Source organism: Vicia villosa, linkage group LG1 (genome assembly GCF_029867415.1).
Source record: "Vicia villosa cultivar HV-30 ecotype Madison, WI linkage group LG1, Vvil1.0, whole genome shotgun sequence".
In the NCBI taxonomy this organism is placed as follows: Eukaryota; Viridiplantae; Streptophyta; class Magnoliopsida; order Fabales; family Fabaceae; genus Vicia; species Vicia villosa.
In genome coordinates, this window is record NC_081180.1 from 140,767,878 (window position 1) to 140,839,966 (window position 72,089).

The following is a 72,089-nucleotide window of genomic DNA, read 5'->3' on the forward strand; positions in this document are numbered from 1 at the left end:
TTTGAAGATTTAATCATGTACATCTTGTAAGAATTATATTAGTTGTTTAAGCCAAAAATTTTCAAAGGGGAGATTGTTGTTCCTTTTGATTGGCTTCATTAGGTAAAACAACATGGGAAGTACAAGATGTATTTTTGTGAAGATGCATCATGTGGGACAAGATGTTCCAGCATGAGATTGAACATATGACCTCAGTCAGTTTGCTAGATTTTGTGAGTAAATCTGAGCGAGTAAATCTCAGAGTGATTGTGTTTATTTCTATGATGGTTGTTAATCCAAGTCAGTTTGAAGAAGATTTAATATAATATGGTTTAAATAAAAAGATTTGTATTTGGTTTAAATAAGAAGATTTGATTTGATTGGATTTGTATTGAAGAAAAGATTTATTTAAATATATCTTGAAGGTAAATTTGTTTCAGATTTAGTTTATTCAAGATTTTGCTGATATTGGATATGAAAAGATATTGATTGAAGATTCATTCCATGAAAATATTTAATTTGGATTTACACTTATCTCTATAAAAAATGATTTAAAGTGTGATTCAGTTTTGGAAAGAGATTTATTCTAAATCTTTTACTTGAGAAGTTGGAATATGGTAGAAGATTTATTTTATATTATATGTGAAATATGGTATAAGATGTTGAACACATTGTCTTAGACATCATATCCAATATCTGTCTTGCGAAGAACAAAATTTCAAATTATATACTTACTACCAAGCATCATCGGTCATCTGCAGTGCCTCTCACATCACGTGAGTAGGTCTCCTAGATAACCTCAAAACAACATCGTAGAGGGATTTTCGCCATCATGGGAAATCCCTCACCTCCATGTCGTGTTATAAATCTATTAAGGCCTCCTGAGTCTCACTGCCCTTGCAAGGGGAACCATTATCAATTCTATAATAATTTAAAGTAGTGTGGAACTAGTTTTTCAGGTAGGCGGCAAAGTAGATGAGAGTGTGTTCTAGTTTCATCCTTATTTTTTAGAAAAATGATCCAAGTATACGAGTTAAAACCATCAACTAGTGTAAGGAAATATTTGTAGCCTAAAAGAGATACAGTTGAGAAAGGACCCTTAAGATCATCATGTAATAATTCAAATGGTGCAGAAGAAATATAATTACTTAAAGGAAAATGTAACTTTTTTTTTTCACAAAATGGAAAGAATCCCAAGGTGGATAATTTTTTTTATTAGATACAAAAGGATATATATTTTTTGAAATGGCATGAGAGCCAATATGAGAAGTGTTACCTATCTTATAGTGCCATATAGTAGAATTGGCATTGGAAAAAAAACTACATACAAAGTGGCCAGACCTAATATTTTCATAATAAACCACATATAATCATTTGTGCATTTTATCTATACCAATCATTACCATGGTAGAAGTCTGCAAAATATGGCAAGCATCAGAAGTAAATTGAACACAATAATTGTTGGACAATGCAAGTTTAGTAATGAAAATGAGATTGACATGAAAAGAAGGAATGTATAAAATATTATGTAGGGTAAGGGTTGGGGAGAGTATGATAGAACCAAATATATGAGTAAAAATAGTCATTCCATTAGGTAAGGAAATTGAAACAGGTTGGCTAGTATGATAGAAAATAAAGGAGGTAAGAGTAAAGGTAATATGATTAGTGACACCAGTTTATAAGATCCATAGTATAGAGTTCTTAACATCATGACAAGATGACTTGGATGTTAAGGAAAAAGGAGAGCTAGAAACAACATTAACTTTGGAGCTGAGATTGGTATATGATTGTTGTAACAAGTGAATGATACTTTGATATTGCTCTTGAGTGAATCAAAAGACTTGGAACTTGAAGAACCTTTACCAGATGTGTCAGGATTGGCTTTAGAATCATAGTGATCAGTTGCTTGAGAAGGATTTCCTTTTGTCTTGAAACCTGAAGGGTAGTCATGCTTCACAAAACAAATGTCAGTTGTGTGGTTTGTTCTACCATAATGAGTGCAGTCTCTATTGGTGCCTTTAGGTGGACTTGTCCATTTCCATTCGTTGGGAGGGTTGTACTTAGCTTGAGAAGCATTAGCCAATAAGGTTGTAGGGGATGGAGAAGGTTCGTAAGTATCTAGTGGAGAAGGGTCGAGAAGAGGAATGAAAAGTTTTGTTTCTTGTTGAATAACCAATGAGAATACAATGTCAATACCTGGCAAGGGATTCATGAGTATTATCTGAGATTTGGTGGTGCTAAACTTCTCCTTAACACCCTTAAGGAAGTGTATAAAATAATCTTGGTCACGATACACTTGTAAAAAAGAAATAGCATTGCAACTGCATTGGATGGAGCATTTACAATGAGGAATTGAGCGATAATTCTCTAAATAATCCCAAAGAACCTTCATCTTGGTGAAGTAATTAGAGACATCCAAATTTCCTTGAAGAAGCTTGTAAAACTCTTCTTGAATTTTTGAAATTCAAACAGTGTGACTTTGAGAAAAATGTGTCTTGAGATTTAACCAAACTCTAGTTGCAGATTCAATCCAACGAACTAATATGGAAATGGATTCACTGAGTGAATGTTGAATTCATGCAAGAACTATGGTGTTGCATTATATCCAAGGTGCATATAGAGGATTTGAAACGTTGAGCTTTAGAAGGATTCCATCTACAAACTTCTCCTTGTTCTTGGAGATTGAGGCAATGTGCATTGAATGGATCCAAAATGATAATTTTTGTTGTTTAATGGAGGGCCAAATAAGAGTAATTGAGGGGTAGACTTTTATTAGGATCAAGGTAATAAGGATTGAAGTAATTGGTTGAGAAATCACCTTAATTAACAAGCGCCATGGAAAAGGTGATCAAGAAAGAAGAAGAAAGGAATCAAGTGAAGAGAAAACATGGAAATTGCTCGTGATACCATGAAAATGGAATAGGTTAAAAGTTAAGAAACCCATTTCTATTGATGAATGAATGAGAATTACATGAAAGATTATACAAAGATAATCCTCTATATAGAAAGATAAGAGGAAGTTAGTACACAAACTAATTAACTTCCACAACTAATCCTAACTAACTATTAAATATTAAATATGAAAAGTAATGTAAAAAGTTGTTACTTGCACATAGAAAACTGAAAAATGTAAAAGTTATATAGGAATCAACTTGACATTTTAATAGAGTTAAAGATCTTCTTAACATATATTTATGGTGTCAGAGACCGATTTAAAAGTGTTTTACGGACGCAATTTAATTTAAAATTTTAACTTTTAAAAAAATTAAATGCACAATAGAATATTTTTACATTTTTTTTAACATGTGTGTACAAATTAGCATTTTCTTTGTAGCAATTACTCTCCAACTTTTTGGCTTGGATTCTTTAAGCTGCCAAAACATATATAGTCTAAGTAGGTGCTATTTCAGTGAAAGATATGGCCTAATTTTTTTAATAGTTTAATATTTCCATTTTTTTACTAAAACCAAATAGATAGGTCAATGATATTTTTTCCGACACTAAATGCGTAAGATTTTAACTTTACTTCGTCATATTTTAGATGATTAACCTATTTGCCTAAACTCATCCCCTTTAGTTGGTTACAAAAGTTTGGTATCATAGTCTTTTTGAAAAAGACTATTATTTTACGATTAATTCGTGTCTACCTTTATGAGAATATGCTCGATGTGTGCCAGTATCAAATAAATATATAACCCCACGATTGAAGTAACAAATCATAAGCCTGCATATGCAACGCTCGGTGTACAAAGATGATCAGAGGAGTAGTTGTGACATGAAACTCTTAACATCCGCAAGAAAGAAGATATTGGACCCATATAAACCAAGTAATTAGTAAAGTAAGACTCAATGATTCATAATTTAATATTCAAGATTTGTTGTCGGTTAAGACTTAATACTCAATTCGTTGTCTTTGTTTGGGATGAGTATGAAAAAATCTTTGCAGAAGGATATATCTCACTCTGAATAGAGAAAAATGAAATCGTACAAATGAATGGAGGGATATAGAGCCTTATCCAATTAAAATAAAAAACAACTAAAATAATTAAGAAAATCTAAGATCAAAGACACACTCACACATCACATGATCCAGCGAATCCGTGCAGGGACACGATGTTGGATTTAGAGAGCAAAAACAACAATAAATTCAACTTTAACGAAATCATAAAATAAATTATGGAAAGTAATCGAGTTGAGTCGTGAATTAGATTCATTGTCCTTGAGAGTTTTATTCATGTATTATCCTAAACACTCTCTAGGATTAAACAATACATTCTGGTTGCAGTAACCAGAAACTCAAGAACTAGCGAGAATCTCAAATATATATTGCCCAAAAACAAAGAAGGGAGAAGAAGAAAATACTTTTATGGTATATTATTTCATGAGAAATAAGTCAACTATTTGTAGGACAAAATTAGTAAATAACAAGGTATGAGAAATAAGTCAACTATTTATAGGACAAAATTAGTAAATAACAAGGTAGAGGAAGGAAATAAATGATGAGCGGCAAAGTTTAATAACATGGGCGACAACACAACAAACCATACTGATTTAGTTAAATTGGACGATGTATGGTTTAATAACTTGGGCGGCAGCACAAGAAATCGTACTGATTTCACACTGAACTTCCATTTGGAGAAGTTGTTCTTAAAAAGGCTGCAGTAGTGTTTTGGTCTGATTTTGCACTAACTTCCACTGGTGGAGGATGGACTTTGAAATATACTAATTTTCAAACAATCCCCCACATTTTAAAGGTCCAAAGAAAGGGTTTAAGAAGGGAGGAAATTTCCTGGACAACTTCCGAGAATGTAATTTTTGAGTCTGATGCCTTGTGGGCTATGAACCAGAGCCTAGACTAATAAGACTTAACACACAATTTAATTGGTGGAGCAAGCTCTATGAACCAGTACACTTTTGTGTGTGCTAGAGGTCTTACCAGTCATTACACTCCCACAATTTCTCAGTCCAATCATCCATCCTCCAAGCTTAGGGTATAGTAACCAAAATTCAAGTCCACATTAAGTTTTTTATGATTCAAGTTTATTATTAATGTTTTTAAGAATAAAATAAGAGTCGAAATGGACTAAGGAAAAAAAGTACATAAGCATAAACATATGCCCAAGTGGACAAAGGGAAAATAGGCATAAACATAAACATGATGATGAATGAGGCATAATAAAAGGCTTAAACAGTCTTTTGGTCCCTGTAAGTTGGCGTGTTTTTGTTTTTCGTCCCTGTATCTTATTTTTCTTGGAAATGATCCTTGAATGTTAAAATCCTTTTGGTTTTAGTCCCTAAAGTTAAAATCCGCAGGAAAATCTGCAGGTTTCCTGCGGATTTTCCTTCGAATTTTCCTTCGAATTTTGATCTTAGGGACTAAAACCAAAAGAATTTTAACATTTAAGGATCATTTCCAAAAAAAAATAAGATACAGGGATGAAAAGCAAAAACATGCCAACTTACAGGGGCCAAAAGACTATTTAAGCCCATAATAAAATAAAGCACAAAATATTAAAAGAAGCATAAAATAAAGTTAGAAGTTAGTAATTAGTAGATGGAGATCGATTCTCAAAGTTAATGATCAATAATGGCTGAATAATGAACTTAGGTCAAAGTTAGGGAAAACTCATCAGTCGATTGATAAAATCAAAACCTCTACACAACAAGTTTTCAAAGGTCCTGAACTAATTGTCAAATAATCAACCATCATTGGGCTTATAAACATAGTTTTAGGCCATGAATGATCATTTTCCGATATGGGTCAAATTTAGCACAATGTTAAGCAATCTCCAAGTAACTTATGTAGAAGTTACCCTACAATGAGGTTGGTCAATAACAATTTATGTGTTTAAGAACAAGTTAGAGAAATGATATAGAAGATCATTCTCCAAAAACTTGCAACACATGTAAAAAAACAATAAAAAACAAGAATGGGATTGAGATGAAGAGGGAGGGAAAGGATTGCAATTAAAACCATAGGTCCACATGAATTCTTTTGTCTTTATGGTATTTCATCTTGATGATCCATCAGAAGAATGATAAATCATAACCTCTACACAATGGATACCTCAAAACTTACACCCACAAATAAAAAAGAAAAGAGATAGAGGGAGAAAATCAAATCAAACATTAAAAAAAGAAATATTAAACAATTTTCAAAAGATTTTTAAAATAGAAAATAAGAAGCAAAAATATCTAAACATCAAACAAATTCAAACCAAAGATCAGCATAGGTCAAGGACCATCATAGGACTATTTCTAAATTTTTTTTTCAGAATTTTATAATGCTCAAAATCATTTTAAAACCAATTAAAACTCAAAGAAAATGATAGAAAATATTAAAAATATCAAATTATAAGATAAAAATTTGGAAAAATAGTCATAAAATCAGAAATAATTCAAAGCATTTTTTGTATTTTTTCATAATGTTTGAAAATAAAATGAATGAGTTATGAATTTTTGAAGTAGAATCAAAATAAAACAAAAATAAGAAAAACAAAATAAATCACAAAAAACATGGCGCGTTGGATCTTGTTCACTAATACACGCTGGCAAATCCAATGGATTAGAGGTGATGGAACATCATGGAACCAAGTCAAAGCGCATACACCAAGCCAAATAAAGTCAGTCCAATCAAAACATTTAAAGTGGCTCATTTTTATGGGTTGAGGATGACACGTACGTAATCTACAACCTCTAGCCAATAAATTCAAGAGGAATTATGTAGAAATCATATATCAATCAAAATGTAATTAAATCAAGTGCTAGTGGTATCATTGTATTCATTTCTCCTTGACGATCTCAACCACATCATCGCGAAACATTTATTCAAACTACATCTTACTCGATTTGAGAAAAATCAGAGAAATTGAAAAAGTTAAAATCAACATGAAATACTTAAAACCCAACCAAAATCAAAACTAGAAGAAGCTACAACTTCAGGGAGAAGAAGTGAACAAGATAGGAACAAGTTTGAGTGAAAATGATCACGAATTACTACTTGTTAAAACTCAAATTTGAAGCTCTGAATGTGAAGTTAGGTAGCTCGATTCTGGGCACAATTTGGCTTGTAAATGGTATGGTTAGCTTCAATAGAGTTCTGGGATGAAGATGGAATAAAAAATTTAGAACTGGGAAGCTTGAAAAGGTGAATTTGATTTCTGATTTGGGTGAGCTTTGAAAGAAATGTAGCAGAGTGATTTTGGCTCTCTAAAGCTTAGAAAATGATGAGGAGATCTCCCTTATTTATAGCTGAATATGATGGAAGCATTAGGTGAATGGAATGATCAAGTATTGATGGAATTCGTGTGCACCCGCATCATGAAGAAAATGTGACTTGTAACTTAGCAAAACTCCACCAAATCATGCGTTTTGCCACTCTAATTGGCTCAGACTAACTTGGTAATCATGTTTAGAGGGAAAACGTGTAACGATTTGGTGATTAGAGGTCGCATAATCCAAAATCAAATCTGATGGTAAGAGGAGACATCAGGCTCAAGGTACCATCTTCAACATCATGGGGAAAACAATGTAAGGGCCTTTATAATGCAATCTTGGACTCTTTAAAAAGTTTAGTGATCAAGATCTACAATGTGCTTGGAAAGGTTGCATTTGGTTGATTGAGCATAAGGATACAAGTCTTCAAAGTTGGAGAAAAAAATTGTTTCAACACTTAGAAAATTTCTAAGTTCTTGACCTCCATGAGTACACAACTTTGAACCAAGGATTCTTGGAATTGGCCCGTGTGTTTTCTATTTTTTTTAGCCAAATGACCTTCTCATCAATATGAATACAATGCAAAAATAATCAACTTCATAGGATTCATGGATTAAAATATGATCTTGGCAACCATCGAAAAACATCCACGCTACCATAAATGAGATTCTTTGAAATAAAGAGTCGTAACCTCTAGAGAAATAGAGTGTTCATGGCAAATAAACCTCTAGGAGAAACATAACCAAAGTTTACTGTATCATAAACTGATAATTATATCTACAAAGCTTCAAAATCTACTGGGAGAACACCAAACTTTTAACCCTTCTGACTACCCGCAAAGGTTATTATTTCAATTCCTTTTGGTATACTCATGAGTCAAAATAAATCATTTTTATAATTTTCAAAAAAAAATAGTTTGTTTCAATTTTAATTTATTTTTTGTTTCAAAAATTACTATCAAGAATAAATGAAATTTATAAAGCAAAAAGAAATAAGATTGCAAGTAAATGGATAAAGGCTCAAACTTTATTGATATGATGGTAGTCTGTGAATGGCAAGACTCCATAGATGATTACAAAGTTTGGAAAATGGTAACTTCATGGAAAAGATACATTGAAATATAATGTTAGAACAAGATTTGTTCTGATCAATATTCTTAGTTTTGATGATAACAAGGATATGAATTTTGTGTGAGATAATGTGGTACTCTAATACATTGCAATTTCCATTTCAGGAAATATATAAAGAGTATGCACAAATCAGCGCTCAGAAGCTTTGTCTCAGAAGGTTCAGCATGCAACATCAGAACATGGCCTGGCAAGACATCAGAAGATGGTCAAGGCAGAATCAGAACATGGGTCTATGGAAGCATCAGAAGAACTTGAGATCAGAAGCAGAAGCACTGAAGTTCTTATGGTATCACGCTCAGAAGCATTTCAAGGTCAGAAGACAAGAAGATGCTATGCACCAAGCTGTTTGACTCTGATGATATTCAAATATTTTATTCACAAACATCAGATCAGAAGAAAGTACAGGTGGCAGGCTACGCTGACTGACAAAAGGAACGTTGGAAGCTATTAAAGGCAACGTCAGTAGACACAACGGGAACAAGGCTCGAGGTAGTTGACAAAAGCGTGAAACATTAAATGCAATGTTGTACGGAATACGCAAAGCATTAAATGCACCCAACGGTCATCTTCTCAAGCGCCTATAAATATGAAGTTCTGATGAGAAGCAAGGAACAACAACTCTGAACCAAATTCTGTGAATATTAACTTGCTGAAACGCTGTTCAATTAAAAGCTCAGAAACTTCATCTTCATCAAAGCTCACTACATTGCTGTTGTAATATATTAGTGAGATTAAGCTTAAACTTTAAGAGAAATATCACTGTTGTGATTATAGCTTTTCAGAAGCATTTGTAATACTCTTAGAATTGATTACATTAATTTGTAAGTAACTAGAGTGATCAAGTGTTGATCAGAATACTATAGGAAGTCTTAGCTTGTGTCTAAGCAGTTGTATTTAGAGTGATCACGTGGTGGTCAGGATACTCTAAGAAAGTCTTAGCTTGTGTCTAAGCATTTGTTCCTAGAGTGATCAGGTTGTGATCAGGATACTCTAGAAGACTTAGTCGTGGGCTAAGTGGAAAACCATTGTAATCTGTTATGATTAGTGGATTAAATCCTCAGGTGAGGTAAATCACTCCGCGGGGGTGGACTGGAGTAGTTTAGTTAACAACGAACCAGGATAAAAATAACTGTGCAATTTATTTTTATCGTTCAAGTTTTTAAGACTACACTTATTCAAACCCCCCCCCCTTTCTAAGTGTTTTTCTATCCTTCAATTGGCATCAGAGCGCCGGTTCTAAGGTGCAAGCACTTAACCGTGTTTAGAAAAGATTCAGGAAGAGAAAAACGCTTCAGTAAAAGATGGCTGGTGAAACTCAAACATCTACATCTGGCTCAGCTGAGCAATACTACAATGGTAATGGTAACAATGGTTACACCTGACCACCAATATTCGATGGTGAAAACTTTGAGTATTGGAAAGATAAATTAGAAAGTTACTTTCTTGGTCTGGATGCTGATCTATGGGATCTTCTGTTGGATGGTTACAAACATCCTGTTAAAGCTACTGGTGTAAGGCTCACGAGAAGCGAAATGAATGATGATCAAAAGAAAGATTTCAAGAATCATCACAAATGCAGGACTGTTTTGCTGAATGCTATCTCTCATGCTGAGTATGAGAAGATATCTAACAGGGAAACGGCCCATGACATATATGAGTCCTTGAAGATGACTCGTGAAGGAAATGCTCAAGTCAAGGAGACCAAAGCTCTTGCACTAATCCAGAAGTATGAAGCCTTCAAGATGGAGGATGATGAAGACATTGAAAAGATGTTTTCAAGATTTCAAACTCTGACTGCTGGATTGAGAGTTCTCGACAAAGGCTACACCAAGGCTGATCATGTAAAGAAGATCATCAGAAGTTTGCCCAGAAGATGGGGCCCAATGGTGACTGCATTCAAGATTGCGAAGAATCTGAATGAAGTTTCTTTGGAAGAGCTGATCAGTGCCCTGAGGAGTCATGAGATTGAACTTGACGCTAATGAACCTCAGAAGAAAGGTAAGTCTATTGCTTTAAAATCTAATGTTAAAAAATGCACTAACGCTTTTCAGGCTAGAGAAGAAGATCCTGAAGAATCAGAATCTGAAGAAGAAGATGAACTGTCCATGATCTCCAGAAGGGTAAACCAACTCTGGAAGAGCAAGCAAAGGAAGTTCAGAGGCTTCAGAAGTTCAAAGAAATTTGAACGAGGAGAATCTTCTGGTGACAAAAAATCTGACAAGAAGAAGGCTGTCTGCTATGAGTGCAATGAGCCTGGACATTACAAGAATGAGTGTCCGAAACTTCAGAAGGAGAATCCCAAGAAGAAGTTTCATAAGAAGAAAGGTCTTATGGCAACATGGGATGATTCTGAATCAGGATCAGGATCAGACTCTGAAGGAGAGCAGGCAAACTTTGCGCTGATGGCGACAGAAGATGATGGATCAGAATCTACATCAGAATCAGATTCTGAAGAGGTATTTTCTGAACTATCTAGAGAAGAGTTAGTTTCCAGTCTAACAGAGCTTCTTGAATTAAAAGCTCATCTTAGTATCAAATACAAAAAGCTGAAAAAGCAATTTGAATTTGAAACTAAGAAGCTTGAGTTGGAAAATTCTGAATTAAAAGAAAAAGTTTTAAAATTATCCAATAATGTTGGATCTCCTTCTGATTCAGAAAAATCCACTCCCAGTCTGAATCATATTCTGAAAGAATATGATTTAAGTTTCAGGAAGTTCTTATCTAGAAGTATTGGCAGAAGTCAGCTAGCTTCTATGATATATGCTGTGTCTGGGAACAAGAGAGTTGGCATTGGTTATGAGGGTGAAACCCCATACAAGCTTGAATCTGTGGATGATATGAAAATATCATACAAGCCTCTGTATAACCAATTTAAATTTGGCCACTCCCATGATATTAAGCACACATCACATGCACAAAGTTTTCACACAACACACACCAAGAAGCATGTGACACAACCTAAGAAATATCATGGAACTCAGAATAAGAAGTATCATAGTGTTCCTCCTGCTAAATATTTTGCTAAACCCAAGTTCAATCAGAACTTGAGGAGAACTAACAAGAAAGGACCCAAGAGGATGTGGGTACCTAAGGAAAAGATTATTCCTATTGCAGATATCCTTGGCTGCAAAGAAGGAAAAGCACAACATGTCATGGTACCTGGACTCTGGATGCTCGCGACACATGACAGGAAGAAGGTCTATGTTCCAAGACCTGGTGCTTAAATCTGCTGGAGAAGTGAAATTCGGAGGAGATCAGAAGGGCAAAATTATTGGCTCAGGATCTATAAAGTCTGGTAACTCTCCTTCTATTTCTAATGTTCTTCTAGTAGATGGTTTAGCTCATAACTTATTGTCCATAAGTCAATTGAGTGACAATGGTTATGACATAATCTTTAATCAAAAGTCTTGCAAGGTTGTAAGTCAGAAGGATGGCTCAATCCTATTTACAGGCAAGAGAAAGAACAACATTTATAAGACAGATCTTCAGGATCTTAAGAATCAGAAGGTGACTTGTCTTATGTCTGTTTCTGAAGAGCAATGGGTCTGGCATAGAAGATTAGGACATGCTAGTTTGAGAAAGATTTCTCAGATTAACAAACTAAATCTGGTCAGAGGACTCCCCAATCTGAAATTCAAATCAGATGCTCTTTGTGAAGCATGTCAGAAGGGCAAGTTCTCCAGACCTGCATTCAAGTCTAAGAATGTTGTTTCTTCCTCAAGGCCGTTAGAACTCTTACACATTGATCTGTTTGGCCCAATCAAAACAGCATCTGTCAGAGGGAAGAAATATGGATTAGTCATCGTTGATGATTATAGCCGCTGGACGTGGGTAAAGTTCTTGAAACACAAGGATGAGTCTCATTCAGTGTTCTTTGAATTCTGCACTCAGATTCAATCTGAGAAAGAGTGTAAAATCATAAAGGTCAGAAGTGATCATGGTGGCGAATTTGAGAACAGATTCTTTGAGGAGTTCTTCAAAGAAAATGGTATTGCCCATGATTTCTCTTGCCCCAGAACTCCACAGCAAAATGGAGTTGTAGAGCGAAAGAATAGGACTTTACAAGAAATGGCCAGAACCATGATCAATGAAACCAATATGGCTAAGCATTTCTGAGCAGAAGCAATTAACACTGCATGCTATATTCAGAATAGAATCTCTATCAGACCTATTCTAAATAAGACTCCTTATGAATTGTGGAAGAACAGAAAGCCCAACATTTCATATTTCCATACTTTTGGATGTGTATGTTTTATTCTGAATACTAAAGATCATCTTGGTAAGTTTGATTCCAAAGCACAAAAATGTTTCCTTCTTGGATATTCTGAACGCTCTAAAGGCTACAGAGTATACAATACTGAAACATTGATTGTAGAAGAATCAATCAATATCAGGTTTGATGATAAGCTTGGTCTTGAAAAACCAAAGCAGTTTGAGAATTTTGCAGATTTTGATATTGATATATCAGAAGTTGAAGAATCAAGAAGCAAAGCTGCAGAAGCTGGCAGTCTCAGAAGCAATGGATCGGAAGATCAAGTTGCTGCATCTTTAGAGAATCTTAGGATTTCTGAAGAACCAACTATCAGAAGATCACCTAGACTTGCCTCAGCTCATTCAGAAGATGTGATCCTTGGAAAGAAAGATGATCCCATCAGAACAAGGGCATTCCTTAAGAACAATGCAGAATGTCAATTAGGTCTTGTTTCTTTGATCGAGCCAACTTCTGTTGATCAAGCTCTAGAAGATCCAGACTGGATAATTGCCATGCAAGAAGAACTAAATCAGTTTACAAGGAATGATGTATGGGACTTGGTTCCTAGACCAAAAGGATTTAACATCATCGGTACTAAGTGGGTTTTCAGAAACAAGCTAAGTGAGAAAGGTGAAGTGGTAAGAAACAAAGCCAGACTGGTTGCTCAGGGTTATAGTCATCAAGAAGGGATTGATTATATAGAAACCTTTGCACCAGTGGCCAGGTTAGAATCTATTCGTCTATTAATTTCTTTTGCCACTCAACACAACATCACTCTTTATCAGATGGATGTCAAGAGTGCCTTCTTAAATGGTTATATAGATGAAGAAGTTTATGTTCACCAACCTCCTGGTTTTGAAGACTCCATGTCTCCACATCATGTTTTCAAATTAAAGAAATCATTATACGGATTGAAACAAGCTCCCAGAGCTTGGTATGAACGTTTGAGTTCTTTCCTTCTGGAAAATGATTTCACTAGAGGAAAAGTGGACACTACTCTCTTTTGTAAAACATTTAAAAGGGATATTTTAATTTGTCAAATATATGTTGATGATATTATCTTTGGAACATCTAATGCTACACTTGGAAAGGAGTTTGCTGAGTCTATGCAGGCTGAATTTGAAATGAGCATGATGGGAGAACTCAAGTATTTCCTTGGGATTCAAATCAACCAAACTTCCGATGGAACCTATGTTCATCAAACGAAGTATGTGAAAGAAATTCTGAAGAAGTTTAATATTTCTGAAAGCAAAGAAGCCAAAACTCCTATGCATCCAACATGTGTACTGGGTAAGGATGAGGTAAGTAAGAAGGTAGATCAGAAGTTGTACAGAGGTATGATTGGATCTCTTCTATATCTAACTGCTTCTAGACCTGACATTCTCTTTAGTGTTTGTTTGTGTGCTTGATTCCAATCAGATCCAAGAGAATCTCATTTAACAGCGGTTAAAAGAATTCTAAGGTATCTGAAAGGTACTACTAATGTTGGTTTAGTTTACAGAAGATCTAAAGACTACAACTTAGTAGGATTCTGTGATGCTGACTATGCTGGAGATAGAATAGAAAGAAAGAACACTTCTGGAAGTTGTCAATTTCTTGGAAGTCATCTGATCTCATGGTATAGCAAGAAGCAAGCTACTATTGCCCTCTCAACAACAGAAGCAGAATATGTTGCTGCTGCTGGTTGTAGCACACAAATGCTCTGGATGAGAAGTCAGCTGGAAGATTATCAGATATATGAGAGTAACATTCCTATTTTGTGTGATAATACTTCTGCTATATGTTTATCTAAGAATCCTATTTTACATTCAAAAGCTAAACATATTGAGATTAAACATCATTTCATAAGGGACTATGTTCAGAAGGGTGTTATATCTTTAAACTTTGTGGATACAGACCATCAATGGGCTGATATCTTTACAAAACCCCTTGCTGAAGATAGGTTTAAGTTCATTCTGAAGAATATCAGTATGGATTTATGCCCAGAATGAGAAGATGAGAAGATCTTATGTATGAGTATCTTCTGAAATGAAATTGGATTTTTTTTTAAGAAGTTCTGATTGAAATCAATTAGAAATTGTGATTCAGTTATTACTAACGTTTCATTGTCTAAGTTGATTCAGAATCTTTTTAAAAGCAAAACAGCTGTAACTGACTATCCAGATGGTAAACACGTGTTCACTATTTCTGGACAAGCGTGCGTGCAGTTGAGGGGACGTCTACTTAGGTATCTGTGCAAATCTCGTCTTTTGTCATTATTATCTCTCCTCACGTCACGTAACATTAAATGCTATCCATCATTTACTCTTTTTCGGTTTTCTTTTTATACTCTTCAAACGTTTCTTTTCCCTCTTATATTTCTCTCACTTTGCATTCAGTTTCTTTTTCGTTCTCTCTCTTTGCATTCATATCATAAACCCTAGCAGTTTTCAATATCTGCAACTTCATCATGAATCCATCGTCAAGCTCTGGAAATCAAGAAACTGATCGAAAACAAAAGAGAAAGGCAACTGATGAACCAGAAATCAAACCAAAAAGAGTTAAAATCTACTATGACCCTCTCAAGGTGAATCCCTTTGAAGCCATGATGTCTGGTAACTGTTCTAGACGTCTGTATCAACCCCTTGATAGTATCCCTGAATCACCACCCTCTTCACATTCTTCCACCACCTCTTCCTCCTCATTCATTCTTTCGGAACCACCTTCTTCACCATCTGATATCTCCTCTCCTTCAACCCATCCCTCAGATATTTCTTCATCTCTCTCACACCCTTTTCCCACCAGAACACCTAACCCCTACAATGTTGTTTTTCCCGACTCCAGGTTCACTGTCAACCCTCCAACCCCTACCACTCAATCATTTCTGGAGCTTTTACATTCTGATGTAAATAGCTGGTTGGAGATTCTGGGTGCTGCTCACCTTAACCATCTGGATGAGTATGCTACATGCAACCTTTGGGATACCTTTCGTCAGGATTTTCTGGTTAGGGCTACAGACATTCAGAGAAGGATCATGTCTGAAGCACCTGGTGTTCGTGGTCTTCGGTTGGAAGTTGGTGAAAGCAGCTATCACCATCTCATCAGGAACAGAAGAGTTCTTGAAGAGAGGATACCTGCAGATGAGTTGGAAGAAGAAAATCCCTGCAGAGACATCGTGGTGTGGAGACCATGGTATCCTGTGCTGACTGGAGATTTTCAGTGGCTGTTTAACTGGTTCAGAATGAACCCTTCTGAAAAAGCACCTCACATAGTCTTTCCAGTAGTGGTTTATCCTGCTGAAGTTGCTGGTCTTACTCCTCCAACAAACCTAGCAGCTATTCTTCAAGCGTTGGAAGTTGGAACTTCTGCGCTGCCTGAACCAGAATATGCTGAGGCTACTTCTGAGTCAGACTCAAATGTGGAGATGGAAGATGCACAAGCTGAAGACCTTCTAGAAGATCGCCCTGCTGAGATTGCTGTCCCTTTTGGCAGAAATTCTGGTGCCTCTTCTTCTGGTGAAACCTCAGCTCTGATGGAGACCTTGGAAGCTCTTCATCAGAATCAAGCTATGCTGGCTTCTCGTTTGGATGCGCAAGAAGCAGCCAATGTTGAGTTTCGCTCTTTCATGACAAGGCAAGCTACAAGCACTGACGGGATTCATGATGTTCTGGCGCGGATTTTGCGTAGGCTAGGGTCTTAGTCCTTTGGTCTTTGTAGTTTTCTTTCCTTGTTGCATCTGTTTTCTCCATACATCTTTTGTAATCCTTCTTGTTGAAACCAATGAAAAGTTATTTATGTTTCTTTCCTTTTGTCTCTTGCTTTACATCTGAATCTTTTATGCTTTTTGATGTTATGACAAAAAGGGGGAGAAAATATATGATAAATGATCTGATTAATATTATCAGTTACCGAGTAAAAAGGCTCCACATTTACTAACAGAACTTGCAAAGTTCTATGTTTTTAAGTTGTGTTGTTGCAGGAATCAAAGATTCAAGATCAATATAAGAAGCAACAAAATGAATCAAGCTCTTGGATTATTGAAGCAAGCTGAGTGCTAGGAAGCTTCAGAATCAGAAGCAAGAAGGAAGAATGATCAGAAATAGCTCTTGGATTCTTGAAGCAAGCTGAGTGCTAGGAAGCTTCAGAATCAGAAGCAAGAAGGAAGAATGATCAGAAATTCTGATAATAGAATATGATCCAAATCATTGTCTATTTGCTCTGATGCATTGTCTATTGGATCTGATATATTCTATATGGCTTATATGGCTCTGATACATATTTTGTGTTCTGATACACATTTTATGTTCTAACTCATTCATGCTGACTTTTGTCGTTTAGTTTTGTTCTGTAACATTTCAGTATGTAGAGATGCTCTGATGATGCTCTGGTACATTCAACAATGTTCTGATACAATCTAGCATGAAGTGATGTAAGAACAAATTCAAAGCTCTGAAGCTATCCGAGGGAAGCAGAAATCAGAAGCTGTGAATGTTCTAAAGATCCAGAAAACTCAAGTTCTGAAGCTGTCCTAAATGGAAGCATGAATCAGAAGCTGTGAATGTTCTGAAGATCAAAGAAATTCAAGTTCTGAAGCTGTCCTAAATGGAAGCAGGAATCAGAAGCTGTGAATGTTCTGAAGATCAAAGAAATTCAAGTTCTGAAGCTGTCCTAAATGGAAGCAGGAATCAGAAGCTGTGAGTGTTCTAGGGATCTAAAGAAATTCAAGTTCTGAAGCTGTCCAATGGAAGCAGAAGTCAGAAGCCATGAATTATCAGAAGACAGAAGCTTATGTGATCGTCTCTACCGAAATAATCAGGGAAGTCTTTTATTATTAAAGTTCTTCGAGTATTTATTTCAGGGGGAGATTATTCATCTCAGGGGGAGATTGTTAATCTCAGGGGGAGACATATTCACATGCTTATGCTATAGTTGTGTAATTTGTCTTTAGCCGTCTGCTCTTTCTGATCGCAAATTCATATCATTTATATATGTTTTTGTCATCATCAAAAAGGGGGAGATTGTTAGAACAAGATTTGTTCTGATCAATATTCTTAGTTTTGATGATAACAAGGATATGAATTTTGTGTGAGATAATGTGGTACTCTAATACATTTCAATTTCCATTTCAGGAAATATATAAAGAGTATGCACAAATCAGCGCTCAGAAGCTTCGTCTCAGAAGGTTCAGCATGCAACATCAGAACATGGTCTGGCAAGACATCAGAAGATGGTCAAGGCAGAATCAGAACATGGGTCTATGGAAGCATCAGAAGAACTTGAGATCAGAAGCAGAAGCACAGAAGTTCTCATGTTATCACACTCAGAAGCACTTCAAGGACAGAAGACAAGAAGATGCTATGCACCAAGCTGTTTGACTCTAATGATATTCAAATATTTTATTCACAAACATCAGATCAGAAGAAAGTACATGTGGCAGGCTATGCTGACTGACAAAAGGAACGTTGGAAGCTATTAAAGGCAACGTCAGTAGACACAGCGGGAACAAGGCTCGAGTTAGTTGACAAAAGCGTGAAACATTAAATGCAATGCTGTACGGAATACGCAAAGCATTAAATGCACCCAACGGTCATCTTCTCAAGCGCCTATAAATATGAAGTTCTGATGAGAAGCAAGGAACAACAACTCTGAACCAAATTCTGTGAATATTAACTTGCTGAAACGCTGTTCAATTAAAAGCTCAGAAACTTCATCTTTATCAAAGCTCACTACATTGCTGTTGTAATATATTAGTGAGATTAAGCTTAAACTTTAAGAGAAATATCACTGTTGTGATTATAGCTTTTCAGAAGCATTTGTAATACTCTTAGAATTGATTACATTAATTTGTAAGTAACTAGAGTGATCAAGTGTTGATCATAATACTCTAGGAAGTCTTAGCTTGTGTCTAAGCAGTTGTATTTAGAGTGATCACGTGGTGGTCAGGATACTCTAAGAAAGTCTTAGCTTGTGTCTAAGCATTTGTTCCTAGAGTGATCAGGTTGTGATCAGGATACTCTAGAAGACTTAGTCGTGGGCTAAGTGTAAAACCATTGTAATCTGTTACGATTAGTGGATTAAATCCTCAGGTGAGGTAAATCACTCCGCGGGGGTGGACTGGAGTAGTTTAGTTAACAACGAACCAGGATAAAAATAACTGTGCAATTTATTTTTATCGTTCAAGTTTTTAAGACTACACTTATTCAAACCCCCCCTTTCTAAGTGTTTTTCTATCCTTCATATAATGACCCCATCCTCTTTAACAACTTTGAATCTCTGAGCTAAGTCTTAAGTCAAAATGTGTTGAACATTTTCTGACGGAGAGATAGTTTTTGATGATCAAGTCTTGTCTGATGTAGTTACTTGCCATGAATCCCTAACTCTTTCCTGGACCTCCTTTTCAGGTTTTTGGTCCACCAGGATGATTTATTCTTTTTATGTCTCTAACTTTTGCCTGGACCGCCTTTTCAGGTTTTCAGCCCACCCAGACACTCATTTTTGCATAAGCCACCCTTTCGGGTTTTCCACTTAGCGAGCTGTTCTTTCATTTTTATTTTGGCGAAGTATTTCATGACTACATCAGCATTCACAGGATTTGGAAGCTTCTCACCATCAATAATTGTAAGAATTAATGCACCGCTAAAGAAGGATTTCTTAACAACATATGGTCCTTCAAAATTTGGAGTCCATTTGCCCCTAGAATCAGAGTTTAAAGACAAGAAACTTTTAAGCACGAGGTCGCCTTCTCTGAATACACGAGGTCAAACCTTTTTATCAAACACTTTCTTCATTATTTTCTAGTACAACTGACCTTGGCACAAAATCGTCATTCTCTTTTCTTCTATCAAATTCAATTGATCAAACCTAATATGACATCATTAAACCTCAAACAACTTGGCTTCCATTAATATTCTCAATGATGAAATTTCGACCTCAATGGGGAGCACTACTTCCATACCATTAACAAGAGCGAAAGGGGTTGTCCTTGTCGATGTGTGAACGGATGTATGATACCCATGTAAAGAAAATGGGAGCATCTCATGCCAGACCTTATACGTAACAACCATCTTCCGAACAATCTTCTTGATATTCTCATTTTCCGCCTCAACTTCCCCATTCATCTTTGGTCTGCAAGGAGAAGAGTTGTGATGTTCAATCTTGAAACTTTCACAAAGCTCCTTCATCATGATATTGTTCAGGTTTGACCCACTATCAGTGATAATCTTGCTTGGTAAACCATATCTGCAGATACTATTGTTCTTAATAAACCTGACCACAACCTGATTGGTTACATTAGAATAAGACGCAACTTCTACCCACTTGGTAAAGTAATCAATAGCCACAAGAATGAAATGGTGTCCATTTGAAGACTTGGATTCAATCATTCCAATCATGTCAATGCCCCGCATAGAGAAATGCCATGGAGAGGAGATAATATTGAGAAGCATTGGAGGAACATGAATTTTATTTGCATACACTTGACACTTATGACACTTCTTTACAAGCTTATAGCAATCATATTCCATTGTCATTCAATAGTAACATGCTTTGATCATCTTCTTAGCCATCGAATGCCTTCTAGCATGGGTACCAAATGAACCTTCATAAATCTCATGCATTAACATGTCTGCTTCGTGTCTATCCACACTTCTGAGCAAGACCATGTCATAATTTTTTTTGTATATAACCCCTGCATTAATGAAGAAACTTCCAGCTAGCCTCCTCAAAGTCTTCTTATCTTTATTGGATTCCCCAAGTAGGTACTCTTGAGTTTGAAGAAAATGCTTAATATCATAATACCAGGGTTTTTCATCTGATATGACTTCAGCTGTGAACACATGAGAAGGTCTATCAAGATGCTTGATTGTAATATGAGGCACTTCATTGTGAAAATTACCATATATATAGAAGACAATGTGGTGGAATTCGACTTTAATGAAGAACCTCAATAATCTTCTAGCATAATCTTTGTAAGGGATCAAGCCAGGGTGACGAGACTCCCATTCTCCCTTGATTTGATTGATTGCCAATGCTGAATCTCCACGAACATCAAGGTTCTTGAATCTAAGGTCAATGGCTTCCTCAAGGCCGAGAATACAAGCTTCATATTCGACAATGTTATTTATAGATTCAAAACATATCCTTGCAGTGAAAGGAATATGTGAGCCTTGCAGAGTAATAATAACATCACCAACCCCATGACCATGAGAATTAGAAGCTCCATCAAAAACTAAACCCCATCGGGATCCCGATTTTTGCCTTTCTTCTGGAAAAGGCTCATCACAATCTCTAGCTTTCAAATACATCACATCCTCATCAGGGAAGTTAAACCTAATGGATTGATAATAGTCAATTGGTTGGTGAGCAAGATATTCTGCTAGCACACTACCCTTTATAGCCTTTTGAGTACTATATTCAATATCATATTCGATAACAACATCTGTCAACGAGAAATTCTTCCAGTTAGCGCATGCTTTTCAAATATGTACTTAATTGGATCCATTTTGGAAATCAACCAAGTAGTGTGATTCAGCATGTATTGTCTCAATCGTTTAGCAGCCCAAGCTAAGGCGCAACAAGTTTTACCGAGCGGTGAATATCGTGACTCATAATCAGTGAATTTATTACTCGAGTAGTAGATGGCATACTCTTTCTTCCATTCTCATCTTGCTGACCTAAAATACAACCCATAAAGTGGTCTAGCACAGATAGATACATAATCAAAGGTCTTGCCTCAATAGGAAGGAGAAGAATGGGAGGCTCGAGAAGATATTCCTTAATACTATCAAAAGCTTTCTGACAATCGGTAGTCCATCACACATCCTTGATCCTTCTTTAACAACTTGAAAATCGGATCACAGGTAGCAGTCATATTGGAAATGAATCTGGAGATATAAATCAAACTTCTGAGGAAACCTCTTACTTGTTTTTCTGTCCTCGGTGTTGGCATTTCTTGAATAGCTTTAACTTTATCAGGATCCAATTCAATCCCTTTCTGACTAACCACGATACCCAACAACTTTCCAGAATGAACACCGAAAGTGCATTTGTTTGGGTTCAAGCAGGGTCGATACTTCCTCAATTGCTGAAACAGCTTTAACAGATCCTCCATATGATCTTCCTCAAATTGAGACTTGGCAATCATACCATCTACATACACTTCAATTTCCTTGTGCATCATGTCATATAATAGCGTTGTCATAATTATATTTTGAAAAGCTCGATTTATTTTCGTTTATGGCGTGTTTTGTACATTGTGTGCATGATTTGGTTAATGTGGCAATGTGGTGATGTTGTAATGATATAATTGTGATTTGACATTATATGTGGTGCGAATTATATATGATATAATTGTGGGTGGTGTTGAAACTGAATATATTGTTCGATTTTGCTTTTGGTGAGTTATTGGTGATGATATTGTTCATTTTGATCCAGTGGTGATGTTGTGACAACAGGATTATAATGTGGTAATGTGACTATGATATGATTGTGTTGCAATTGTAATGATTGTTGGAATGATGTGTGATTTATTTGAATGATGCTGGTGACATGTACATACTTTATCGGTGATGAAAATGGTAAGTTATGGTGAGACGATGCGGTGCATCAGATCAATGATGTTATATGTGTGCATTCATTCATACGCATTTTGGTGATGGATCCCGGTGATGTTGTGGATCAAATGGTGGGCATAATTCCCATTGTGTGGAATTTGTGTCGGTTGGGCCTGTATCTTGGTGATGAATATACCAGTCATATGGGTTTAGCCCATGTATGGTACCACATGTATGTAGTTGCATTACATTAGGATGTATGTATGGTTATAACATGAATGGAAGATGTCCAATGTTATAACTTGGTGTGATTGATTTAATTGATGTGTTTGGTGCATTATTGTTGTAAACCTGAATATATTCAATTGAGTGGATAATATGCATGATATCTTATTATTTGTGAATTTATAACATTGATTAATTGCGAATGAGACTCACCCTTACATGTTGATATTTTTCAGATTGAGGGGTAGCGGCTCATAGCTCGGTGAGGATAGCTTGTAGAGCTCATCTGTTAGTTCGTGTCGTGTCAGTCATGCTCTGATAGTGTAACACTGGGAACGATTTAGTTTAGAATTCAATCTACATACTCTATTTAATGGTTCTGATTTTGATCAATTACTTGTATTCGGTGATGCGTACTTTCTGCCGTGTTAAACATGATGTTGTTTATTTGGTGAATCGTTTCTAATAATGCATGACAGTTGACACATGTTTGGTTTAAAATGAATTGTGGCACCCTTCATTGCATATTTTAATAATTGCCGTGGGGGTTTAGAAGGGTGTTACAGTAATACTTTCAATCAACTTGTATCCTTCTTCAAAGGATTTGAATAGAAAAGCTCCACCAAATATGCATCGAACATGTTCCTTGAGTATGGAACCACTACATTATAAAAATGTTTCTAGTTGATTACAAATTGGTATCACATGGTGGGGATATTTGCTTAACAGCTCTTTATATCTTTGCCAAGCATCGAACAAAGACTCATCATCTCCTTGTCTAAATGATGTAATTTCATTTCTCATCTTATAGTTATTGACAAGAGGAAGGTACTTAAATAAAAAAAATCAGCTAAGGCCTACCATTTAGCTACGGAATTAGGCTCTAAATAATTTAACAAGCTGTTGGCACTATCCTTTAAAGAGTTTGGAAACAGTCTGAGTCTGAAAGCATCATCAGTAATTCCATGTATCTTGAAGTTCCTGGCTATTTCCAAGAATTTCCTCAAGTGGAAATGTGGATCTTCATTGGCAGCCCTTGAATATTGGCCTCTTGTTTGAAACATTTGAAACATCATAAGCTTGAATTCAAATTGTGACATTATGATCTCTGCTTTTATAATCCTCGTATTCGAGGAATTGGGATCAAAACACGGAAAAATCCATTATGTTACTTGTCCTATCATTGGCAATGCCAATAATGTCATTGTCTGCCGTGACTCATTCCTCTTCAAATGGTTCCTCTTCAAAGTTACCAAAAATAAAAGCAGGTGGAGGACTCCCTGGTAAGTGACCAGTAGCTTGAAATCTCCTTAGTAATATGAGTGTTATTTATGGCTTTGGATCTCCTGTGTACACTAGACTCATCAATCTGTGCATGCAACGGCTAAGCACCGGTCACGTCACCAGATTACAAAAAATGTTAGAAGCTCAAATATTCTTTTCACAAAAGAAACAATGTTTTTTATACAAAATTAAAATGTTATTTGACACACTCCCTGACAACTGCGGCAAAAACTTGTTGCTTAAAAATGTGTGGTGTCACATGCAAGTATACATGATCTTTAAAGTAGCAAGTGATAGATTAGTAAGAATTTTAAACCCGCAGGGAGTGGAAATAACTTAGATTTATTTGCACAATTAACTTTTGTGAATTGGAAGATAAAAAATAACAATAATTGATGGTTGTCACAATTTCAGTTTTAAAGTAAACAGTTGTAGAAATAACTTTGGTCTAAGTAAGTGAAATCAATAATGGAGAATATGTTGAGCAATGATCCATTAATATAACTTGTCTATCGTGTGTACATGATGTGATATGTCATTCCATATGAGTTCAAAATGTGATCTCAAGGTGTATTCCTACAATATTATAAATGTATACAAGAAAGCAGGGGGACAAATTCCTAAGCCATGCATGTTTAGTTTCATTCCAAATGTCCTCTATGATTGTATCTCTTTATTCCTAAAGTCGCTAATCTAGTCAATATTCATATCCTACTATTTTCAATCATATTTATCATGAGTTTCGCTTAATAGATTCTTCACATCAACAAGATTTTATCTTTTCCTAAGATGATTAGCCAAAGAATTAGATTCATGACAATATAATACATGATAAAAATAAGGCACTAATATAACATCAAATAACACAAAAAGATTATTTCATATTAATTTCACAGTACTCAACATAAAATATTTTAGCTCATAATGAGCTTAGTACATACATCAATAATGGTTCCTAAACTAAATATTCTTAAGCACTTATTGAAAAAGAAATAAAAACCATCAATTTATTTGATTAAGCACGACCTTATATAGGATATACTTGACATGACTCAAGTTATTTAAATTAGTTCATATAAAGAATTTCACTTTGAGTATAATTTTATTAGAAAGATATTGAGGAATATTTTTTAAGATTATCTACAATATAAGAAAGTTCAATGTTCTGGAAAATACCATTATGCCCATCTCTTCATTTGGCCCATCCACGTGGATGCTCTCTTCATCCACCTTGCTACTTTCTTTTCCATCTTTCCATCATTCTTTCTCTATATCTTACCAACTTGCCTATTCATTTTTCTTTTTCCATCATCTGCTTATTGTTAGGAGTAAATTAATGGTAAATTCATGTGTTAATATAAGTGATTTCTTCTCTAAACTAATGCAAATTGTGATAGATCCATAGGTTTTTAGTAAGAATTGACCTGAAAAGGTTCAGTTCATGTGTAAAGCAAATCGAATCACTTGTGGGTATTATTGATGCAGGTTTAGAGCTGAACTGGAGCTTTAGGAAAACATGAAGAGGAAAGGAAGCTGGAAGTCTCAAAGGCAAAGCAAAAAGATGAAGTTTGACAAGGGCGCGCCGCGGGAGTTCTAGCCAGCGCCGCGCCAAAGTCTCTGTTTCTGATCGCGCCGCGCACCTCCGTTACCGCGCCGCGGCCTCGGCGTTAAAAGCCCAAAACTTATAAATAAAAGCCCTAGCTTCCAAGTGAAAGGAGAGATCTTTGGTGAGCGAAATTAGGAGAGCATTCTGAGTTTGCAGTCAAGAACAACAATTGAAGGCCAATTCTTTACCAATTGAAGAAATTCCGTTGAAGAAGATGAATCCCTCCATTGATTCTTGTGTGTTCTTCATGTCTATGGAGAGCTAAATTCCTCTTGTTGAGTTTAAGGTAGTAGTTAACCAATGAATATACAATACCATTGATTCTTTCCTATGAACAATTGTTTGAATTTTATTATCAATAAGAAACCTTGCTTTTAATTTACATCATTGTTGAATCCTTGATCGAAAGAGAGGATTTTTACTTTTTCCCTAGGTTACTATATTGATTCAATTGCAATTTGCAGAGATGGAATTGTGATTGGGTTTTCATAATTATCGTTCTTAATTACTATTATCGTTATTGATACTTGGAGAGATCGAATCTCATACCGGTAAAAGTTATCTAATTTGGTTTGCAGACATGGAATCATATTTGAGGATAAGTGAAGATAATAGTTCAAATGATTGTTCAATTGTGAATTAATCCATAAGTTGTATAGGAATAGGTTGATGAACCCTAAAAGCTCAACATATTTCCTTAATCGTTAACAAATTCTCATTATTTGCATTCTTATTATTATTTAGATTTGACAATATTAGAATCATAAAACAAATCCAATTACTTTTTCTCACTCAAAATAAACAACTATAAAACGGCAGTGATATTAACCAATCCCTGTGGATACGATATATTACCGAAAATATTTACCCACAAATACTTTCAACAAATTGGCGCCGTTGCCGGGGATTGGTGTCAATATTGCACGCATTGCAATAGTCATATTATTTTGAGTTATTTGCTAAATTTTAGATTTTTTTATTGCAATAGTTTTTTTTAATTTTGATTTTTTTTATTATTATTTTTTTATCTTGTTATTTCACTTGTGTGCTAGTTTTGTAGATTTTTGTTTTTCGGAATGTGGGACCCAAATATAAATGTTGCGATTCATGCTCAAAACGAGATCCTAACTCGACTAATGGAGTATCTCCTTCAAAGTGTGTCACAGTTCACACCTCACGTTAATGAGTTTCATGATAACGGATGGGGCAAACCGGAAGATGCGATGGAGTATCATATGGCTAACCATGAATATCAACAACAAGGGCTTTCACACTATAATCAAGGTTATCAAAGAGGACACTCTGAGTTAGAGGAAACCATGAATCAATTCATGCAATTCTCTTTAGCCATTCAACAAAACCGGGAAACGCAAGATGTGCAACTTACCAAATTCTTCACTGAGCAAAACGTAAGTCAAGTCTCAACTTTTCAAAACCCTATGACTTGTGTAGAAACCTGCAATGCTACTTCTATAAGGAGTGTAAAAGTGATTGATGACGAAGTTGAAAACAAAGTCGATGACAAGGAAGAGGTTGTTGAAAAGGATAATATAAAGTATGTAAACATCAAGAAAAATATAGAAGTTGAGTATGAGCTTTCAATGAAGCTACCTTATCCAAGACCTCCTAAAAAAGGAGATGATGTGTTTCTCGAAGGAACAAAAAAGGAGGATATAATCAAAGAAGTCGTGAATGAGTTAGAAACTTCAAAAGTTGAAACTTTTTCAAAAGAGAATATGGTGGACTTAGAGTTAAAGAAGAGTAGTAATGCAAAGGAGCATAAACTCTCATTGGAATTACTTCTTCTACAGGTTCCTAATAAAGAAGGGAATGAGAGTCATTACTTTCGGCCAATGGAAATGTTAGCCGTTTGCAAATCACCATCCCATCTTTAGAAGGTTTAAAGTTAAAGCCAAAATTTGTCAAATTCATCAAGGATAGGTTCTCACCGACGAAGAAATTAACGGATTAGGAGGTTATCTCTCTTGAGGAGAGGAAAAAACAAATGAAGGAAGAGAGATTGCGAGTTGAAGTGATAAGAATTAAGGATGAAGAAACCAAACATGCAAACTTTAAATACTTTTGGGGTTTCACATTGGTAAGAAAAGTACCAAGGAAAAGAGACAATGGTTGATGATTCAACCATGAACCGTCAAGCTATGTGACGTTAAACGAGGCACTTCGTGGGAGGTAACCCACACTTCTAATATTTTATTTTGTTTTGTTTATTTTTATTTCAGGAAATAATAAAGGGACCTTTCTGGTGAAAGCTAGGAAGAAGCAATTGATATGGCAATACCCTTTGTGAGTCAACCCTCTCGGGCTTGTTCTAAAACATTGAGGTCAATGTTTAGTTCAAGTTTGGGGGTGGATTTACTCTTTTGCATTTTTCAATTTTATGCTTTAATGTTTGTTATTTGTCCCCAGTTTAGAATGAGTAGTCCCACAGCATAATGAAAATCTCAAGCAAAGTACCAACAATGGAGCAACATGTGTGAAAGCGGTAGTGAGTGAAGTAATTTTTTGAAAAATTTTAGTTCACTTTCTTTTTCAATAAAGTGACAAAACAGGTATGAATTTTCAAACTCAAACTCTTAATGTGTGCATGAAACTTAGGGTGTTAGTAAGTACTGGCAGAAGTTCTTTATGGTACACTATTTTATTGGATCGGTTTAGCCTTAACCATTGTGAGGAAAGCCTTCCATTGTTTACTATATGCAGGAGACCATCAATTGTTTTGACTTGTTTGTATCATGCTAAACCGGTTGTTGCATCGGTTGTGGAAATCTGTGAAAGTGATTTAGGCACTTATTTGAATCTGAGAGTTCTTTTAGCCTATTCTAACGTAAAACTTATTTTCTTCTGTGAGAGTGTGATCTTTTTGCTAACCATTCTTTGAGCCTGAGGTCAAGATAAGAATCATAATATGCACCAAGGAAAATACCTGGTGAGTTTTGATCTCAATAAAAAGTTTTGTTTTGGACCATCAACCATAAAATTTGGTGATGTGTTTTCTCTTTGACCTTTTTAGAAAGTAGGGGAGCATTCATAAATCTAGATACAGGTTGATCTCCAAGTTGGGGAGAGTCACAATCAAAAGAAGAGTAGGTACAGGTAGTAATCTGTGAAGGATAAAAGAAATTCGTAGCTTGAAAAAAAATTGTTGAAAAAGAACAACGTTTGAATCTAAACAGTTGTTGAAAAAAAAAAGAAAAAGCAAAGAAAAAGAAACACTGAGCTACGAATGAAAAAAGATGAATGGGTGAGAATTAAAGTATAGAGAAGAAGGAATGAGTTATGATTTGGATGCTTCCCTAGTTTAGGAACAACCCTTGATTATCTTCTTTTCTTTGAATCTAAACCACATTACAACCCTAGAAAGACCTTCTGATTCTCAGATTCCACAAGACTTGATGCTAACAATTTGGTGAACGTATGATATGGATCTTTGTTGATTTAATTGTTTGGATGAGTGTTTAACCCCTCTTTTATTCATCATACTTTTTGATGAGAGTGATTAGTGCTGATTCAATTACAATTGTGTAGTGTTTTGAACTTCTGGAGGTAATTTGCCTTCAAAAATTTGTTTCATGTGTACGCTCTGAGTTTGCAGGAAGAGGAGGAGTATTTTGAATTGGTTGCTAAATTGAACCACTTGAGAAACCTTTTTGAAAAACTTGTTGCATGACTGTTGGTATGTTTTGTTGGAGGTAAGTAATTTTGTTTAGGGACAAACAAAGCTCTAAGTTGGGGAGAGTTTGTTAGGAGTAAATTAATGGTAAATTCATGTGTTAATATAAGTGATTTCTTCTCTAAACTAATGCAAATTGTGATAGATCCATAGGTTTTTAGTAAGAATTGAACTGAAAAGGTTCAGTTCATGTGTAAAGCAAATCGAATCACTTGTGGGTATTATTGATGCAGGTTTAGAGCTGAACTGGAGCTTTAGGAAAACATGAAGAGGAAAGGAAGCTGGAAGTCTCAAAGGCAAAGCAAAAAGATGAAGTTTGACAAGGGCGCGCCGCGGGAGTTCTAGCCAGCGCCGCGCCAAAGTCTCTGTTTCTGATCGCGCCGCGCACCTCCGTTACCGCGCCGCGGCCTCGGCGTTAAAAGCCCAAAACTTATAAATAAAAGCCCTATCTTCCAAGTGAAAGGAGAGATCTTTGGTGAGCGAAATTAGGAGAGCATTCTGAGTTTGCAGTCAAGAACAACAATTGAAGGCCAATTCTTTACCAATTGAAGAAATTTCGTTGAAGAAGATGAATCCCTCCATTGATTCTTGTGTGTTCTTCATGTCTATGGAGAGCTAAATTCCTCTTGTTGAGTTTAAGGTAGTAGTTAACCTATGAATATACAATACCATTGATTCTTTCCTATGAACAATTGTTTGAATTTTATTATCAATAAGAAACCTTGCTTTTAATTTACATCATTGTTGAATCCTTGATCGAAAGAGAGGATTTTTACTTTTGCCCTAGGTTACTATATTGATTCAATTGCAATTTGCAGAGATGGAATTGTGATTGGGTTTTCATAATTATCGTTCTTAATTACTATTATCGTTATTGATACTTGGAGAGATCGAATCTCATACCGGTAAAAGTTATCTAATTTGGTTTGCAGACATGGAATCATATTTGAGGATAAGTGAAGATAATAGTTCAAATGATTGTTCAATTGTGAATTAATCCATAAGTTGTATAGGAATAGGTTGATGAACCCTAAAAGCTCAACATATTTCCTTAATCGTTAACAAATTCTCATTATTTGCATTCTTATTATTATTTAGATTTGACAATATTAGAATCATAAAACAAATCCAATTACTTTTTCTCACTCAAAATAAACAACTATAAAACGGCAGTGATATTAACCAATCCCTGTGGATACGATATATTACCGAAAATATTTACCCACAAATACTTTCAACACTTATAAGATTTAAATATTTTTTTTAACATCCTTTCACATCAACTGTGTAATAGTAATCAAACTAACCTACTATGCTTGTATTTGGTATTTGCTACTTTTAACCCCCCCCCCCTTCTTCAATATTTTTCTCTCATAACAAACACTCTTCTTCTCTTTCTTCTTTTTCTTCCTTATGTTTCTAATCTTTTCCACTTTCACTTCACCTTCTTCTTTAAGAAAATATTTTTTTCTTTTTTCTGTTTTGTCTTTCTCATCTTCAACTTTGTTTTTGCTGATCTATTATATTGTATTTTGTGTTTTGCAGATATATTAAAAGTTGTTCATCTTCATCAAGAAAAAAAAGTAAACTTTTCAATGTCTATCGTTTCTCTCTCTTCTTCCACAACACCTTTCTCTTCTCTTTCTTCTCACTCTCTTTGTTTGCTGCATCTCACATTCTCCTTTGTTTTTTCTTCTTCTTCTTCATATTCTCTCATTCTCACATTCATTTTTATCTCATCACTTTATCTTCATAAATGTTTTACAATTTTGTTTAACAATTTTGTTTTTTTGTTTTTTCAGGTTGTAGATCTATACCGACATGAAGGCCATGTCGATCTAGGTATAAGTTTCAAGTTGTAGATCTTTTTGTTTCTTCCATTGAATATTTATGTGCTATAAGTTTGAGTTTTTTTTATATATTTTCTAAATACTTCTTTTTATTTTTTATTTTATCAAAGATTTCATATTCCATATTTTTTTCATACTGAACATATATTTCTATTTTATTCACTTCAAAAATATTTATAAAGTTTTGCACTCGGTTTTTTCATATATTTCTAAATATTAATTTTTATTTCTATTTTATTCACTTCAAAAAGATTGATAAAGTTATGATCATTATACCACTTTATTTGTAATGAAAGATAACATTTTTTTTATGATTACTATATAAATGATACTTAATTTGTATTTAAAATAATTTAATACAATTTAATGGTGAAACATATTTGTAGATATTAGATACACTTAAAGTGTTGCCATTTGTCCGAAAAAAGGATATTTGAGGTCTTTTCTTTTTTATTTTCAACTTTATTATTATTATGTTCTATTGATTATCTTATATAATGACTACAAAAATTTGTTGTCATTTTTTTAGGAGCAAACATGATAATTGAAGCAGAGATCCATGATATCATCAGTTGCAAGAAGATATCATCACTTTTTAGAAAACCATCTAGAAGTTTGGAAAATGGTAATTTCATGGAAAAGATACATTGAAATATAATGACCCCATCCTCTTTAACAACTTTGAATCTCTGAGCTAAGTCTTAAGTCAAAATGTGTTGAACATTTTCTGACGGAGAGATAGTTTTTGATGATCAAGTCTTGTCTGATGTAGTTACTTGCCATGAATCCCTAACTTTTTCCTGGACCTCCTTTTCAGGTTTTTGGTCGACCAGGATGATTTATTCTTTTTATGTCTCTAAATTTTGCCTGGACCTCCTTTTCAGGTTTTCAGCCCACCCAGACACTCATTTTTGCATAAGCCACCCTTTCGGGTTTTCCACTTAGCGAGTTGTTCTTTCATTTTTATTTTGGCGAAGTATTTCATGACTACATCAGCATTCACAGGATTTGGAAGCTTCTCACCATCAATAATTGTAAGAATTAATGCACCGCTAAAGAAGGATTTCTTAACAACATATGGTCCTTCAAATTTTGGAGTCCATTTGCCCCTAGAATCAGAGTTTAAAGACAAGAAACCTTTAAGCACGAGGTCGCCTTCTCTGAATACACGAGGTCAAACCTTCTTATCAAACACTTTCTTCATTATTTTCTAGTACAACTGACCTTGGCACAAAACCGTCATTCTCTTTTCTTCTATCAAATTCAATTGATCAAACCTACTATGACACCATTAAACCTCAAACAACTTGGCTTCCATTAATATTCTCAATGATGAAATTTCGACCTCAATGGGGAGCACTACTTCCATACCATTAACAAGAGCGAAAGGGGTTGTCCTTGTCGAAGTGTGAACGGATGTATGATACCCATGTAAAGAAAATGGGAGCATCTCATGCCAGACCTTACACGTAACAACCATCTTCCGAACAATCTTCTTGATATTCTCATTTTCCGCCTCAACTTCCCCATTCATCTTTGGTCTGCAAGGAGAAGAGTTGTGATGTTCAATCTTGAAACTTTCACAAAGCTCCTTCATCATGATATTGTTCAGGTTTGACCCACTATCAGTGATAATCTTGCTTGGTAAACCATATCTGCAGATACTATTGTTCTTAATAAACCTGACCACAGCCTGATTGGTTACTTTAGAATAAGACGCAACTTCTACCCACTTGGTAAAGTAATCAATAGCCACAAGAATGAAATGGTGTCCATTTGAAGACTTGGATTCAATCATTCCAATCATGTCAATGCCCCGCATAGAGAAATGCCATGGAGAGGAGATAATATTGAGAAGCATTGGAGGAACATGAATTTTATTTGCATACACTTGACACTTATGACACTTCTTTACAAGCTTATAGCAATCATATTCCATTGTCATTCAATAGTAACATGCTTTGATCATCTTCTTAGCCATCGAATTCCTTCTAGCATGGGTACCAAATGAACCTTCATAAATCTCATGCATTAACATGTCTGCTTCGTGTCTATCCACACTTCTGAGCAAGACCATGTCATAATTTTTCTTGTATATAACCCCTGCATTAATGAAGAAACTTCCAGCTAGCCTCCTCAAAGTCTTCTTGTCTTTATTGGATTCCCCGAGTAGGAACTCTTGAGTTTGAAGAAAATGCTTAATATCATAATACCAAGTTTTTCATCTGATATTACTTCAGCTGTGAACACATGAGAAGGTCTATCAAGATGCTTGATTGTAATATGAGGCACTTCATTGTGAAAATTACCATATATATAGAAGATAATGTGGTGGAATTCGACTTTAATGAAGAACCTCAATAATCTTCTAGCATAATCTTTGTAAGGGATCAAGCCAGGGTGACGAGACTCCCATTCTCCCTTGATTTGATTGATTGCCAATGCTGAATCTCCATGAACATCAAGGTTCTTGATTCTAAGGTCAATGGCTTCCTCAAGGCCGAGAATACAAGCTTCATATTCGACAATGTTATTTATAGATTCAAAACATATCCTTGCACTGAAAGGAATATGTGAGCCTTGCAGAGTAATAATAACATCACCAACCCCATGACCATGAGCATTAGAAGCTCCATCAAAAACTAAACCCCATCGGGATCCCGATTTTTGCCTTTCTTCTGGAAAAGGCTCATCACAATCTCTAGCTTTCAAATACATCACATCCTCATCAGGGAAGTTAAACCTAATGGATTGATAATAGTCAATTGGTTGGTGAGCAAGATATTCTGCTAGCACACTACCCTTTATAGCCTTTTGAGTACGATATTCAATATCATATTCGATAACAACATCTGTCAACGAGAAATTCTTCCAGTTAGCGCATGCTTTTCAAATATGTACTTAATTGGATCCATTTTGGAAATCAACCAAGTAGTGTGATTCAGCATGTATTGTCTCAATCGTTTAGCAGCCCAAGCTAAGGCACAACAAGTCTTACCGAGCGGTGAATATCGTGACTCATAATCAGTGAATTTATTACTCGAGTAGTAGATGGCATACTCTTTCTTCCATTCTCATCTTGCTGACCTAAAATACAACCCATAAAGTGGTCTAGCACAGATAGATACATAATCAAAGGTCTTGCCTCAATAGGAAGGAGAAGAATGGGAGGCTCGAGAAGATATTCCTTAATACTGTCAAAAGCTTTCTGACAATCGGCAGTCCATCACACATCCTTGATCCTTCTTTAACAACTTGAAAATCGGATCACAGGTAGCAGTCATATTGGAAATGAATCTGGAGATATAAATCAAACTTCTGAGGAAACCTCTTACTTGTTTTTTTGTCCTCGGTGTTGGCATTTATTGAATAGCTTTAACTTTATCAAGATCCAATTCAATCCCTTTCTAACTAACCACGATACCCAACAACTTTCCAGAATGGACACCGAAAGTGCATTTGTTTGGGCTCAAGCAGGGTCGATACTTCCTCAATTGCTGAAACAGCTTTAACAGATCCTCCATATGATCTTCCTCAAATTGAGACTTGGCAATCATACCATCTACATACACTTCAATTTCCTTGTGCATCATGTCATATAATAGCGTTGTCATAATTTTATTTTGAAAAGCTCGATTTATTTTCGTTTATGGCGTGTTTTGTACATTGTGTGCATGATTTGGTTAATGTGGCAATGTGGTGATGTTATAATGATATAACTGTGATTTGACATTATATGTGGTGCGAATTATATATGATATAATTGTGGGTGGTGTTGAAACTGAATATATTGTTCGATTTTGCTTTTGGTGAGTTATTGGTGATGATATTGTTCATTTTGATCCAGTGGTGATGTTGTGACAACAGGATTATAATGTGGTAATGTGACTATGATATGATTGTGTTGCAATTGTAATGATTGTTGGAATGATGTGTGATTTATTTGAATGATGCTGGTGACATGTACATACTTTATCGGTGATGAAAATGGTGAGTTATGGTGAGACGATGCGGTGCATCAGATCAATGATGTTATATGTGTGCATTCATTCATACGCATTTTGGTGATGGATCCCGGTGATGTTGTGGATCAAACGGTGGGCATAATTCCCATTGTGTGGAATTTGTGTCGGTTGGGCCTGTATCTTGGTGATGAATATACCAGTCATATGGGTTTAGCCCATGTATGGTACCACATGTATGTAGTTGCATTACATTAGGATGTATGTTAGTTATAACATGAATGGAAGATGTCCAATGTTATAACTTGGTGTGATTGATTTAATTGATGTGTTTGGTGCTTTATTGCTGTAAACCTGAATATATTCAATTGAGTGGATAATATGCATGATATCTTATTATTTGTGAATTTATAACATTGATTAATTGCGAATGAGACTCACCCTTACATGTTGATATTTTTCAGATTGAGGGGTACCGACTCATAGCTCGGTGAGGATAGCTTGTAGAGCTCATCTGTTAGTTCGTGTCGTGTCAGTCATGCTCTGATAGTGTAACACTGGGAACGATTTAGTTTAGAATTCAACCTACATACTCTATTTAATGGTTCTGATTTTGATCAATTACTTGTATTCGATGATGCGTACTTTCTGCCGTGTTAAACATGATGTTGTTTATTTGGTGAATCGTTTCTAATAATGCATGACAGTTGACACATGTTTGGTTTAAAATGAATTGTGGCACCCTTGATTGCATATTTTAATAATTGCCGCGGGGGTTTAGAAGGGTGTTACAGTAATACTTTCAATCAACTTGTATCCTTCTTCAAAGGATTTGAATAGAAAAGCTCCACCAAATATGCATCGAACATGTTCCTTGAGTATGGAACCACTACATTATAAAAATGTTTCTAGTTGATTACAAATTGGTATCACATGGTGGGGATATTTGCTTAACAGCTCTTTATATCTTTGCCAAGCATCGAACAAAGACTCATCATCTCCTTGTCTAAATGATGTAATTTCATTTCTCATCTTATAGTTATTGACAAGAGGAAGGTACTTAAATAAAAAAAATCAGCTAAGGCCTACCATTTAGCTACGAAATTAGGCTCTAAATAATTTAACAAGCTGTTGGCACTATCCTTTAAAGAGTTTGGAAACAGTCTGAGTCTGAAAGCATCATCAGTAATTCCATGTATCTTGAAGTTCCTGGCTATTTCCAAGAATTTCCTCAAGTGCAAATGTGGATCTTCATTGGCAGCCCTTGAATATTGGCCTCTTGTTTGAAACATTTAAAACATCATAAGCTTGAATTCAAATTGTGACATTATGATCTCTGCTTTTATAATCCTCGTATTCGAGGAATTGGGATCAAAACACGGAAAAATCCATTATGTTACTTGTCCTATCATTGGCAATGCCAATAATGTCATTGTCTGCCGTGACTCATTCCTCTTCAAATGGTTCCTCTTCAAAGTTACCAAAAATAAAAGCAGGTGGAGGACTCCCTGGTAAGTGACCAGTAGCTTGAAATCTCCTTAGTAATATGAGTGTTATTTATGGCTTTGGATCTCCTGTGTACACTAGACTCATCAATCTGTGCATGCAACGGCTAAGCACCGGTCACGTCACCAGATTACAAAAAATGTTAGAAGCTCAAATATTCTTTTCACAAAAGAAACAATGTTTTTTATACAAAATCAAAATGTTATTTGACACACTCCCTGACAACTGCGGCAAAAACTTGTTGCTTAAAAATGTGTGGTGTCACATGCAAGTATACATGATCTTTAAAGTAGCAAGTGATAGATTAGTAAGAATTTTAAACCCGCAGGGAGTGGAAATAACTTAGATTTATTTGCACAATTAACTTTTGTGAATTGGAAGATAAAAAATAACAATAATTGATGGTTGTCACAATTTCAGTTTTAAAGTAAACAGTTGTAGAAATAACTTTGGTCTAAGTAAGTGAAATCAATAATGGAGAATATGTTGAGCAATGATCCATTAATATAACTTGTCTATCGTGTGTACATGATGTGATATGTCATTCCATATGAGTTCAAAATGTGATCTCAAGGTGTATTCCTACAATATCATAAATGTATACAAGAAAGCAGGGGGACAAATTCCTAAGCCATGCATGTCTAGTTTCATTCCAAATGTCCTCTATGATTGTATCTCTTTATTCCTAAAGTCGCTAATCTAGTCAATATTCATATCCTACTATTTTCAATCATATTTATCATGAGTTTCGCTTAATAGATTCTTAACATCAACAAGATTTTATCTTTTCCTAAGATGATTAGCCAAAGAATTAGATTCATGACAATGTAATACATGATAAAAATAAGGCACTAATATAACATCAAATAACACAAAAAGATTATTTCATATTAATTTCACATTACTCAACATAAAATATTTTAGCTCATAATGAGCTTAGTACATACATCAATAATGGTTCCTAAACTAAATATTCTTAAGCACTTAGTGAAAAAGAAATAAAAACCATCAATTTATTTGATTAAGCACGACCTTATATAGGATATACTTGACATGACTCAAGTTATTTAAATTAGTCCATATAAAGAATTTCACTTTGAGTATAATTTTATTAGAAAGATATTGAGGAATATTTTTTAAGATTATCTACAATATAAGAAAGTTCAATGTTCTGGAAAATACCATTATGCCCCTCTCTTCATTTGGCCCATCCACGTGGATGCTCTCTTCATCCACCTTGCTACTTTCTTTTCCATCTTTCCATCATTCTTTCTCTATATCTTACCAACTTGCCTATTCATTTTTCTTTTTCCATCATCTGCTTATTGTTAGGAGTAAATTAATGGTAAATTCATGTGTTAATATAAGTGATTTCTTCTCTAAACTAATGCAAATTGTGATAGATCCATAGGTTTTTAGTAAGAATTGACCTGAAAAGGTTCAGTTCATGTGTAAAGCAAATCGAATCACTTGTGGGTATTATTGATGCAGGTTTAGAGCTGAACTGGAGCTTTAGGAAAACATGAAGAGGAAAGGAAGCTGGAAGTCTCAAAGGCAAAGCAAAAAGATGAAGTTTGACAAGGGCGCGCCGCGGGAGTTCTAGCCAGCGCCGCGCCAAAGTCTCTGTTTCTGATCGCGCCGCGCACCTCCGTTACCGCGCCGCGGCCTCGGCGTTAAAAGCCCAAAACTTATAAATAAAAGCCCTAGCTTCCAAGTAAATCCCTAAATTGTTCAATCTCAGCGGTTTCATCATAAATTGAATGACTCAAACATTTCATCATGAATTGTTCAAAGGATTATTGTTTGAAGGATTATTGTTCAATTCATGATCGAATCTCAGCATCAATCTCAGCGGTTTGATCATAAATCGAAATGTTTGAGATTCGATCTTTTCACTTTGAAGAAGGATTATTGTTTAAGACTGCAGAGATTTATAAGATTAAAAAATTATTGGAATACACTGCTGTTTGAAGTCTGGTGTGGAGCTTCAGGTATACATGTCTGCACTTGTCACTTTTTTTTGTTTAATTAAGTATCAATGTTTAATGATGGCCCTTAGTTTGTGAAACGTTCTCATCTTATATTCATATATGCCTTGATGGATTTTTATATCTACGATACCACGATGAAATAGATCTACTAAATATAGATCTTACCACACAACTGATGTAAATCATGATTTATGCAGTTAATCATATTGTGGTGTTACAAGTAGGTATCACATGGATGGAGAATGACTACCTTTGATGCAAGTTTTTGGATAGGCTGGGATTTAATACTCTATCTCTTCAGCGCAATAATGCTTCTCCGATTGTACGTTTTTTATCATTGTTCTTTACAAATATTGATCATTCTCTCTACTTATAATTTTATTGGTGTAGTTGACAGAGTGTCTATTTGCTTTATTTCTTATGCCCTCTTATTTTTCCCAAGATTATAATTGGTATAACAGGATCTTAGTCTTAAATTTGGTAGTCTTAAATGCTCCTTCTAGTCTCAAATACAAGCAAAAAAGTATTCATATTTGGTAGTCTTAAACTTTACTAGTTTTACTTTTTTTGAATGACGCTTTCCTAAAATACCTCTCATTTAATGGAAATTCACTTTTTTTGAGATTAAGAAAACTAACTGCACTTGAATAAAAGATATCTTCAAAATCCGCTTTTGTGAGGTTATGCTAGGCTTTTAATCCAAGTTCTAAGAGATGTGTTATTTATATATGAAATGCTTCTCTATTATGATTCAAAAATCTAGTACTGATTCATTGTTAATCAGTTAACATGGTGGCAGATTCTTAACAATGGGTATGCTTACATTGTTGATATGGACAGATATGTTGATCTGGAAAATTTTCAGAATATTGAAATTTTCTAGTTGAGATCTAGGCGATAACTGATCCGGTTTACTGTTGATTCAAGGAAGAAAAATCCGGTTAATGTTACTCTTTAGAAGGTATAATATATTAGTTTTAGAAATGATAATTAAGTTCTATTAAATATGTTGATCACGTTTATATTTCTAACTGATAATTATAAAATGCTTTAAAATCTTATTAGAATCATTAAAATCTTGTTTGCTGGGATGAATCATTAAAACTTTGCCACAATTAAAATTTTTAAATTGGTTTTGGACTCCATAAAGCTTTCTGAATAATTAGAATTGTCAAACTACTCAATTTCTTGTCCCTATTATACCACTTTATAGGTTAAATGTTGCATTATTTTCCTTTTTGACATCTCAATTTCTCTTTGACAATAATCTTAATGCGTGCTTAATTCAGAGAAGTGACTGAAATTGTGTGCTAACTGCATGACCTTTTATGCTTGGCAGTATTCAAGATTACATGTTCGATGAAAATGTTTGCCTCCTACTTCGGGCCAAGTGGTTCAAGCCTTTAGCTGTTGAAGAGCGTCCAGTTGTTGAAGAAGATATCTATGAGATAAAAGACTATTATTATCAGTATGAAGAAGCTGATGATGATCTAGATGACAATGAGGATTACTATGGTGCTTCAGCAAATGTCCGGCTTGGCAACCGTAGATGGGGAGACAACGGTTTTGTAAGGGCTGGGCGTCAAGAAGCTCGGCCGGTCCATCGACCAAGCTTCCAGGATTCAGGAGCAAGTTCATCGCGTGAGCCAAAGAAGAAAGAACAAGAGTCTCCAAAAGTTATGACAGGAAGACGGGCAAAGAGGGCACTAAAAAGGGAAGCTGCTAATAAGGCAGCTGAAGTGAAGCACCAGAAGCATTTGGATAGGTTGGGTAGGAACTAGGATATATTATTATAGTAACAAGTTGTTCGAATTTGAATTTGTCTTATCTAATGGCACCACTATACACCAAAGAAAAAATATCAATATAGTGGATAATATATATATATATATATTAACAAGTTGTTCTATGAATTTGAATTTGTCGTATTTAAATTCAAAGTATTTTAAATTAAATTTTAATTTTTATATTATGGTTATTTTAGAATAAAATTAATAATATTTAAAGAAAAAACAATTTTTTAGGTTTAAATTTCCTGCGGATTTACCTGCGGAATATTTCCTGCGGACTTAGCTGCGGAATTTGCTGCCGATATTATTACCCACGAAGGTTTTAGCTGGGGACGAGAAACCGCAGGAAAATCCGCAGGTAACGTGTTTCCTGCGGAAATTTAGCTAAAATCCGCAGGTAAATCTGCAGGAAATTCGAGTATTTCCCATAGTGTATTAAGTCTCTACTCTGCCTACTTTCACTCTCACTTTACCTCACATCAACATCCAACAGTATTTTTTAGAAACTCACCCACTTACATTCAATTCAGACACACTCACTCAGCTACTCAAATCACATCTCATTTATTATTATCTTTATCTCTCTTTTATATAATATATCATAAACTAAATGTGTTTGGAAAAATATCATAGATAGAAGATAACCACTACTTAAACTTATATAATAGTGGATAAATATTTGTCAGTGATGTAAAATTTTAGAATAATATAAAAGAATGATTTTTTTATTTGTATGAAATTTTTTTAATTGTTTTGATTTGAAAAAATATTATATATGAATTTGTTTGAATCAAAATTATATTATATTATATATGACTTTATTAACACATCTTTGAGAAAATTGTTGAAAGTTCATAAGTAATGAGAATAATCAAAATAATTATAACTGATGTATCAAAATAATTAAAAAATAGAATTTAATTTAAAGAAAAGTTATCATTTTAAATACATATTTATGAATGAATGATATTTAAAGCATTTTCGATATTGAAATGACATTTTTTTAACCATCAACATTTAAAAATAGTTTTCTAAATTTATCACGAACCATTCTAGACTAACTGCAATCAATATAAAGTAGTATAATTGTCGCAAAGTTAATGCAATATAAATCTATAATATAAAAAAGGGGACAACTTCTCTAGTAGGAGTGGCAAAACGAGCCGCCCGCCCAGCACGCCGCCCGCCCCGCCTTATGCCCGCCAAAAAACAAGTGGGGAGGGCATGCCCGCCAAGTAAAATGGGCATAAAAGTCATGCCAGCCCCGGCAAGATGGCAGGTTGGCGGGAGGCGGACTTACCCGCCTATTTTTATTTATATTTTTTTAATAGATTAATAAGCTTTTTTTACTTATTAATTAAACTTTTCACTTATTTTTTAAAACAATTTTTTCTAAAATTAATTTTTTAACATTTACTCAAAAAAATATTACATATATTTATAAATAAATGTATAAAATAAACCATCAAGAATTACAATTACTAGAATTAACTAAAAAAAGAGTGAGTTTTGGAGGAGAAGCGGACTTTGGAAAGCGGCGGGCTTTGGAGGGGCGGGTATGGCGGGCGGCGGGTTTTGGAGGGGCGGGATTTAACGAGCGGCGAGCCTAAAATCTCAACCCAACCCGCCATTTTTTGGCGGGTGCGCGAGCGGCCCGGCGGGCCCTGACCCGTTTTGCCACCCCTATTCTCTATCCATCACAAAAAGATGGGTCGTGTACATTCCACCAATCAGATGACACCATTTAATTTTTATGTATTTAATTATTTATCATCAGTGTTTTAAAAACCGGACCGGACCGGCCGGTCGGACCGGTCGAACCGGGAACCGGCCAGGTAACCGGTCTGGTTCAATAGTCAGATCGGGTATGCCATCGAACCGGTGGGAACCGGTGAAAACCGGTGAAAACCGGGAAAACCGGAAAAACCGGGAAAACCGGAAAACCGGCGGTTTAATTGTTTTTTTTTTGTTTTTTTTTTTAACTTTTTTTTAAACTTTTTTTTTTAATTTTTTTTTAACATTTTTTTTAAACTTTTTTTTTAACTTTTTTTTAATATATTTAGTAGTGTATTACTTAAATAGCATTCTCACATAGTTTTTTTCGTTAGTGACAAATTAAAAACTTTATTGTCTATTTGTTATCTTTGCTAATAAATTTTCTTAAATAGCATAAACATATTGAATTTTATTTGATTTTTTTTTAGGAGGATCATATTTTGAATTAAATTTGGTACATATTGGAGTTATTTTGTTATAAACTATTCGATTAGATTATGTTGTAATTAGACTTTGTTTAGATTATGTTGTAATTAGACTTTGTTTGCAATTAGACTTTGTAATTTTTTACTATTTTGTTATATGTGATACCTTTGTTTAAAATTTGAATTTAAGTTATGAAATTGTGAATTTATGATATGATATTTTTAAAAAATTTAAAAGCTAGTTATATTTTTTTAGAGACTGAATCATCCGGTTCGACCGGTTTTATACCGATATAATGATAGGTCTATTTAACCGAGTTATCCGGTTTAATCCGGTTTAATCCGGTTTGGTCGTGCGGTTCGACCAGTGACCCAGTGGTTCGACCGATAAACCAGTGACCCAGTACCCTCACCGGTTTGATGACCGGTCCGGTTTTTAAAACACTGTTTATCATATATAATAATTGTTTGATGTTTTCAATGCATTTTACACTAAAGGTAACCTTACCCACCTTTTTGAGGTGGGTAAATAAGAATTCACCTATAAAAAAATAAACAACAATACAGAGGTATTCTCTTTGGCTTATGATCTCATAAATTTTTATGAGTTTTTTTTTTCTTTTGATTTCATGGATTTGACAATTGATTACTAACTAAATGTAGATCCAGATTGATTCAATAATTCATTTTCAAGATCACAACTTTTTTAAAATACATTTTGATTTTTAAGATTACTACATTTGCAATTTCAGCACACATTCTTCTTCTACTCCTATCAATACCCATTTATAACTTTATAATCTTTTTCTTCTCTTATTCAAATTTTTTAAGTAAACATTTGGAAATTTTGGTATGTATTTAATTTGAATGATGTGAATTTGATATGCATTTAAGGAGAATATCTTAAAGTGTAAAAGAATTACTATTTTTTAAAATCATAACTATTTGTGTTTTTTAAGGACAAAATATATTTGATGAGATTTTTTTTATTTTATTTTTTTCTAATTATATTTTTGTTGAATTAGTTTTTATATGAAATGTCTATATTTTTTTAGAGATAGTTTTAATTATTTCAAGTAAGTATTTAATTAGATGAAAATATTATGTATGAGAATGAAATTTTCTCGCTATTTTTTTGAATTTTCTACTATACAATATAATTTTCTCTTCTTTCTATGATGTGTAGTGCTTATTGATGATGGAAGTGTTAGGTGGAGAAGTGAAATCAGATTTGACAATTCTCTGACAATAATTGTATTTCTCCCTTTCAATTTAATATTTAATTTTATGTGTAGTACTTTGAAGACTTTCCACACATAGACGATCAAACTACTCTGCTATAACTAGATTGTATCTTCTTCACGTGAACCTAGCTGAACATCTCTACAATACAGCTTTTGATACAAGCTGAACAAAGTTTAAAATATTATTGTACAAAACCTACTTGCTTTTCCAATACACTACCATCATCTACGGTATATTATTGGAAAGAGAAACTACTTTTACCCAACTCACTTCCTATCTATCTTACAAATATTTTTTTATCAAATAATTTTTAATGGAATTATTAATAAAAATCAAAATATTTTTGATTTAATGATTTGATTTGATTTTGTTAATTTTGAATATTATAATTAATTGAATTGAAAATTTTCAATTACTCTTCACTATTAAATGTTTTTACAATTAATAATTTTTAATATACAGTTTTTAAATATTTCACTTTTAAAAAAGCTTAATTTAGTTTCTAAAAATTATTCGATGAAAAGACAAATATAATCTAAAATACTAAAAATCTTCCATCTTGGAAAGACAAATATTTAGTTTCTATTTAGCTTCTAATATTTACGGGTTTCAAACATTTTTCTATACATTTAATTATTATTTTGTCACGGGTACTAGACATTTTTTTATATATTTAGATTATTATTTTTTCACGGGTACCAGACATTTTTCTAAACATTTCATTATTATTTTTTCACGGTTACCGGACATTTTTCTATATATTCAATTATTATTTTTCACGGGTACCAGACATTTTTTTAAACATTCAATTATTATTTTCTTCACTGGTACCAGACATTTTTCTATACATTCAATTATTATTTTTTCACGAGTACCAGACATGTTTCTAAACATTCAATTGTTATTTTTTCACGGGTACCGAAAATTTTTCTATGCATTCAATTATTATTTTTTTCACAGGTACCAGACATTTTTCTATACATTGAATTATTATTTTTCCACGGGTACCAGACATTTTTTTATATATTTAGATTATTATTTTTTCACGGGTACCAGACATTTTTCTAAGCATTCAATTATTATTTTTTCACGGGTACCAGACATTTTTCTAAACATTCAATTATTATTTTTTCACTGGTACCAGACATTTTTCTATATATTCAATTATTATTTTTTCACGGGTACCAGACATTTTTCTAAACATTAAATTATTATTTTTTCACTAGTACCGGACATTTTTCTATACATTCAATTATTATTTTTTTACGGGTACCAGACATTTTTTAAACATTCAATTATTATTTTTTCATGGGTACCAGACATGTTTCTAAACATTCAATTATTATTTTTTCACGGCACGGGCACTGAAAATTTTTCTATGCATTCAATTATTATTATTTTCACAGGTACCAGACATTTTTCTATACATTCAATTATTATTTTTTCACGGGTACCAGACATTTTTCTATTACAAAATATACATCTGAAACAAATGCGCGTCCCGTAACATGACCCGTGCGAATGCACGGGTTTGTTACTAGTTATAGAGAGAAAAGTGAAAGATCTTTTCTCTAAGGTGAGGGATCCTTACCGTGTCAATTGGGCTTTTTGTTGAGCAATGTGTTCTTCATCAAAATATATTTGTTGCTGCAAGATTTTTTTAAATTAAAATTCAAGATTCGATGTAGGTCATGAGAGAGCACATATGACTGAACCAATATAAATTATGAGGTGATTGATTTGAGAGGGAAAACGATTTCTGGCTGAGAGAAAAAATATTGAAGACCCAATAGTCGCTTCCAGTTTTGCTAAGATCAACCATCTGTACGCATCGTGGTTGCCTTCTCCTTTGATTTTCAAGGTCTCACCATCATGTTACAAAATCAGGTGACCCATGCCCCTATCTCTCATTATCAATTTTGATGTCTAGTTTAAAAGGTGATGATATCACTACCAAATTTTTTAAGGATGAGTACAAGTTTATCTTGAATTATGAAAAAATCACTTTCATCGAAGGTTGATTTTGTCTAAAGGTGACCCCAAAAAACTTTAAAAATTGCGTGATAAATATAACATTTCATGGAAACCTTTGAGTGGAAATTATTTCTTTAGGAAGCAGTTTCTCTAATTTTTTTCTTTTGCAGAGGATGTACAACATGTTCGTGCGGTGATTTCTTGGAGCCTAAAACCTTGTTTTCTCAAACTAAACAACTTGTTCCAACAAATCCTAAAAAACTAAACCACACATGTAAATTCCATAACAAGAGGATGTAGTGGCTGCTTGCAATGAGTACGATATTAAGGCTACACTATTTCATGGCCGCTGAGGGAGTATTGCTCGTGACGGAGGCCCAATATATATGGATATTTATTGGTGGAGGCCCAACAGATACCACAGTGTAGTTTATGAAAATCCAGAATTCTTGACCTACTTCAACGATGAACTTAATAGGTTAAGACATGATGATGACCCAAAATATAGACCGTTGAGAAGGACAAGACGTCGCTTTGCTTGCCAGCCGACATAATGGCTCAAATAAGATCGTGAGAGGCAAAGAGCACACAAAATTTTTGGCCGTACATACGTCCTCACAATAGTGGAGAAAGTAGTGTACTATTGTACAATTTTTCTTCTAGCGCAAGATTCTGATCTTTCCTTCTTAAAGATATACTTTTGATCTGAAGTAATGAGAGTATAGAAGAGATCAAGTAGCGTGAATATACCAAGAGTATTAGAGTGTTCAGAGTCAGAACCTTGTCTTTAGAGTTGAACTTAACAACTTGTCTGAATGACATATCTTGAATTTTGAGCTGGAAACAAAAGCTTATCCGAGCTTGAAATCTTGACTTCTGATCTGAAAGAGTAGATTATCTTAGAAACACTTGAAGATCTTTTTCTAGCAAATATTCAACATTCTTCATAACTACTGATGTTACTTTAGAAACAGATGAATAGTTCTCCTGAGGTGTGTCAGCGCTGATTCTGATGATCTTTTTAGATAGTTATCCATAATCAATCAAAATATTTTATCTACACACTTGAGAAGTTATTAGAGTACAAAATTGTTACATATAAAATATATGTATTCTTATCACCAAAACTAGAGATTAAATGCAAAATCAAATCTTGTTCTAACAATCTCCCCCTTTTTAATGATGACAAAACCATGTATTTTAATGAAATAATTTTACAAGGTAATATCATAAAAATTATTAGAGTTAGATAGAGAAAACTCCTATTGAGAAGTGTAAGCTCCCGTCAGATAAGGGATATCAAAGCCTTGTTTTATCAGAGTCTGATTTTAGTAGAAGCGTTCACTTATCAGATCTTGAATTATCAGAGCTTTAGTTAATTAGATCATGTCTTATCAAATATTTCTATTAAAGCTTGATTTATCAGATATTTCTGTTAAAGCTTGATTTATCAGATATTTATGAACAACAAAAATTCTTTATCTAATCTTTATCAGGGCTAAATCCATTCACTAGAATCAACATGTTCCTGAAACTCATTTAAGATCTCTTTGCACATATATAATGTTAGAAAATGTAAGTAGTGAGATTTTTAGAGAGTTAGACATGAATCAAAGTCATCATTATTTTTCTCCCTTTTTTATCAAAATAAAAAATTTAAGAATCTTTAATTGAATTTTAATAGTTAAACACACGAATTTGAAGATAAAAGATTAAAAAGCAAAACGACAAGTCTTATTGATGATAAGAAATGGGGTAGAAAAGGAAACACAAAAAACATAAATAACTTAGAGAGCAAGAAAACATAGAGAAATACAAACAACATGATAACTTTAAGCTTCAAAGACTTCACAACTGACTGACTCAAGAACATCTTCTGGTCCAACCGATCAAACAAAATTGATGATTTGTGCCTGGAAGAAAAGTTTAGACAGAAGTCTCCCAAATAGAATGAAAGAATTTGTGTTTGCTTATTGAGACGATAACATATTCCTTCAGGAAGTTGAAAATAGTTTGGGCCAAGTCAACATTGTAATCAGAAAGCATGAAGTAAATGAACAGTCTATCATCGTGGGTCAGAATGTTCAGGTTATCTCCTCTAGGACGAAAGTTGGTTAGAAGGAGGCGGAACCAGGTTTTAGCAAAAGGAATTTGCTTTGCAGGATTTATGGGTTCATATTTAGAAGAAGACACACCGTGGATACAGATGAACTTCTCGACAAAAGTATACTTGAGACTGAAATTTTCAACAGTAATACCACAAGGATGAAAACAACCTATGGCTTGAGCAATAGAGGTAGGAGTGATGACGATTGGACAGCAAAAAACATGAGAACAAATGGATTGCTCATGAATACTCATAGAAACATATTTCCAGAAATCTTTGACCAGATTAGGATGAATTGGTTCATGCAGCATAGCAAAATATCCACCCCATCCTTGAGCAAGAATACTCGAAGCCATGTTAAATCCAGCAGCCATTAGGTTAGAGAAATTCAAACAAACTTCATGAATGACCTCAAGGATTTCGTCATTATCGGCGAAGGTCTTTGAAGCCATGAGATAAAAAAAATATGTGAAGGATTTTTGTAAAAGATAGACCGAAGAAGGATGAAGGAGAGTGGAACAGAAGGATATTTATAAGAGGGTGGGATACGTAACTGACAAGAGAATTGATCTTGTTACAACCGATTAAACTTCAGACTAACAAAGCAGTTAAAGACTAAGCATGGGACGAGCGAGAATAAGGAAAAATCTATCATTTCCAAGACAATTATCAGGGAAATAAATGCAAGACGACAAAGGAATCAAGAAAATAGAAGGTTGTGCTTAATCACATTTATTTTCAATTAAGCTTCAAAGACTACATACTAAAAAGCATTATTTCTAAGAAAAAAAATCTGTTATATAAGCTAGAAGCACTCCCCATTGAAGAAATGTTGCTCAATTACTACATACTAAAAACTTCAACGTGAAAGAAAAGCAAGAGAAAGAAATTTTGAGAGATACTATTCTAAATACTCCATAGAGAGAAAGTTATTTCTAAGAGAATCTTAAGAGCACAAAGAGTTGTTGCTCATTTTTGTGTAAACATTTGTTCTTAAAACTTTGTTTCATTTGCTTATCTATTAGCATTATTTGTAAACACTTTCTATTATAAATCTGTTAAGATTTATTTCCCTCAAGTGACTAGGTAGTTAGTCCAAATACTTGAGAGAGCTAATGTGTCTTTATAGACACTTAGAGGTTGTTTGTAATCTTTCAAGATTAGTGGATTAAGTCTTTTTTGAAGACGAATTTACCTTGGCGGGTGGACGAGATTAACCTTTTCTAAGGTGAACTTGTATAAACTTAAAATGTCATTCCTCCTTCTTATCTTGTTTATCTCATTTGTTTAAGGAAATAGTTTTTCTAAAATAATTTTTTTTGAAAATCCAATTTAAACTCCCTTTTCGTATGTTTTTCTCAATCTTTAGGCCGCGTTTTTACTTCTTTGAAGATTTGATTTATTTACATGTGAGATTCTCTGCTATTTTATCTCACATATTTTCGCAATACAAGAAGGATTAATTTTGGAACAAATGTTTCTATTCTAGATGTACAATTGTTTCATAAAATAGGATGTTGGGACATTTTAGGAAACATGTGTTGTTTGTTCCTTATTTTAAAGAGAAGTTTTCTACATAAATTATACAATAGTCAATTTGTGGATTTGCATCAATTTGATTCAAGAGGCTATTTAAAAGAACGATATAAACCTAATGCATCAACTAAGCCGAGCGTATTGAAGATTTTTTTTAGGGTTTTAGTTTGTTCATTATTTAGTGTGAGCCACTCTATTATCACCTTGATATTAGAGTTGGACTGAGTTTGAGTTGTAATTTGTCAATCATTCATAAGCTTTTAAGCAAAAGTGCATTGTGTGTCTTGGAAGTGTGTCTTCTATTATTTGATTGAAGTTGTTATCACTGTTGTGTGATTGAAGGGAAGTGATAGTGGTCACATATCTAGGAGTGTCTTAGATAGACATAACACGGGTAATGATTAGGTGAGAAGATTGTAAGCCAGATGTTGTTTACTTAGGCTTCAAACTAATACTATTTTAGTGGATTTCCTCTCTGACTTGAATGCCCCCAGAGTATGTGATGTTGCACCGAAATTGGTTAACAACTACCTGTATTATTTACTTTCAGCAATTTACTTACTTGCACAACTGTTTTTGTTGTTGTGACTGGTCTGATATCAGTGTCGTGACATCTGATTCGACATCTGGTATCTGTGTACCAGAATTTTGAGAGTACAATAATAGACTATTTGATGGTGAATTTTTATCTCCCCTACTAATTTTAAATCAAGTCAAAATTCAAGTGTTGTGGTAATTTAAGACTAATATCAAAAGCTTCTTTTTCAACTTCAATTATTGATGGTCTAACTCTTGTAGTTGTCTTGCTTCTTCCCTTTTGACCGTACGATTCTTGTTTTTGTTGTTCTCTTTTATTCTTTCTCCTATAGTAACTTCTTATCTACTTATTATTCTATTCATTGTGCTAGAATAGTTTTATTAATAAAATGTTTAATTAACTTAATAAAAATATGCAAGAAACTCGTCCTTTCAAACCTAAAATTACCATTTTGTGGTTAAAAAAATTGGTATAGGAACTAAATTGCATGGATATATAAAATTGAGACTACTATCATATTTTAATTAAATAGAGGAATACACAGTGCATTCAAATATAAGATAGTACATGTCAAACTTAAATTTGACTTACATTTTGTTAGTCATATAGAGTGAAAGCAACACTAAATTAATTAAGCTAAATATGGGCTTTCCTAGAAGCTGCAAGGTATAGGAAAACTCTTGAATTCCAAAGATACGTATTGACAAGGTTAATTAATTATATTGGTGATTTGGAAAAGTCTTAATCAAAATGACAATATCCATTTTTTTGGGAGGACTTTCTAAACATTTAGCCAAAATCTTAAATTTGGTTATTTGGAAACAAGTTCAAAGGGAATGCATTTGGTGACCATTCAATGCACCCATTTCTAACTGTGATGGAAAAGCTTTTGTATGAAAAGGATTGTGACTTGACTTCTCTTTGCACACTCAAACAATTCATGAAGAAAACTCAACCACATGAATTGGTAAAGTAAGATAAATTAAAATAATTAAAAGTCATTTTCATTTTTGTATTCACTAAGAAGTTCAAAAGTTCAAAAGTTCAAATCCATTTGTGCAATATACTAGTACAATCTTTATCAAATCTTTTCACACGAATGGTGGAAAAAAGGAATGGTGCAATGTTTAAGTTTTTATTTGTGGGAAAAAAAAAAGACAGAAATTTGTGAAAATAGAGAACTAAAATTTTGTATTAAAAGATGAGAGTATATTTAGGGTTGAATATTTTTTATTTATGTGGACATAAAATAACATAAAGTCATGTACTAGAAAACAAAAAAACAAAAGTAACACAATTTGACAAAAAATGACGCAAAATGATGAGGTCATCCACGACTTTGAGTATGCAATTCTGACCTAGCCGCCATCCACGTAATTGACCCACGTGTGGTACTAAGTATCAACCCAAATTTATGGACCCCGCATTTTAATTTTTTTTACAATTTCCTCTCTAGCTTCTTAGGAACCCGTGACGAAATTTAATAATGTTTATATATTTCGAAAGTTCATCTCTGAATGGATCTGTTTTTAAAAAATATATGATTTCGGAAGTGCACATTCGAAAATACCATTTTTTAAAGAAAAAAACGTACATTCAGAGATGCACTTTCGAAGGCACTTTTTTTTAATTAAAGTGACTTCGGATGTGCACATCCGAAAAAAAGGCTTTGATGATGTTTCCGTTGTCATCCTTTCTTTCTTTCGTGCCAATCGCAAGTTTGAGCTTAGCTCTCACATTGCATGTTATGTGATACCGACAAAGTAATGCGAGGATGTCGGAAAGACGATACCGACCACATTCTTAAGAGCATTATCTCGGTCGGTAACGATGACACTAGGCATATTCTTTTGATCAACCAACAAAGTCTTACATATTCCCAAAGCCCATGTAAAATTATCTTCTTTTTCACATTCCAAAAAAGCGAATCCAACCGAATATGTCTTGCCTGTGGAGGTCACACCAACAATTTCTAGAAGCGAAAGTCTATACTTGTTGGTCTTGTACGTCGAATCAATTATAAGAACGGTTGGAAATTTGTTGAACAACTTGATACTTTTGAGATGAGTCCAAAATATGTCACGAACCGTAACTTTGTCCTCATAAGTTTTGAAGCTTGAAACATATTGGTTATCACCCAAAAGTTTCAAAGGGTGTTGCATTTCCGACCTCGGTCCCATTTTCTCAACTTTAAGTTTGTACCGTTTATTCTATACCTGCTTGATATTTGAAACACTATTTGGTCTTTATGTTATTATGATAGAACTTACAATTAGGGGTGGAAATAGGCTAGGGCGAGATAGGCTTTGCCAAGCGTGACCCTGACCTACTAAAAAATTCAAAGCCTAAGTTTGGCATGTGGCATATTAAAGACTTGTTTTTAGGCTCGGGCCTTACATTTTCGGAGGTCTGATTGGCCTAATAGCCTACATAAAAGTCTATTTTATTTGAACATTTTCAAATTAGCAATTCAACTAATGTTAAAATAGACTAACAAATTAAAATATTAATTAAACTTGATGTTTATTTGAATTTACTTATTCAAGTTTACCTATTAAGATATATTTTGTGATACTATTTGTTTGAGAAAACTTATGAAAACAACTTATGACATTTTTCATAAGGTTTTTTCAACGTATTTTCAGAAGTCTTTCTAGACATATAAATTTTATTTTTGTATTTTAATTTTAAATACAAACATCATATAACAATAATAATATTATTATTATTATTCATATTTATTTAAATAGGTCGACCTAATAGGTTTTAAAGACTTTTTTTTACAGCTTGTGACCTACCCTTTTAACTAAATAGGCTTATAAAAATGCCCGAGTCTTTTATATTTAAAAAAAAAAAGGTTAGTCTGGCTTGAGCCTATGTAAGCTAGTTTATAAGCCTCTATTATTGCCAGGGGTGGCCTTGAGCACAGGCTCGCGGGGCGGGAGCCCAGGGCCCCATAATTTTAGGGCACCAAAAAATATATTTTCCCGATATATATATATATATATATATATATATATATATATATATATATATATTGAAAGAGAGTTTTCTATTATAAAAGTACTTGCTCGAATTTTTTGTGTGATATAAAGAATTAAAATAGTGATATAGAGAATATTTTATATTATATATAATATTACTTATGATAGTTTTTGTCACTAGATATCTAGCTGAGCAAAATTTAGCATTTCGTTAAAAAAATGAGAGGATTAATATGGAAAAAATGGAAACTTTATTTCTCTTGTTAAAATGATTTCTAAATGGGATCCTGTCATGCAAAAACATTTTGAAAGTATTAAGAATAATGAAATTAATTATCAATATCTTAGTCATAAGATTCAAAATGAATTGATTAACAAGTTAGGTAATGAAGTCAAAAGTGCAATAGTAAAAAAAACCAAAGAAGCAAAATATTTTTCTATGATTCTTGATTGTACTCATGATGTAATTCACCAAGAACAAATGACTCCCATTATATGTTTTGTGGATGTTTTTACAAGTCCAATAAAAATTGAAGAGTTTTCTCTAGAATTTTTGAAAGTTTATGACACAACACGTCAAGGATTGTTTGAAGAATTACAAAATGTATTGAAAACTCTTGGTCTAGATATTAATAATGTGAGAGGACAAGGATATGATAATGGATCAAACATGAAAGATAAATATCAAGGTGTACAAAGAAAATTATTAGATGTTAACCCTAGAGCATTATACATAACATGTGGTTGTCATAGCCTTAACTTGACACTTTGTGATATTGCAAATTCTTGTACTAAAGCTAAAGATTTTTTTTTAGTTTTACAACATATTTATACTGTATTTTCTCATTCGACAAAACGTTGGTAAATTCTTAGAGACAATGCGAAAGGTTAATTTATTAAGTCATTGTCACAAACACGTTGAGAAAGTCATGTGAATATTGTATATGCAATTAAATCTCAAAAAACACTACTTCAACTAGTTGTACAAGATAATGATCCCAAAATTAAGAGTGAAGCTAAATCTTTAGCAACTCATGAAATTGAAAACTTGAAATTTTTGGTAGCTATGATTATTTGGTTTGAATTGTTAACTGTTGTTGATGAAATTAGCAAAAGTTTGCAAAAAAAAACATGTATATTGATGTGGCTATAAAACTAGTAAAAATTTTGAAAAAGTATTTGAAAAAATATATAGAGAAGAAGAAGAATAATAAGTCTCTTTATAGTAGTTTATGTTTTGATGTTTTTTTTTTTTTTTTTTTTTTTTTTGATAATCAATGGTATATTATAATTTGTACTCAAGGTACACCCAACAATACATTTACAAAAGCAAAAGATCTATCCTTCAAGGACAGAAGCAACAGCATATGCAACCTATCAAAGATCCATACTTGTATTCTTTTTGTACAATGTCAAATGAAAATGTTTTTTTTTCAATTATTTCTTTTATCTTTATGTATTTATTGTTTAAAAAAATTATAGGGGCATCACTTTTTTGATTCGCCCAAGGCATCCAAATTCAAAGAACCGGCCCTGATTATTGCCATGACATATTCTTAGGCCTACTTATGCTGAATTTTTTTATCCTTGTGCCATATATTTGAAAAATAAATTCTAAAATGTCATAGTTTGAAAAAAAAAAATTAAAATGTCACGCTTTGTGAAGGCGCTCGTCCATTCAATGGCCGGGCTAGTGATGCTTTTTACCTTCATTCGTACGCTCATCCAACCAATGGCCAATAAAAAAACAAAAATAAAAAACCCCTTTCATACATTCAACCAACGGATGGCCAAGCCTACAAAGAAATTTTTTTTAATATTTTTGCTTGTTAAATTAATTGCTATGCGTCAAAATAAAAAGTGGCATTCTAATTTTTTTTATAACTGTAACAATTTGGTGTTTTAATTTAAAAACATGGCATTGTAGTAAAAAAAATCACAATATGCAACACAATTACTTCACATAAATGAAATTAATACTACTATGTTAAATTAATTAAACAAGGACTAAACTTTTGTTTAACGAGTCTCTAATCAATTTATCCGACCAATAATCAACTTTATGAAAAGATTTTTTCTTTACCCACCTCCCTATGGGGGTCACCCCAGCGAAAACCCCATTTTACCCCGCTTCGGAAATGCATTTCCGAAATATTTTTTTTTTCTAAATTTTTCCAGACTTCGGAAGTGCATTTCCGAAAAAATCCCAAAAATTGAGATTTTGACTAATTCGGAGACGCATCTCCGAAACAACAAAAAAAATCTAAAAAAATCCCAAAAATTAATTTTAGGATATTAATTAATTCACATATCATAAATTTGATATAATTTATGAGTAATGAATAATAATTAAATATTTTGATATAATTTATGAGTTATGAATAATAATTATTATATATTTCTATTTTGATTTATATTTTAAAATTTAAAATAATTTTAATTAAAAAAAATAAAATGATTTCACTTACAAAATGAGTTATAATTTTTTATCTATATATTTATATATTTATAATAATTATTATATATTTATATATTTAAAAAAATAATTAAAAAAATGAGTGTTTTAATTTATATATTTATATAATAATTATAATAATTATTATATATTTATAAAAATTATTATATATTTATATAATAATTATTATATATTAATTATAAATATATTTATACATTTATATAATAATTATAAAAATTAAAACAATGAGTGTTTTAATTTATAATAATTATTATATATTTATATACTTCACTTACAAAATTAATAATTATTATTATATATTTATATATTTCTATTCTGATTCATAATTAAAAATGAGTTATAATTTTTTATTTAGTTTAAAAAAATTAAAAAAATATTTTGTCTTAATTTTATTTAATGAATAAATTTTATATTTAATTATATATAATTCAAAATTTACTTATAAAATTAAAATGTTTTTGATTTATATAAGTTAGAAAAATAATTTTTAACTTTAAAATTGTTTAGGAAATTTTGATTCAGCTTGATTTTATTTATTCACCTTCATTTTATTGATTCACTTTCATTTTATACCTATTAATTGTATTGATTCACTTTGATTTTAATTTTTTAATAATTATTGAATTCTTTCGGAAGTGTATATCCGAAACATTCCAAGACCAATTTGGTCTTGGAATATTTCGGATATGCATCTCCGAAAACACCCCCTCTCCCAGGGGTATTTTCGGAAATGCATCTCAGAAAACTCAAAAAGGGGGTGTTTTCGGAAATGGATTTCCGAAAACACCTTTTTTTCGTGTTTTCGGAAGTGCATTTCCGAAAACACCGTTTTTTTCCCAATAAAAATACGTTTTCGGAAATACATTTCCGAAATCAAGGGTATTTTAGTAAATTCGTCAGAGGTGATTAAGAAGGTTAGGAGGTGGGTGAACAAATTCTCTTATGAAAAATATTTATAATCTTTAATAATTTAATTAAAAAATTTAAAACAAAATATCGCTAAACCGAATTGCATAAATTAAAAGATATAAAGATAAATTAAATAACCTCATTTTTTTTATAATCAACAATATATATTAAACAAAAGAAAAACAATAAAGAAAGTAAGTTGGAAAACCAAAATCATCAATAAAAGAACAAAACTTAAAAAAGAACTAAAACAGATAGAATGCAAATAACATGAAAGACAACTCCCACTAAAGAAACTGGTGAGACGGGCAGTTGAAGGCTCTCATCTTGAATTCTTTGTTAGTCTTGGCTGTTTCTTCTTGTTCTTCCTCTTTCTTGAGACCAATAATTAAAATATATTACTAATGTTTTCATCCAAATCAACAATTTCATCTTTCTGAACCATGTTAGTTTAGGATTCACTCAGATACTTTATAGTGTGTTGGGTTTCTATAAGAATAACTCTTAAAACTTGCATGTCATGAATAATAGAGATACTGAAGTTTGACAAGTTAGAGTTAGTCACCACACTGAAAATACCTTGCAAAGTGGATTTGCTATTACTTCCTCTTGATGATCCTCTTGAAAAAAGGTATCAACAAAATTCGAATTCCCCTCGCGATTCTCGTGTGTTTTTATAATAGCTAAACCACTCGGAAGCTTAATACTTTGAACATCCATGTCTTTTAGATGCATAGTATTAACACTCACGACCTCCCCATCAATAATGATTTTCAACTAGTCCACAAATTCTGAAAGAGGATTATTATCAACACATGTTTTAATAGTCTTTCTTAAATCTTCCTTTTGAACATGCATATATTTATGGGTTAAATATATTTGTGGTCCCTATAAATATAGCAGTTTTCGTTTTCAGTCCCTTTAAATATTTTCTTCAAAGAATGGTTCTGCAAAATTTTGCATCCATACAATTGGTCTCTGATCTTGAATGCTACCAACGAAGGATAACGTGGCATGATAAATGGATTAAAATATTAATTTTCTTGATAAAAATATGAAAATTCTTTAATTTGTGTGGGTTACAAATCTCCTCTAAACAAATTCAGAAAATTCAAAAATCTCAATGCTAAAGCATGCTCTTTACCTTAGGAACAACTTAGTGATGACAATATTGTGAAATATTTAGAATATTTCAATCATTCACAACATTGATGCATATAATATAATATAATAGAAAATATAATATATCACATGTATGAATAAATTTAGTTATAAATTATATAACTTATATTTTGTGTTTCTTTAAATAATACTTTATTATTGTTTTACTAAATTTGAATTTGATTAAATTGATTTAAACTAATTTATTTTTATTGATTTGATTGAATTGAAAAAAATGAATGGACTATTTAATATAAATTTAAATTAATTTTTTTAAAAAAATTGAATCAAATCAACTACAAAATTCATTGCCCATACATGTTACTCATTTTATATTAATACAATTATTAATTAAATTTGAAATAGTTTGCATTAAGGATAAAAAAAAAAGAGAGTCATCATCACGTCTTTAACCTTTTAGAATGTTTTATAATTCAAAGTATTAATGCTATCATGTGTTAATTAAATCATTCGCCATATTTTCCTTGCACAATAAAAAATTTATGAGTTTTATGGGAGAACACACTCATAGTGCTAACAAGTCTCTCACAGGAACATTAATGACTACTTTAATCACCTTCAAAATTGATAGTTCTCATACTATGCATAATCATGCCAATGAAATGAATAGTATTGCTGCAAGATTTAAAGCCGTTAGGAATGGAAGTGAATGAAATTTTCCTTGTGTAATTTATTTTGAATTCATTACCGTCTCAATATGGGAATTTTCAAATGAACTATAATATCATGAAAGACAAATGAATGTACATGAACTTCAAAATATGTTGGTTCAAGAGGAAATCGTAATTAAGAATCAAAGAAATCACTATATCCATCTAGTGAATCATCAAGAAACTAGAAAGAAATTTTGAAAAAAACATGGAAAGGACCATTAAAAATCAAGAATTGTTATTTTTAATGGAAAATTTGGACATTTTCAAAAGGATTGTCCAAAATGTAAATTAGGATTTGGTGTAATCAATTGGGTTGTAAGATTTTTGGGGGTTTCAAGATAAATCCATTGGGGTTTCTTTCCAAGATCAATGAATGATTTAGGAGTTTTTCACAAGATTGCGTAATTTAGATATTCAACCGAGTGAAAGCTTTGAAGAATGGGGTTTCTGTCAAATAAGTAACGGTAACCGGGTGATCATTTTGATAATATTGGGTCACAATATGTTCACAGTTTGGATTCAGCCGAGTAAAAGCTTTGAAGAAAAGGATTTTGTCGAAGGAGTAACGATAACTAGAGGATCGAATTAGAAGTACCAGGTTACTTGATCGCCTCAAGATCAAGGGAAGAGAAGAATATATGATCAACATCAACCATAACATTTGGAGGATTGGATTGCTACTTTTTCTCTTGTAAAACTACATTTGTAAAGTTTAATTTCAATTATCTCAATTCCTTTGGAATTAGGGGAAGACATACCCATGGCGAGGCTAATTGGGGAACTTCCTAAACAAATCCTTGTGTCTCTCTCTGTCTCTGTCTCTGTCTCTTTCTGTCTCTCTGGCTCACTCTCTCTCTCTCTCTCTCTCTCTCTCTCTCTCTCACGTTTAAACGTAAATTATTAAACCATTGATTGTGTGACTAATATATAGATTTTTTTGTCTAATACTCCAAACAATTTTGTTGAGTTAATTACAACCTATGTCATTGTAATTGGTTTCTCATATCAACAAAATTCAAAGAAAAATCTGGTTTGAATTAATTGCACACAAAGTGTTCGACAATTTGCTTAAGTCATTTTTGTGTGTTAATTCATTGGAAATTGGTTACTACTGTGTGATTTATACTCAAACGCAAATTGCTGAAAATATATTGGTTATCTTTCTCATCTTACGTACTCGTTCAATTGGTTGATGCATATTCGGTCTTTTCGGTAATGGTTCGGGATAGTGATTGTCGATCTGGAATTGTTTCCGCATGCCAGAGTTAAAACATTTTTAAACCAAAATTTTAAAAAGGAAATTTCATTTGCGATCTATTCACCCCTCCTCTAAATTGTAGCCTTTCGTATAATAGAAATTGAATTTCAAACAAATCATATATTTTGTTGGAGACTTTTTTGGAACAAATCAAATCCAACAATAGCAACTACTATCATGCACAAGATCAAATAAAATATCCAAGGAGAAAAAGACCAGAAAGACATTATTATTTAAGGAGACTCCCATCTCATGTTTGAGTGTGTGTGCTAGGATTAAGTTCTTTGTGCTAAGGGTTTTGTTGAGTTTTATGTTTGATTTTTCTTGCACACCATATTATTGCTTCATTCATATCATAAGGCATATTCGCTAGTTTGATTAGTTGAGTTGTAATTCAATATTGATAACTTTGATAATTTAAGCAATGGTTTGTTTCTTTTCTGAAACTTTCGCCACCACTAGGGACAGGGAACCCCCGGAGGAAGATATTAAAAAGCGTATTCTTTTAGGAATACTAATTCTACATATGATTACTAGTATCTCTTATGTGACACTTAGGACTAGGGGTGGGAAAACGGGGACGAATAGTTGGGCATGCCCATTTTGCCCGCACTTTAGTGCGGGTAGGGCCAAAGATTTAGGCCATCCTCCTCAAATGTGTCAGCCCCGCCCCGTTTTCTTCACGTGTTTTTGCCGGCACGACCATCAACACAATTTTTTGTGTTTTTAAGCTTAAAAGGTGTAGTGCCCATGGGTTTTCCCCGCCCCGCCCTTACTTTTTTACGGGGTGGGCCTAGATTTTAGGCCCACAACCTCAAATATGCCCGCCCCGTATTTTTGCAAGCTTTTGCGGGGCGGACCTAAACGGAGCGGGAATTCCTGTTTGCCACCCCTATTTAGGACATGGCACTACAACGACTAACACTTTTAATGACAAAGCTTTCATCTCCAACATGCTAAAAGCCGAGAGGATATGTCCTGGGAGAATAATATTTTATATTTTAATAAGATAACAACATGTTACGTCGGTGTTATACAAAATCGGGGTAACACAACCATAAGTTAGCCCCTTTTTTTATCCATAAGAAAAATTAGTAAACCTGTTATCTCGAATTTCTTGAGAATCGAGGTAATATAGTTATAAGAACCTCGCTTCGAATCCCCGTTTCTGCATTTAAAAATTTGTTATCAATAAGCATGAATAGACAATAATAAAAAAAATATTTCATTGATAATAATAAGAAAACAACACAACAAAGAAAACTACTCTACAAATTCAAACTTCTCAGTCCATTCAACTTCAGCATTACCCTTAACTATCCCTAACTTATGGAAAAGTTCAAAAATAACTCTTCCATAAGGTATAAGGAAAGTCGTTTCCTCCCGAAAATTCTTTATCATTTCCTTCAAGAAGTTGAAAATGGTCAGAGAAAGATTAACTCTGATGTTGTAGGTGAGAAATAACAAGATATGCTTGTTATACCAAGTAAGCATTTCCAGGTCTTTCTCTCTTGGGTGGAGATATGCCACTATAAGTTGAAACCAAAATTTTGCAACAGGGAGTAGAGAAGCAGGACTGGAGAGGTTATTTTGTTTGGCATAAATTACGTGAAGTTTGGTTAAATAGACATTGTTATTTTCATAGTGTTCAACATAACTACTTGTCTCTAGACAGTTGATTGTCAAAGCCATCAATGATGGACTAATGAAGAAATGAGAGCCATTGATATAGGATTGGATGACTTCGTTAGGACGAGATGGCACAACGGAGGCATTCTTCCAAAACACTTTAACGAGATTAGTGTATATGGGGCTATGAAGAATTTGAAAGTAATCATTCAACCTTTGTTTGTTAACAACTTTCCTTAGTTCAAAATGATCTAAATCATTAAAATCTATATACTTTTCATTGATAACGAACAACAGATTTTCATCCATTTTTGAAACAATAGGACTTTGAAACAAGGAAACAAGAAACAGAGAGTTGGTAATGAGACGTTGAAAATAGGAAAAGATTTTGAAACAATGTTTGAAGGTCGCAACGAGACGTTTAAATAGCTCAAGAGCCTCCTTGATAATCCAAAAGAGACGTTACGACTATAATATAGCTGATTATTGATATTCTAGTGATATGATTCCAATTCATGTGTGCTACATCGGTATTCAATCCTCTCTTTTAATTATATTTTTTATTTGTAAATAAATATTCAAACCCATCAGCTTTACAAAAAAAAATAGAGGGACCATTCGAACCACTTTTTTAGTTGTATTTTTTATTTGTAAATAAATGTTCTAACCCGTCGGTTTTCCAAAAACCCGAGGAAACATTGGAAGCTCTATTTTAATTGTATTTTTAATTTGTAAATAAATATTATAACCCGTCCGTAATCAAATCTTTGCCGTCCATTTCATGACTATCAACTTTCAAGACATTGCCATTAGTGATCCGCGTGAAAAAAATAACTTCCATTATAAATGCATTCTGAAACATCACAAAGTCCTTGAAACTATCCTCTAATTTATGATTTGCAACATCATTTTATTTATTCATCTAACACTTTTTTTGTTCCCCAGAATATTATGCACCCATCATTTTATATTCCCCAGAATATCAAGGATTTGAAGATCTAACATCATGAAGAGTTTAAGGTTTGCAAGAGTGTTTGCCATGAATAGTTCTCTATAATGGATTTCCAGAGCAAAAGATTATTTGGGTATAAGGTTTGTGTTCTTAAGTATTTATTTGAGCAAAAAATTATTTATTTGTCTAACCCTTTTTTTGTTCATATCAGAAACAAATACAAGCAAAAGCCATAGAGAATACCTTTATTTTTAGTTTGGAGAATATTAAAGGATTGAAGATCCAACATATGATCTTCATGGACAATTAATTTTTTTCGGTGTAAAAAATGTAATATTCTGGGTAAACACTATAGTTTGTAAACAAATTATTTTATTAATGTTCTGTGTAAACACTATAACGAGATTTGTTAAAAAAACTAATGACCCCTCGGTTTTTTATAATAGACCGAGATAAAAAAGGCGCTAGTTTTTGTAAATAATAAAAATGTAGAATCTAGGGTTCGAACCCATCCCATAATTAAATCTTTACCTCGGTGTTTTAAAAATTGAGGTGTTAAGTCATACTTTTCATGACGCCCTTCGTTACCTCGATTCTTTTGCCGAGGTAAGATGCATTTCGCGTCCAATGTTTGAATCACTTTTTGTAGTAGTGTGGTTAAACAGGGACGAACGATTTTAGTTCCACCCATGGATGCAAGGCTCCATCGTTGGGTTGACCCTATGATATTAAGAACCATCTTCGTGTATGGTCATTCAAAGAAGGTGGTTGATGCTCGTATAGATGTTGTTCCGCCTTCTATTTGGGATGTTTCTCATATTAGAAACGGTAAATGGATATGTAGTTCTTATGACGGATGCACCGTTCCCTTTTACAAGTTTCTTTTTACTAGACTGAAGTTTAGGCTCCCCTTTACCGCTTTCGAGGGGAGCATATTGGTTCATTTGGCAATATCCCCTTCCCAGCTTCATTCGTCTTCCCGAGTCTTTATAAAGGTGTTCTAGAATTAGGATGCATATTGGTGGGATAACCCCTCTATTTTTTATTTTCTTCAAAATATTCCTTGTGTCTCGATCCTCACAGGACACTGTTCGCGCTTAGGGAATCTTTTCAATTCATCAGTAGAACAAGATGTTTGGCGTGTACATGGATAGATGGAAATTTCAAGGACCACTATATTCTAGTAACTCCCTTGAGTTCAAGGGATCACTGAGTTTTTTATGAAGTTAATCGGGATATTCCTGCCCCTCACTTTTCATCCTTTTCAAGGAGAGAGAGAGGGGGAGAGAGAGAGAGAGAGAGAGAAAAGAGATAGAGATTCAGGAAGTATTGGTCTTGGGATCATTTCAAGCAAGAATCCCTTAAGTATTCTTTTGGTGACAACAAACTTTCTTCAGAGAAGGGATTATTTAAGAAAGATCAGGTGTCTTCTAGGAAGGATTAGGCATGAGTAAGGGTTTTTGGCGAGGGAAAGTTTTTTTAACGTTCTCTCCTCGTAAGCACATTTGATGGCTTCTCTCAAGAACCTTTATGGAATTAGGAAAGCCATGAAGGCTTTGAGATTTTGGATGTGTGATTCAAATCACACAATCCATTTAGTCAAATCAAATATAATATAGGGAAAACAAATTGAACCTGACTCGAATCAAAACTGCTACATGAGTCAAATCAAAAAGTTCTTGTCAGCCACTGTTTTGTTTGAGTCAAGTAATGACTTGAGCATGACTCAAATCACAGGTTGTTTGAGTCGAATCATGCTATGGGCTTGACTCGAATCAGAGCAAAATGAGTCTCTATTTAAGTTCATATATATTTTCACATTACTTTGCCATTTGACTCAACTAACCAAGTGTTCATGACTCGAATTGACCATGATTACCTCACCATTTTATGCTTCATCTCCAACATCTATAAATTATTTTTACTCTCAAACCTTTCACAATGTTAGAAAACACATTGTTCCATTAATGATTTAAAAACTCACCAACCACTTGTTCTTTCATTTTCAAAAGAGTTTTGAATCTTTGTGAACACTTGCAAACAATTTCTTTCATCTTCAAAAGAGTTTTGAATCTCTGTGAACACTTGCAAATGATTTCCAAATCTAATCTTTGAAGATTCTTGATTTTTTGAGGAGATTAGCTATGAATTTAACGCTTCTTTGAAAATTTAGTAAAGGTTTTAAAGGCTTGCAAGATTATGTAGTGTTGTGGCTGGTTCTGACAGTTCTAGTGAAAAGAATGAGGTTCGTCTCTCCAGGTTAGCCTTGGTAGTACTGTGTAGAAGTCTATAGACAATGTATGCGTTCTTTTCAATCTTCGGACAGACAAACGCTCAAGATACCGGTAAAATTGTGTGAAAATTTCCGCAGACGGAGACTTTGGAGTTGGTTGTTAGGGTTGGTAGTTTCAAGAAGCGATTTCGAGTAAATATTTTGTATAGAGTTTGACTCATGGAGTTGTGTACAAGTCAAATATCCAGAAAGAAAAATTTGACTTTCAACACTTATTTTAGACTACCGATTGGACGAACTCTTGTAATATTTTGTTACAATCATAGTGGAAAACCTAGTGAATTTTCAATGGAAAACCATTGGAGAGTGAATTAAGCAAAAAGTGAGGAAGAACGTGCCTAACCACTATAAATCCCAAGGTACTCACTTTCCTCTGTAATTTAATTTCATAGTTGATCGCATGATTAGGTTCTTTCTATTTCTTTCTAGAATTGTATGCTGATAGGATTTATCTTGTTGTTGGTAGCGATTTATTATTTAAGTTGTAAGTTTTGTAAGAACTGGTTATTCAACTTTGTCTTAGTGTCTATTAAACCTGAAGACTTTGATTGTAGAATCTTGCCTGTGCTGAAAATCATTCGATAGCACTTCTTGTGAAATTGAAAGATTTGCAATACGTTTCGTTTGTTCAATTTGGTAAAATCCTATTGTTCATCTTGATTCCATTGTGAGTTGTACAAGTATATTTGCATAACTTCCAATCGATATCATAATATCTTTTACGCTAAAATTTTCTTCCGCCACACAAAATAAACTTTGTTTCTGAAACTCTAATAAAACTATTTTCAAATGAAATTTTAACTTGGGAAGTCTATTCACCCCATATGGAATGTTTATTGTCTATATTCTCACATAACACGCTCGAGCGACGATCTTTATTCCTGATACGTCTTTTCCTTTTATGTCGAGTCGTCGGTTCGACTCTTATAGGTTTTCGTGTTTGATACTTGCCCAAAACCATGACCTTAAATTCCTTCAGACTTCTACCTCTTTCAAATATCAAGGTGGATCACACTCTTTCCTTTAAGATTTTTCAACATGCATATCTTGGTCACATTATGGATTCATTGTATGTTTTGATAGTTTGACTTGACTAGCAGCTATTGGTAGCTACTTTACTATTCCCTTCCAAGAATTTTTTCGTTAGGAGATTAGTGGACGACTTCCTTATCATCTATAGTGGAAATGGATTCGGAAGGTATGCCTTCCTTTGTAGAATGTTGACAAATTTGCTGGATACGTGAAGTTTTTCTCTTCTCAGCCCACCCCGTCTTGCATATTCGAAATACACCTTCACGTTTGCCTCGATTTACGTTTGGATTGTTCAAGATTCCATTTGCAGTTTGAGTATTCTAGAGTGGCGTGACCTATTGAGATAGCATAGACGAATTTTGAACTTTGCGTTGGAGGTTCGTTTATTCTGCCGTGATAGCATCGGTTCATGGATTCATTTGGTTTACCTTTTAATATGATAAATATGGCGGTAGGAGATTGTTATTGATGCAGCGTTTCGTTCTCGATCTCCGAAATCGACTGTTGGATTGAGAGGTTTGGAAGAGTTCCTTAGCACGAGGTTGGAGATAAATTCCTCTTACAATTCCATTGCAATTTGGCTTTTGGATCGAAGGCTATTTAATCGTGGAATTTCGCATGAATCAGGAGTCGATTCTCAAAAATGGTGCCCCAGTTCCGTACTCGAAGCAAAATTGTGGTTGATTAGTGATAATGGACTTTCAATGCGGTGGTATGTACCTCCAATGTAGCAATGCACCAGTAGACCTGCAATGTTAATATTCCAACACCCAAATCACATACATAGTCTAAAATGGATGAAGTGTGAATTTGAGATCATGATATGCACCTTAAATCTAAGTATTAATTATATATAATTATATATAATGGATAATTTTTATGAACCAGCGTTGTTGGATTTAACAGAGATCTCGTCCGTATCAGGCCTTTTCTATGCCAGAACAAGAATTAAGTGAAAATTCTATGACTATTCAAGAGACAGTAAGTTGTAAAGAGATTGTGAGTGTGAGAAGAGTCCAAAATAACAATTAACGTCGCAGCCATTTGACTTATCTGTTAGGCGGAAAAGATGTAACAGGTTCATGGAACATGGTCAATTACTTTTGTTTATCCTACTAAACTTTTCAATTAAGTTATGACCCACACACAATCCCGTGCCCCTCCCACCAACCTGACTTCTCTTCTCCAACATCAACTCTTTCATTACTGTACTGCACGTTCTATTCATCTAGATTTGTTTCTTCCTTTTTGTTGCAAACGTGTTCCCCCTACATCCGTCGTGTTAGAATTGTCATAATGACTACCGGACCAATCGGGCCGTTGCATGTTTTTAGGCCGGGCTAAATTTTCCATTAAATATGAATTCTAAAATATTAAGATTATATATAAGAGCACTTGGATAGAGCATTTATCTTACTACCCTCGGTTCTATTTGGCACATTGTTTTAAAAATCGGATCGAACATTAAATCGGTAAAAATATTGGATTATTGGTTTATTGGTTGAACCACTGAGTCACTGGTCGAATCACATGACTAAACCGGATTAAACCGAATAACTCGGTTGGATAGACCGGTCGTTATAACAAAACTATATAGGTATAAAACATGTCGACATGATGATTCAGTCTCTACAATATATAACTTGCACTTAAATTTTAAAAAAATAGCATATCCTAAATAAATTCACAAGTTCATAATTTAAGTTCAAATTTTAAACATAGGTATCACACATAATAATATATACGAAATTACAAAGTATATATTTGCAAACAAATTTAATCGCAACATAATCTAATTGAATAAATTATAATAAATAATTGCATTGTCTACAAAATTTAATTTCAAAGAAGAAAAAATTATTTCAATGTTGGTATCTCCTTCTTCAATATCAAAATCATCTGCAATAAAATCAACCGCATCTGAAACGTCTTTATTTTAATTTTAATTTTCTATTTTTTTCTTTTATTTTAATTTTTTATTAAAATAATTAAAATGATGTTGTTTTAAGTTTTTAAAATAAAAAAAATTAGAAATGTATTTAAACCACCGGTTTTGGAAAACCGTCGGTTTTACGTGTTTTGACCGGTTCACACCAGTTCAATGACATATCCGATCCAATAATCGAACCAAATCGGTTAGCTGGACGGTTCCCGGTTCAACCAGTCCGGTCCGATTTTTAAAACACTGATTTGGCATTCTCCTAAAATGTATGAAAGAAGTTTCCATCAACCTTTTTTTTAAATCTCTCGGGTGATATCTGAAATTCAAGCACATACAGAAATTTTTAGAATATAATTCGAAAACCATAAATATCTGTCATGCTCAATAACACTTTGAATATAATTTATGTTTCCATAACTCAACACATATACTTTTGCAGCGGATACATATTCGATCAGACAAAACACATTATTGTTTCATAATAATTTCAGTTTATTAAAACTTATGCATAATGGCCAAAGTTCACATAATTTTATTAAAATAACACAATAGAAAGGAATACACGGTATCTTTCAAAAGCATAAATTAACAATGTTCCCCAGTGTTACATAATCAGAGCACGACTCAAAACCCAAAAATGCTAAACGAATAAATAAAAGAATAGTTCTCCTACTAATCCTTGCAATCAAGCACCGCTATCTTGAGTACCTGAGCGATGTATAAAATATCATCCCAACAGAAGAGTGAGAATTCACATCATTATAGAAATATATAATAATAAATAATACGCAATAAACATACATCAAATGAATTCATCACACTTCACATAATCATGTATTCACGTGTTCCATTTATACAACATTACTCAACCAAACATGATTCAAAGAATATTCAATCGCAAAATTATCACAGATCTAACATTCATAACAATACTACATTTAGCACATCAATCCATCAATTCACATCGATACATGTGACTCCAATGCAACTCGAAATTATGCAAATGCATGTGGTACCATTCGATTCATAAGAACCCTCCAAATAATTCCAATCGGAATTGGGGTACATCGCTCACACCCCACTTGGGCACACGATCATCCACTCTTCGTCGCTCACACCCCAGATAGGCACACAACCAACCTCATCGCTCATATCCCACATGGGAAAACGATGACATGATTCTCATTAGAATCGGGATATATCGCTCACACCCCATACGGGCACACGATAATCCCAAACTTGAACAAAATGTATGCATGACCTATGTACAATCATGCAATAATTATACTATATGCAATTTAGACCATCTCACAATGTTAGTCATACAAGCATATATCACATAAACCATCACATTTGAATGATCTCACCATTGCACATAGATACACCAACAATCATATGCAGTTAAGAATATTTCCAAATCTTAATCGTATAAGCATATCACAATAATCCATCACATATGAATAATCTCGCCACTTGCACAAACATACATGTATCATGTTATCATAATCAACAATGCATTCACATAGCATTAACCATCACAACACATCATAAATAACATATAGCATACAAAGCCAAACCATGTTATTCACATCCAACACCCATTCTCAAACCAAACAACACAATTACAAGTAATTTATCTAACCAAATTATTATTAAATCATTTATTGAAAACAAGACCATTTTTATTGAAAATATTATGGCATTAGCTTCCTAACACTTCGAACGGGGACTCAAACGCAACTACAGTTCAAAAGATATGAATTGTTACAGTTTCAAAGAAAATGCAAACACTGACATCATGCACTAACACCACAAAACCTCATTATACACCAAAATTAATTTATTTCCATAACATGAAACCATTTTTGCAAGAAAGTACATTGTATTAGGTTTCTCCAGGTTCGAACGGTGAGTCAATCGGACATCCGAAGCTCAAGTTATGAATTTTTTAAGTTTCTCCAAAAACCAAAAAAAATCATGCGGACTGCTCTCGGGTTCATACGAGTTCTTCACTAAAATCCAACCAATTCAATCATTTTTCATTAAATAAACACATATTTGTTCATACCTAACCTATAGTAATGATTTGGAACAATAAAACATGAATTATAACACATTGATTTTGACCCCAAATCGCAAACCCTAACATATCAAATCTCATGAAATTTGAACATACTACCTACTTATGCTTACTACCCATTTCATACAATCATATAATCCCATAATAAAATGAAGATTCACCCTTACCTTAGTTCAAAATATTCAATATAGGGTTGCCTCCTCCTTCTTCTTCCTTTCTCTTCACTTCTCTTTCTTCTCTTCTCTTCTCTCTTCTTTTCATCTTTTCTTCTATTTCTCACTATCTTTCTATTTTTCTTATTTTATGAAAACCTCACTATCTCTTTAGTTTTCTAATGGGCTTAATAAATCACCTCCCTCATTTGACATACTAACCAAAATTAGGCCCAAATCATTATTTTCTCATTTTCTCTCTTACTAACCCAAAACACAAATATCACAATTATGCCACAAAACATATGTTTAATCAATTATTACACCAAATAAATAATTAATAAAATAAACAAATAATAAAATAATTAATAAAATAATAAAAACTAAAAATGGGATGTTACATCTCTTCCCCACTTAAAAGATTTTCGTCCTCGAAAATACACCTCTAGCGAACAACTCAGGATAAGAATCCTTCATCTTATTCTCGAGTTCCCATGTCACGTTCCCGCCTACCGGTCCTCCCCGAGCGACCTTCCCCAAAGCAATCTCATACGGTCCAATAAAATGTGATGTCTACTTATGCAACTTCAATGCTCTTTCAACACCCATTATTGGAGTAACTCTAAGGAACATATGGTCTCCAACCTCAAATTCAAGCGCTTTCCTCCTCTTATCTGGATAACTCTTCTGATGACTCTGAGAAACCTTCATCTTCTCTTGAATCATCTTAATCTTATCTGTAGTCTGTTAAATTATCCCAAGCCCAACCACAAGACTCCCTCCCGACTCGTACTAACACCAAGGCGTCATACACCTTCTATCATCCAAATCCTCAAAAGGTGCCATTCTAATACTCAAATGAAAACTGTTATTATAAGTAAACTCAATCAAAGACAAATAAATTTCCTAAACACCACCTTGTTTCAAAACACAAGCTCTCAAAAGATCCCCAAGCAAATGAATCGTCCTCTTATTTTACCATTAGTTTGCGGATGATACGCCGAACTCAAATGCAACCTAGTATCCAAAGCACTTTGCCAACCTTCCCAAAATATAGAAGTAAACCTCGGATCTCTATCAGACACAATACTATACAGAATACCATGCAAACAAACAATCCTCTCAACATATAGCTTCGCAATCCTCTCCATCGGATAATCCATCCTCATCGGAATAAAGTGAGAAGATTTCGTCAATCTATCCACAATAACCCAAATCGCATCACAATTACTCAGTGTCCTAGGTAAACCATACACAAAATCAATATAAATGCTATCACATTTCCACTCAGGAATGGATAACGGTTGCATCAAACCGGACAGTTTTTTATGTTCAATCTTCAACTTCTGACAAATCAAACAAGAATACACAAATTCTGTTATCTTCTTCTTCATACCTTGCCACCAAAATAATTTCCTCAAATCTTGATACCTCTTAGTAGCTCCAGGATGAATACTCAATCAATAAGGATGTCCTTCCTCAAGAATCCTCTTCCTCAAATCCAATACATCCGGAACACAAACTCTATCATGACATCTCATGATACCAGTCTTATCAATTCGGAAATCACCACCTATAACCTGATTAATCAACGTGAATCAATCAACCAAACTCAAATCAGATTTCTGACCTTTTCGAATTTCATCAAGAATGCCACTAGTAAGCTTCAACATAACAAGCTTAACTCTAGAAGAAGTCTACTCACAAACCAAACTCAAATCTCTGAATTGCTCAAGTAAATCCAACTCTCGCACCATCAACATCGACATATGAAAAGACTTCCTACTCAATGCATCAACAATAACATTCGCTTTATCAGGATGGTAATTCAAACCAAAATCATAATTCTTCAAGAATTCCAACCATCTTCTTTGCCTCATATTCAACTCTTTCTGATCGATTAAATACTTCAAACTCTTGTGATCATTGAACACATCAAATCTTGATCCAAACAAATAATGCCTCCAAATTTTCAACACAAACACAACAGGAGCCAACTCTAAGTCATGCGTCGGATAATTCCTCTCATGGACTTTAAGTTTCCTTGAAGCATAAACTACCACTTGTCGATTATGCATCAATACAACTCCTAAACCCATCAACGAAGCATCACAATACACAACATACAGTTATGTCAAATCAGGCAAAATCAAAAAAAGAGCGGTCGTCAACTTTCTCTTAAGCTCTTGGAAATTAGCTTCACACTACGAAGTCCAAATAAAAGCTTGACCCTTCCTAGTCAAATGCGTCAATGACAAAGATAACTTAGAAAGTCCTTCAATAAATTTCCAATAATAACCTGCTAAACCAATAAAACTTCTAATCTTAGCAACAAAATTCGGAGATTCCCATTGAGATACAGCCTCAATCTTAGATGGACCAACAAAAATATCGCCACTTGATATCAAATGACCAAGAAAACTCACTTACTTCAACCAAAACTCACACTTAGAAAGTTTCACATACAACTGCTTCTCTTTCAACACAGATAGCACAATCTTCAAATGCTCAGCATGATCTTCTTCACTCTTTGAATAGATCAAAATATCATCAATGAATACAACAACAAAGTTATCCAAATATTGATGAAAAATCCTATTTGTGTATTCCATATATACACCAGGTGCATTTGTCACACCGAAAGGCATACAAGAATACTCATACTGGCCATATCTTGTCCTAAAAGTAGTCTTTTGAATATCTTCAACCTTCATGTGAATTTGATGATACCCATACCTCAAATCAATCTTATTGATCACACACGCTCCAACCAACTGATCCATCAAATCATCAATCCTCAGAAGTAGATGCTTATTCTTAACAATTACTTTGTTTAATTGTCTATAATCCTCGCAAAGTCTCATAGCACCCTCCTTCTTCTTAACCAAAAAAACATGTGCACCCCACGGTGACACACTCGGACGAATAAACCTCT

The 72,089-nt window shown here is 33.6% G+C and overlaps 1 protein-coding gene and 2 non-coding genes across 4 annotated transcripts; all 3 read left to right on the plus strand.

Annotated features, from left to right (window-relative positions):
- The first annotated feature begins 23,031 nt into the window (after positions 1 to 23,031).
- Positions 23,032 to 23,138, plus strand: LOC131645448 (small nucleolar RNA R71). Its single transcript, XR_009297069.1, has one exon. It is a non-coding gene; the product is annotated as a small nucleolar RNA R71 (small nucleolar RNA).
- A 12,514-nt stretch (positions 23,139 to 35,652) lies between these two features.
- LOC131645449 (small nucleolar RNA R71) lies at positions 35,653 to 35,759 on the plus strand. The gene has a single exon (XR_009297070.1). It is a non-coding gene; the product is annotated as a small nucleolar RNA R71 (small nucleolar RNA).
- A 2,293-nt stretch (positions 35,760 to 38,052) lies between these two features.
- LOC131618240 (uncharacterized) lies at positions 38,053 to 40,051 on the plus strand. 2 transcript variants are annotated; one of them, XM_058889506.1, is made up of 4 exons: positions 38,053 to 38,221; positions 38,419 to 38,543; positions 39,062 to 39,182; positions 39,561 to 40,051. In XM_058889506.1, the coding sequence occupies exons 3-4, from the start codon at positions 39,166 to 39,168 to the stop codon at positions 40,000 to 40,002; spliced, it is 459 nt and encodes a 152-aa protein (XP_058745489.1). In that variant the 5' UTR covers positions 38,053 to 38,221; positions 38,419 to 38,543; positions 39,062 to 39,165; the 3' UTR covers positions 40,003 to 40,051. The 2 variants fall into 2 exon arrangements, with proteins under 2 accessions (XP_058745489.1, XP_058745496.1); XM_058889513.1 differs by lacking the exons at positions 38,053 to 38,221; positions 38,419 to 38,543 and having other exon boundaries at positions 38,818 to 39,182.
- Positions 40,052 to 72,089: the final 32,038 nt, after the last annotated feature.